The sequence below is a fragment of the Aristolochia californica genome, unplaced genomic scaffold, assembly GCF_029961685.1.
Source record: "Aristolochia californica isolate CCGP_79_NKW_82.1479 unplaced genomic scaffold, dmAriCali1.0.hap1 SCAF_11, whole genome shotgun sequence".
In the NCBI taxonomy this organism is placed as follows: Eukaryota; Viridiplantae; Streptophyta; class Magnoliopsida; order Piperales; family Aristolochiaceae; genus Aristolochia; species Aristolochia californica.
In genome coordinates, this window is record NW_027181782.1 from 10,931,992 (window position 1) to 11,004,080 (window position 72,089).

At 41.1% G+C, this 72,089-nt stretch overlaps 1 protein-coding gene and 1 long non-coding RNA gene across 2 annotated transcripts; one reads left to right on the forward strand and one right to left on the reverse strand.

Annotated features, from left to right (window-relative positions):
- Positions 1-13,234: 13,234 nt before the first annotated feature.
- Positions 13,235-17,442, reverse strand: LOC137943615 (protein disulfide-isomerase-like). Its single transcript, XM_068789073.1, has 4 exons — positions 16,966-17,442; positions 16,097-16,388; positions 15,082-16,001; positions 13,235-13,246 (listed from the first exon to the last, which is right to left on the reverse strand). The coding sequence occupies exons 1-4, from the start codon at positions 17,440-17,442 to the stop codon at positions 13,235-13,237; spliced, it is 1,701 nt and encodes a 566-aa protein (XP_068645174.1).
- Positions 17,443-24,204: 6,762 nt separating this feature from the next.
- On the forward strand, positions 24,205-27,447 carry LOC137944838 (uncharacterized). Its single transcript, XR_011110858.1, has 3 exons — positions 24,205-24,317; positions 24,668-24,722; positions 27,107-27,447. It is a non-coding gene; the product is annotated as an uncharacterized lncRNA (long non-coding RNA).
- Positions 27,448-72,089: the final 44,642 nt, after the last annotated feature.

Below are 72,089 nucleotides of genomic sequence, written 5' to 3' on the forward strand. Positions count from 1 at the left end.
GATCATACCTTCTTAAAACATTCCTTTAACGTGGGGATCCTAAATTTAGGACCCCATTACTGATATCTTGAGCAAGGTGAGAGAGGGAAAAAGAAAAAGAAAGAGAGAGAGAGCTCTCTGGTAGAGAGAAGAAGAAGAAAAGATAAGAAAGAGTTTAGGCAAGAGAAGAACTCTTCACGAGAGAGAAGGGAGAACTACTTCCTTTGATGATTTTATTCCGAGTACAAGGTCCTCTATTTATAGTAGAGGAAAGTGATAGATTCCATATACAATTAAACTTCATTCTCCTAATGACATTCCAACTCTAACTCTTAAAGATAAGCCTATCATGATAAAATAACTCAACATAAATAGAAGTCTAACATACCTCAAACTCTAACTCTGCTATAAGGACGTGACCATAGGCTGAAGGTGCCATCTCGTGGTTTATCTTTGTGGGTCCCACTTGATCTTCCAGCTCGTGGTATCATTGTGGGTCCCACTTGATCTTGCTTCTTATCTTCCAACTCATGTCAGCTTGTGTGATGACTCCTCTTGGCTTCTCACGTCCTCATGGTGGGTCCCACCAGTTCGTGCAACCATGGTGGATCCCACATTGTAACTGATACGAACCACGTCAACCAATGACGAAACCCGATACCAAATCTGGTAATTGTCCCCAAGACCTTTCAAGTTTGATGGAAAACCGTGACCCGTTGCTTAGCAAAGCAAGAACCGATGAAGACACCACAAACAGGGATGGAAATCCGTTTGATAAGTCGATTGAACGCCACAAGGAAAAAACCCTGATAAGTTCAAAAAGTTCCTTCAAGAACTCAAGAAGAATGACTCTCAATTATGAATAAAATCAAAGGTTTTCAAATCTGTTTATAAGTCCTCCATTTATAATGGAGGACATGGTAGAATCTATGTAAAATAAATCCATTCCCCTAATTACATTCAATTAAAGAAAAACTTAAGGTAACTTGATGTTAATAGAAGCCTAATATAATTTCAACGTGATCTTCTAGGATATGTTGCCAACTTGTGGATATCCTTGTGGATTCCACGAGATCTTCTAAGATAAGTTGCCAACCCGTGGATATCCTTGTGGATTCCATGAGATCTTCTAACCACCTGCCCTTCTAGGATAATTTGACAACGCATGGATATCCTTGTGGATCCCATGAGATCTTCTAACCACCAGCTTGTGCCACCATGGTCGGTCCCACATTGTAGTAGAGTACATTTAGCCCACGTTCTCATGGTGGGTCTGTTATGGTCCTAGGGTTAAGTACCTATATCTTCTGCTCCTTACAGGCCGGTCTTTTGGGTAGTATTGGCTAGGTGCTTAACATTTGGTATCAGAGCTAGCGTTGCGTCTCGACTTCGAATCCCGGCACCCCCAAGGCGGATGCGGGTGGTCACGCGCCTGGACTGACCCGGGTTCGACCCGGCTCCGGTTGCTCTGTTGTGGTAGCCTCCGCGGTCGTCAGCTCGGGGAAGGGCGTGGTACTGTTATGGTCCTGGGGTTAAGTACCTATGTCTTCCGCTCCTTACAGGCCGGTCTTTTGGGTAGTATTGGCTAGGTGCTTAACAGGGTCCCACTAGCTTGTGCCTCCATGGTGGGTCCCACAATATAACAGAGTAAAACCAACTTTTGTTCGCATCATTCACCCCCTCTTGAGAAGGATTTGTCCTCAAATCCTCACCAGGGTCGACTTTACTCAATTGTTGCAACCTCACTTGATCCTCGTATACTTGTTTTGGTGTCATCAGAACTTGAGTGATTGTCCACTAATTGTGCATGAATGAGTACATGTTGGTGAAGTCGTCATGCTGCACACGTCTGTCAAATTGCCATGGTCTTCCTAAGAGGAGATGTCCAGCTTGCATTGGTACCACTTCGCACAATACATCATATTCATATTTACCTATTCGAAACAGTACCACAACCTTGTCTTTCACGTGGCAATGAGTGTGAAAGATATTCTCCCGTTGTACTTCTGCTTCCACTTCTTTAGCTGGCAAACTTAAGGCACGTCGTGCAACTAGTCGAAGCATCTCACCATTATCTTCTCCAAACTCCTCAATTCTAATCGGGGCGTCCTCCAATGGTGGCATGTCATCTTGATCAACTTCGTCTTCGGAACCAATTTCACCATTTTCCTGGATCATCATAACTTTCTTGTTTGGACATTGTCTAGTTATGTGTCCTCTCCCCTAACAGTGAAACATTTAATCTCACTAGAATGAGTCGAAATAGGGGTTGATTTACCTTGAGAATCCATGGTAGTGGTGACTGTTTTGGGCTCGCGGCCTTGATGGTGGACGGACTTTCTTCTTTTAGTGGGTAGTTTGACCTCCAAGGGGCTGCACTCGAATTCTCTGGTCTTGGCCGTGTACCACCCCTCTTGAGTTGCCTCTCAACTTTGATTGCCATATGCACTAAATCCTCCAAATCCACGTAATGGTGTATCTCGATTGTGTTAGCAATCTCTCAGTTTAAACCATTCAAAAATCTTGCCATTGTCGCCTCTCGATCCTCCTTCACATAGGCTCTAATCATAGCCATCTCCATCTCTTTATAATAATCATTATCGCTTCGGTTACCTTGATGGAGACATTGCAGCTTGAGGTATAGATCCCGGTAGTAATGACTTGACACATATCGTCGTCGCATCACTTTCTTCATCTCATCCCAATTTTCAATAGGACATTCTCCATTTTGCCTCCTATTGATGCACAACCGGTCCCACCACACAATAACATAATCAGTAATTTCAATTGCAGCGAGTTTTACCTTCTTGAATTCGGAGTAGTCGTGACAATCGAAAACCCACTCCATCTTCTTTTACCACTCGAGATATGCATCAAGATCACTTCTTCCTTGAAACGCAGGAATTTTCATCTTGATACTTCCCAAGTTGTTATCTACCCAGTTCCTAGCTTCTCTATCCCGGTCATATCTCCTATGGCTGGCCATTGACATACAATCAAACTCCTTGAAATCGTTAAATTCACCTATATCCTCAACTGACGCCTGACAGGATAGTGATTATCCTGCAGACGATTCCACCGGTAATCTACGAGAAAATTTGCAAGAGGTCGCCCTAAAAACACAGAGAAACCTCTCTGATTTTTTTTCTCAATACTTCAATCAATAATAATCCTCCCTGTTCACAGAACAGAGATTTAACAAAGCTCAATGCCCTTGACAAGCCCGGGCTGCAGATCAAAAAAATAAACAAACCCAAACCCTCAAAAATCTAGTCCAACCTGGGTTCAGGAAAAAGGTCCGACTACGGATCTGACTAAAGATCTAACTACGAATCCGACTACTTACCCATTTTACGCTGATCGGTCAACTTGAGGTATTTCAAAGCCAACAACGTGCTATCTGACAATTCAGCATCATCTGACTTGGCTTCTCCTGCATCAATCGTGTTGAGTTGGAAAGAACTCGCCCCCGAGTTCGCAATAGCTTCATCGGAATCCATAAAACAAGGACTCAACTGTTTGACATTAAAGACATCGGAAATCCTCAAATGACTGGGGAGGCGCAATCTGTAGGCGTTATCATTGAGCCACTGCAGGACCTCACAGGGGCCAATCTTCCACGCCTTAAGTTTAGTATATTCGCCAACAGGAAAACAAACACGAAGTAAAACTGCCCAAACAAAATCACCAATATCAAAAACTACCTGAGGACGACGACTGTCGGCCTTAACCTTGTTCTTGGCAGTACTCTCGTGAATGGCCAGCTTCGCCTGCTCAAGCGGCAGTCCAGGAGGAAGATCCTCCTCGATGTCTCCACGCTCTATCTCTACTAAAAACCTGGACTGTGAAAGCAGGTTAGTAGTACCGTCTATTGGAGTAGGAGTGGGTCTTTCCCGATGAGGTCCCAACACAATCTTCTGCCCCTTGATGCTAAGGGAATAGGTATTCTTCCACCCATCATGAATAACACTGTGATCATATTGCCAAGGGCGGCCAAACAAGACATGACAAGCATCCATAGAGACAACATCACACCAAGCATTATCAAAATATTTCATGCCGATGGAAAAAGATACGAGGCATCGCCTATCGACTGTTACCTCATTGCCTTTAGTCAGCCATGCCAACTTGTAAGATTTGGGATGACAATCTGTCTTCAACTGTAATTTCTAGACAGTGTCTTCTGACACAACATTCTCACAACTACCACTTTCAATGATCAGCTTGCAAACTGTATCTACGACTATGCAGGTCGTGTGGAAAATATTGGTTCGCAGCCAATCATCCCCTGAATTCCCCTTGGGAGTCAACAGACTCTTACGAACAACCAGAGTTTCATGGCCATCACCATACAACACATCTCCATCCTCATCATCATCATACACAGGCTCACCAATTTGCTCATTTTTATCTACCACGTCTTCCTCAATCAAAAGATTTTTGCCCTTCTAACTAGCAGGTTTCCTACACTTAGTGGCCTTATGGCCCTGCTCACCACATCGGAAACATCTAATACGTGAGTTAGACGTACCTAGTGTAGGCTGCTGGGAAGGAATGGATTCTGGAGGACGATCTGGTGGGCTGCTTTCATCGCTTTTGATCATGGGCCTCCTGTTCTACTGTTTTTCCGCAGCCAATGCACGCTGGTATGCTTTAGAAACGGTCTACAGCGAGGGCAGACTGAAGACATCCTATAGGGGAAGTCGTAACCCCCCCCCCCCCCCCCCCCCCCCCCCCAAATACCATGCTACCATCTGCTCTTCCATCTCAAATAAATCATTCCTGGCGATCAACTGATAGAACTCCTCCGTGTAATCATCCCTGATCTCGGGCCTTGCCTCAACAAATGAAGTCGCTAAAACAAGGTTTGAGTGTAGCTGAAAGGAAGGAAGTGACCCTTCATCTTCTTCTTCATCTTCTCCCAATCAATGATCTTCGCCTTGCCCTGTTGGTCTCATGATCGCTTCAATTGCTCTCATCATTCAGATGCTCTGCCCTTGAGTTTGATGGCAACCAGTTTCACCTTGACACGATCTGGGACTTCCTTATACTCAAAGATACGCTCTATTTCATGCAACCAGTCGACGAATCCTTCGGCCTGTAACGTACCAAAAAACTCGGGTAGAGTCACTCTAAAACCGAGGTCTACAGGTCGATCCCCTTGACCGTGGTGCTCCCTAAATCAAGCATGATTGCAATATGGGTTTGCGAACCTGACATCGGAATCGTGATCTTCCATCTCACGATCACCGAAATCTTGTGCCGTTACATGCTGGGTTAACTCCGCAACTTGCCTCTGTAAATCTTCAAGCATCACAGCCAGAACATTACGACTATGACCACGACCACCAGCCATGGAAACTGGAAAAATTTCACCCCTAGAAGGCGTTGCAGATGCGTCGTGCGTCAATCTCGCCGCCCCTAGAAACGAGAGTGCCCCAAAGCGAATGTTTAGAAAAAATGGGATTTCCCCAAATCGAAACCTCTTCTGAAGCTGAAAAATTCAAAAAATTTGGCAAATGTTTCGATGCTGACGCTGACGAAATTGACAAAATTCCTCGGCTCTGGAAAATGTCTTGACGCTGACAGAAAATTTCTCCCAAAATCGGGATTTAGAAGCCCCTTTTTTCCGAAATTCAGCCCTCTTCGGTGGCCCTCTCCGGCCGTCGTCGTCTCCTGCAACCCGAGGTGCTCCTTTCTCGCGCGAGGTTCTCCTCTCTCAGATGAACCCCTGTTGCGGCACTACAAAACCTTTGTTTCGACGCCCCTGTGTTCGATAAGTCCCGAACTCATTCTGTTTAGCCAACTCCGTCGATGACAGTTTCAGCCACGACGATGGCAACGACAATTCCAACAGTGATGGCATCGATCTCGAGCCCTCTCCCTGCCAAATCCCTATCTTCCAGCAACAGTCACGAATAGCTGCTCTGTTCGATCGAGTCCCGAGTTCTTCCTATAACAGCGTATAATGGTAGCTCCGGTGATGGCAATGGCGACGACGTCGTCTTTGTCGACCCTTCTAACTGCTTCTCATTGCAGCTTATCTGGCGAGACCTAGCTTCATCCCCAGTCTAAAACTCTGATACAAACTGACACCGAACAGGATAGTGATTATCCTGTAGACGATTCCACCGGAAATTTACAGGGAAAATTTACAAGAGGTCGCCCTAAAAACACAGAGAAACCTCTTTGATTTTTGATTCTCAATACTTTAATCAATAATAATCCTCCCTGTTCACAGAACAGAGATTTAACAAAGTTCAACACCCCGACAAGCCCGGGTTGCAACTCAAAAAAATAAACAAACCCAAACCCTAAAAAATCTAGTCCAACCCGGGTTCAAGACCGACTACGAATCCGATTACTTACCCGCTTTACACTGATTGGTCAACTTGAGGTATTTCAAAGCCAACAACGTGCTATCTGACATATCAGCATCAATTGCTCGGCTTTTCCTGCATCATCAACTTCCCTTCGGTACAACTTGTTCCTCCTTGGAATATTCGAAACAAATGATGGTTCCACCCGTTGTGCTCCATTTTCTGCCCTATCCAACCTCCCATGTATATCTTTTAACTCTTCCCTCATCATCCTTCTCATCTCCCCCATAAATGCTTGTATTTGCATATTTGGAACACCGGATGATGGGATCTCTTGATCATGCGACATGATTAAAATCTGCAAATAATGTTAGAATAATATGCAAAAGAGAATGGGTCTATCACTTTTGTTTTTTTTTTGCTTTTACCTGAGTTGACTCACTGAGTTGAGCCAGTCCAAGTTGGCCTGGGTTGACTCGGTTCAGTTGGCTCGGTCTGCCGTGAGACTCAGCTCACTGCGCTGATTAAATTTTTCTAGCTTAGGAAAAATTTTAATCGGCAACCTTCTTCCTTCTGCCGATCCTGAACAGTGCGGCATTGGTAAGTTCGAGAAATCTGTCCAGATCCGATCTTCAACGTTTTTTGTCCTCACGGCACCGAACAGAGCGTTCTTCGTCTTCCTGACGGCATCGATACGGTCTTCGTCTTCCTCACGCACCGAAGAGAGCGGTCTTCATCTTCCCCATGACACTGAGACCAGAGACAACACCCCAATAGTTTTCCGAGGATAAAGGAACGTCAGACTTGCTTCCCGAAAGCTCGGTGATAATCCGACGGGCTCAGAGGCCATCGTCTTCGTCAGCGCAATTTTTTTTTCCGTCGTCTTCTTCAACAACAGCGTTGAGAAGGCTTCTCCTTCTTCGACAACGACACGAACAGAGACTCAAAAAAATTCCTCCTCCTCTTTCGTAAGCCTCAACAGCAATGTTTCTCTGTCTTTTTTTTTTCGACAACGACACCAAACAATATCTTCCTTCTTCGGCGATGGCAAGAACAGAGACGCAATTTTTCTTCTTTTCTTCTCGGCAACGACTAGCTACAGACGTTCTTTTTTATTATTCTCGGCGACATCTAAATCAGACTTTCATATCCTTTTTTTTCTATTTTTTTCAGAATTTCTTGTTTTTTCTCGTCCTTCTCGGCAATAGATAAATCAATAGTTCTTTTTTTTTTGGAACTTTTTTTATGTTGGCAGAAAAAATTGTCAAGGAATAAAAATAAACAAAACAAAAAGGATAGGCCAACCTATTAAACCAAAGCTCTGATAACAACTGATACGAACCACATCAACCCGTGACAAAACCCGATACCAAATCTGGTAATCATCCCCAAAACCTTTCAAGTTTTATGGAAAACCGTGACCCGTTGCTTAGCAAAGAAAGAATCAGTGAAGACGCCACAAACGGGGATGGAAATCCCTTTGATAAGTCGATTGAACGCCACAAGGAAAAAACCCTGATAAGTTCAAAAAGTTCCTTCAAGAACTCGAGAAGAATAACTCTCAATTATGAATAAAATCAAAGGTTTTCAAATCCATGTACAAGTCCTCTATTTATAATGGAGGACGTGGTAGAATCTATGTAGAATAAATCCCTTCCCCTAATTACATTCAATTAAAGAAAAACTTAAGGAGCCGAATATAATTTCAACGTGATCTTCTAGGATATGTTGCCAACTTGTGGGTATCCTTGTGGATTCCACGAGATCTTCTAAGATAAGTTGCCAACCCGTGGATATCCATGTGGATTCCACGAGATCTTCTAACTGTTAGAATTATAGTTTCAAATATATTATTTATGAAATAAAATTACCATGATTTATAGGCATGGGGTCCACTTCTAGATGCTTTTTCATTGGTTGTTCAGTACATGGAATAATGGCCAACACATCCCCCTGTAGAGGTAGATTAATTGGGTGTATTGACTTAGTGTACAGATCCCTTGGGAATAAGGAGATATATCTCTCTTGAGGGATATATCTCTCCTTAGAGGATGTATCTCTCCTAAGGGGATGTATCTTTATGAATAGTCATTAGTGCCACACCCTTTGGAAATCTATAAATTCCTCCATGGTCTTACAAGTGAGGTTAAGGCTATTTTCACACCCAGTTTGGCTGAACGGGAGCAAGTTTATCACTTGTAAATGAATTATCAAAGGTTATCTTGTGCACTTCAAGTTCTATTTATATTCTTCAAGATGAAAGGTATGCTCTCTTTATTCTTCTTATTTCAATTCTATGATATATATATGGCTCACATGATAAGAAGAATTATGGAGGATTTAATATCTATTTCTATGATGTTTATTTTATTATTATTAGACATCAAGTCTAACAAATACAAGTGGATAATGCCTCTAATGGTATCATAGAGATAGATTCTAATTTTTATATTTTTTCCATATTTGTTTTTGAATTTTTTGGCTATTTATTTGTGAATGGAAATAAGCTAGTTTAGGCTTATTGTGTTCTGGCGCCGTAGGCGGGCCTGCTGGTGCGGGCCTGCCAATGCGCGGGCCATTGTGTGCGGGCATGCCAATGCGGGGGCTGCTGTGCGCGAGTCTGCTGGTGCGGACTGTTGTGCGCAAGCCTGCCAATGTGCGGGCTACTGTTTTGGCATGCCTGTTAACACGCGGGCTTGTACGGTCCAAGTCTGTAATGACCCAGGACCATGAACCAAACTGGATTTTGCTAATATAATGAGCCAGAATGTGTTTTAAGAGTTTTTTTTACCTAGAATTTTATTTTTAATGGAATTTCCATGTTATTTGGAATTAATTTGGCTATTTGATATCCAAGACTATGGGTATGAAGATTTATATGTTGATATTTTATAAATAGTTCATATCTAATTGGTTTAGTTGTTGGATAATTATTTATTTGCTATAATTTCTTCAAGTATTTATAATTTGTCTTATTGCATGCCTTGTTATATATTTATGTATTTTATGTGAAAATTAATTTAATTATATAATTTGCAAAATCCCCAAAGGGTAACACGAGTTGTATAATTAGATTAGTATATTCTAAATTAATTCATATGAATCCCCAAAGGGTAAGTATGAATTAATTTATTTGTTTGTTTGTTTGTTTGTGATATTGTTGTTTGTTTATTATGTGTGGAATGATTTGCCTAGTAACTCTCATGAATCCCCAAAGGGTAAGTGGGAGTACTAGATGGCTGAGATGATTGTATAATTATGTATGTTCTCCAAAATATTGAGATATTTTCTGGATGACAGGAAAATCCAGTAGTGGACATAATTTTGCTGAGTCCCTAAAGAAAAATGTACTTGATGAGACTAATTATGTGAACTGGTCACAACGGGTTAACTTAATGCTACGAGGCTATAGGTTTGATAAGATTATCAAAGTGGATACACCTCCTCAAAGACCTTCCCGAATAAACTACCCCGATAATCTGAAATAGTATAAGAAGGACCTTAGAAAATTCAAGGAATGGGATAATGCTAATGAAATTTCTAGGTCACATATTCTTGGGGCTCTAAGTGAGACTCTCTTGATGACTTATTTTCATGTCCCCACTACAAAAGAGATTCTTGACCAGATTGAGGCTAAATATGGTAAAAAATCGTCTACTCACGTCAATAACTTATGGTAAAAGTTCACTCGTGCCAAATGCGCAGAAAATGTTGATGTGAGAAAACATGTAGATGACATGCTTACCATGACAAATGAGTTACAATATCATGGTAGACCAATGGATGAAGAAACTAAAGTGGTCACCATTATCAACTCTTTACCCAAATCTCTCAAATATATTCAAGATCTTTATTCTTTGTCCAAGACAAAGTGGACTATATTTGATTTGGTAAATATGATTGACCACTAGTCCAATAGACTCAATCCAAGTATTGAGTTAGATAAACCTTCACCTAGCGCTAAAGTAGTTTTGAAGCCAAAGAAGAAGAATTTTAAGAAGAAGAGAAAGAACTTTCGATTTCAAAACTTCCAGGACAAAAAGGTCAATCAACAAAGGGTTGAAGTACATGCAAATCAACATGGTTGCTTCTTCTGTAATAAGCCAAGACATATAAAGAAGTATTGTAGGGCTTGACAGCGGCTAGCCAATACACCCAAAAGACCGATCTATTAGGTGCGGAAAGGTACCGCCTACAAGAGTGGACGAAACCACTCTAACACCCACCCCGTTCATTCTTGACTGCCTCTCATGGGATTCGAAAGTGGGACATGGCGTGCCCAGCTTTGATACCATGATAGCGGCTAGTCAATACACCCAAAAAATCGATTTGTTAGGTGTGGAAAGCTACCGCTTACAAGAGTGGACGGAACCACTCTGACTGGGCTTTGAAAACCATGCAAGAAGGGCAACTGGAGAACACTAGTGAGTCCTTATCTCTTGAAACTTATACTATTTATATCAAGCCTTTTAGTTGGTGGGCTGATTTTGGTGCAACTGTTCAGGTATCGAATGAGTTGAAGGGCTTCAAGGAGCTAAGAAAGATTGAGGACAAAACAAGCTTTATTTACATGGAAAATGATGAAAAGGCCATTGTGGAAGGCGTGGGAACTTACCGGATAAAGCTTGTTGATAACAAGTTTTTTTTATTTAGAAGATTGTCATTATGCTCCTTCTATGAGAAGAAGTCTATTATCTGTATCTTGTCTTGAGAAACTTGGATTTACATTTTACTTTGGAAGTGGAAAGCTTCTTATGTTACAAAATGATAAAGTAATTTTGAGAGGTTTTCAAAATTCTTGTCTATATCAATTGCAACTTAGTGGAAATATGGTGTTCAATGTTTCTACTTCTTCGGATATTAAAGAAAATAAATTGTATTTTTGGTATTTACGACTAGGGCATATAAGAAGGATAGAATTACAAGACTTGTGACACAAGGATTATTGAAAAATCTTTCACATAATAATTTTCCTATTTGTGAGTGTTGTATATATGGGAAAATGACGAAGATACCCTTTCCATCCAAAGGCTGAAGAAGTTCTCATGTTTTGGATATTATTCATTCTGATATATGTGGACCTATGAATGTGAATACTCGTAATGGTCATTCGTATTTTATCACATTTATAGATGATTGCTCAAGATATGGAAGAGTATATTTACTTCATAGAAAAAATTAGGCCTTAGATTATTTCAAAACCTTCAAATTGGAGGTAGAAAATGCCACAGGAAGGAAGATCAAAACATTGAACACCGACAGAGGTGGAGAGTATTGTTCGGAGTTATTCTCTGACTTTTGCAAGTCAAATAGGATTATCCATATGTTTAGCATGCCTTATACACCTGAACAGAACGGTACTGCTGAAAGGAGAAATCGAACCATACTAGAGATGATAAGATCTATGATGGCACTTGCAAATTTGCCAATATCCTTTTGGGGTGAAGCACTATTGACAACTAGCTATATCTCAAACAGAGTGCCTTCAAAGTTAGTTGAGAAAACACCTTATAAGGTATGGTCAGGCAAAACTCCTAGTCTTAACCATTTTAAAGTATGGGGATGTCTTGCTCATGTTTTAAAACTTGATCCTAATGAAAAATTGAAGGCTAAGACTCGCAGATGTTTATTCGTTGGGTACTTTGAACATTCGAAAGGATATAGGTTATATGATCCTAAGGAGAAAGTGATTATTGAAAGTAGACATGTAAAATTCATTGAGGATATATTTGATTGTGATGAAGATTCAGGTACGAAGTCTCACTTGGAAGAATATGTTGAAATGTCTTCTTATGAATCTCCTTCTAATATAGAGAATTCCACCCAAATGGATATCCGAAGAGGGACTAGAGAAAGAAAACCTAGTCAACTCCTATCATCTTCAGAATTTTATACCTATGCTTGAGAAACTTATGAAAGAACAAGGTTGAATGAAGATGTTACTAATCCTGACACTTACGAGGAAGCACTCCTTGATGTGGATTCTGACAAGTGGAAGTTGGCAATGGAAGAAGAGATGGACTTTATGTATAAAAATGAAGTTTGGAAACTTGTTGATCCTCCTGCATCGGTTTAGCCCATTAAGTGCAAGTGGATTTTTACAAGGAAGAGAAATGTTAAAGGTAAAGTTGAAAGATTCAAAGCTCGTCTTGTTGCCAAGGGTTTTACTCAACAATACGGGATTGATTATGATGAAACATTCTCTCCTGTTGCACGAATACAGTCTATTCGAGCTCTCCTGACATTGGTTGCATATTATGACTATGAGTTGTTTCAAATGGATGTTAAAACCGCTTTTCTAAATGGAAATTTGGATGAGGAGATTTATATGAAAAAACCACATGGATTTGTTAGGCCTGGAACTGAAGCAAAGGTGTGTAAGTTGGACAAGTCTATTTACAGTTTGAAGCAAGCCTCAAGACTATGGAATATCAAGTTCAATGAAGCAATTACAGCGTATGGTTTTAGTCAGAATCCAGAAGATCATTGTGTTTATATCAAAATAGTGGGAGATCGCATTACCTTTCTTACTTTATACGTAGATGATATTTTATTAGCCGGGAATGATATTCAGTTACTCCAAGGTAAAAAGATATGGTTGTTTCAGACATTTGATATAAAAAAACTTTGGGGAAGCTTCTTATATTCTTGGCATTAAAATTCTATGGGATAAAGCTTTGCGAAAATTGAGTTTGTCTCAAGAGAAGTATATCATCAGTCTTCTGGATCGGTTTCACATGTCCAACTGTATACAAGGTAAAGTACCTTATGATAGCACTAAAAAGATGAGTCTGGTAGATTATCCTTCTCACCACAAAGATAAGTTGGACCAATCTAAGTATCTATATTCTTCTGCTGTGGGGAGTTTTATGTATGCTCTTATATGTACAAAACCTGATCTTGCTTATGCTGTTGGGGTTCTTAGTCGGATTTTTTCACATGTCCAACTGTATACAAGGTAAAGTACCTTATGATAGCACTAAAAAGATGAGTCAGGTGGATTGTCCTTCTCACCTCAAAGATAAGTTGGACGAATCTAAGTATCCATATTCTTCTACTGTGGGGAGTTTTATGTATGCTCTTATATGTACAAAACCTGATCTTGCTTATGTTGTTGGGGTTCTTAGTCGATTTTAGGCTAATCCAGGTTTCACTCACTGGGAAGGGGTTATATGGGTAATGTGCTATCTAAAACAAACAAAGTCATATGCTTTTACTTATCAAGCGGACAAGTTGGAATTGATTGGTTATTCTGACTCCAATTATCAAGGATGTATTGATACCCGCAAGTCTACTTCTGGTTTTATCTTTATGTTTGGGGGAGGTGCCATTTCTTGGAAAAGCAAGAAGCAAGACTATATCACACAATCAACCATGGAGGCAGAGTATGTGGCTATTAACTTAGCTATAAGGGAGGTTGTCTATCTTTGCAAATTCTTGCGAAGTCTTCTAGTGGTAGACTGTGTGGAGCGACCTATTCCTCTCTTTTGTGATAACGCATCTGCTATTGCTATCACGAAAGATTTGAAGTGTCACTCCAAGGCTAAACATATCGAAGGGAAATACCACTACATACGAGACGTGCTGAGGAAGAAGGAAGTTGTTATTTATAAGATATCTTCTCCGGACAACTTAGCTGATCCACTAACCAAGTGTCTTCCCATGACTAGTTTCAATTTCCATGTGGGCAGCATGAGACCAAGTGGGAGAACATTGTTTTTTATGCATTGTGGTCTCACTGATTTGTCATACTATGTCATGACGTTGTAATTTATATTCCATGTAATGACCATTTTGAAAGAATGATTTTAAAAGAATGCATATGGTTTTGTGTGATAATATGAGTACTCAATGTATGCCTTGAGATTTAGCTTCCCTATTAGGTATGCACTTGTACGTGTATATGTGAGGGTCTCAATAGGGAATGACGGTTGAGTCTCTAAATTGTCCAGGCCAATGGGACTGCATAGGCATAGTTTCCTTTACGGCTAATACTCATGCTGATAGATCTTTACCCTAAGCTCCTCAGGTACTGAGTATGCTATGGACAGTGAGATGTCTTGATGTCCAGCTTTTTCATTAGGTATATACTTGTATGTATATACGGAAGGGTCTCAATAGGAAGGTAAGGTTGGATGTTTAAATTATCCAGGCCTATGGTACTGATTAGGCACAATTACCTTAGTAGCTAATACTCGAACTGGTACAGAGTTTTACCCTGAGTTCAGGTCCGAGTATGCTATGAATGGAGACCGCTGACTGGCAAATTTGACGAGTATGGATTTGGTTTATTCCTCAGCCTATATCTAAGATATATATTGTGTAGGCCGGGGTTAACTACACATGTATATTAAAGTGTTTAAGGTAATGCATATGGTCATGGTGTTACAGTCCCGGATCTGACACAAAGATTCGTTGTTGACGTTCCGGTTCGGCCATGGGGAATTATAGAAAGACATGGTGGAATTGTAGGGAGACATGGAGAATGAAGATCAAGCCAAAAGGAAGCTTGAAAACCCTAGAGCTCGTTGAGAAGAAATCTATGCCTGTTTACACTAGATTTGACCTAATTCTCAATGTTTGTCTTTCTCATTACTCTTACCCCTTAAATAGGGTTCACCCTGTTAGGGTTTAATATAAAATATTACAAAAATACCTCTATATATAAAATATTCCCAAAAATACCCTTGTGGCCTAAACTGAAATAAAATAAGTAAATTAAAGAAAAACAATAAAATAATAATGTTATTGTGTTCATAACATTACACCCCCCTGGAAGAACGAGCTTGTCCTCAAGCTCGAAAGTAGGGTCTGTGGCAGCATCTTGTTCTACAACCAGATCTCTATTCGTCTGAATGAAATCAAAAATATCTTCCACTGATCTGTTCCCCCCGTATTGTGATATTTTGCCACTGGAGGACAAGAAGTACAAAGTAGGGTAGCCCTTCACACCAAAGGAACCAGTTGGGATATCATTTGCAGTGACATCAATTTTGGCACTAACAACATCCTTGTCATTTTGAAAGGAGACAACCACTTCATCCAGTATAGGTAGTAGTTTCTGGAAATGCCCACACCATGGTGCAGAAAACTCCAACAAAACATTGTGTCCAGAGTTTAGAACCATCTCTTGGAGGCTAGCAGCAACAACAACCTGGACTGATGCACTTTTAAATTCTGGAATAGGCGCTGATTTGCTGAATGGCTCAAGTTTACCTTCCGTGTATGCTTTCAACCAAGAAGCAATGTGGTTAGACTCCAACTTTGCTTTGAGGAATTTTTGGCCCTCTTCTTGTTGTATGATAATGAGAGGCACTTGGGCCTCCTTAAAGCCAAAATACTGGAAGTCACCTTGGGCTGCTGCAACATCACCTAAAAGAAAGCCTATGCCATCACCTTCAGTTAAAGCTGGGAAGTTTTCATAGTCCGCACCTGTGAAGTCAGGAAACATCCCAACAATAGTTATCATTACCTCATCCATGATGTCACGAGCATGTTCTGTAGATTTAATTTCAGTGGTTGCAGGGCCCACTTGTTTCTTGAGATATGCTATAATCCCATCAGAATTTCTAGGACCTTTGGAATCATCAATAGTCTTCCCTCCATTGCGCAGAATCTTAAGTGTGGGAAAACCCTTCACATCATACAGACGTGCAAGCTCTTTGTTTTTCTCTTCATTGGCATCAACCTTAGCGAGAGCAACTGGAGGTCATGGCTGCTCAATACAGATGCAGCTTTCTCATACTCAGGAGCAAGAATCTTACAATGGTCCCCATTGGTAAAGTTGCACGGCCTACCCATTTCACCGCCTGAAATGTGCTTGTAGTGTGCGAAGTCCTCATATACAGTAAAAGTGACCTCCACAGGACCATTGACATAACCCTCAGCCATGAGGTCTGCAGGAGCTGAACTGATTCTGTAGGCCTCAACACTGTAGTGCTTAGACTCTTGCCAGAGCATGTCCTTCACAGTACACCTCCTTGCACACTTAGGGGTGGAATACACGGGTTCACAACCCGGATGTCCACAACCAATGTCATCAAAATAAGGGTCACTCTCTTCGGTAACAACTCTATTCTGAACAAAGTACTGTCATGCACGATAAGGATAGCCCCCATCACAACCATATCCACACCTCAAAACCACAGCATGCTAATGCATCGTTCACAGATAGGGAAATGCTCACCGTAAGATGGACGCAACATCAATCTGAGAGCGATTCTACGGCACCAAATGCCCAACAATAGCCACAGTGTCCCTGAGCATCAATCATATACTCCTCAAATTTTGCAGCAAAATTTGAGCAGAATCTCCCTTGCTATCATGGCAGTAAACCGTCCCTCCAATTCCATCTCCCTTGCTGAATTCATCTTCTGATGGTTCCAAGGGAGTGAATGGTTATTCTGGAGCAAGACAATTCCTTCCCTAGCAGCCTTAGCAGTAAGCTCGATATGATCTATGGGGCAAACATCCTCTTTCCCAAGTGAATTGTAACCATCAGGGCTTCCATCAAAGAAAACAAGCCTCATTAGAACAACATAGAGATTTCTCAAGGCCTTGTCCACTTCTGTTTCCCGGACTCTGCCATTTTGGACAGCAAGGAAGGCGTAGTTGGTGTAATAAACGCCACAATCCAGAACCAAACCAGCTTCTAAGGTTTGTGTACTGCATCTTTTGGTTCATCATTCAGCCAGTTGTGACCATGGTGCATGACTTCAAGTGAATCACAATCGGCAACAATGTATCCATGAAGAGCCCATTCTCCTCTAACGGTTGCAGATAAGAGCCTGTTATTAGCACAAGAGGGAACACCATTGATGTGATTATAAGAACACATAACACCACTAACATCTCCATCCTTCACACATATTTCCAATGGATCCTTGAATGTCTCTTGCAAGGCCTGGGTTGTTACCCTGGCATCTCCCTTCACTCCCATCTCCCTTGCTGAGTTCTTCAGAGCCTTCCCAAAATCCCCCTCCTTGTCATCAGTGTTTTGTTCATGAAGGTCCTCAACGGTAAGAGCAACAGACAATTCATCCATGAAATTAATCACAAGGTTGCTAATTGAATGATGGACAAGAACACTACTACTGGTATCAGCAAGAGAAGAAGAAAATGACATCCACAGTTTTTTTGCCATCGTTCCCGGCATCCCTAGAAAATTTCCCTCTCGAAATTCATACACACCAGTTGTAAGTTTGCCAAGACGATGCCGGATGTGTTTCTCTGCTTCCCGGAACAGAAAGCAAAAAATTCGAAATAGAAGTTCGTGGCCGAATAGCATACAGGGGATCCAGAAAATTAAACCCCACAGCTGCAATTCGAAGATTCACATCCACATAGGTACTGTGCTCGTCTACAGAAAAACAAAGCCCCTCAAAAAAAAAAAAAAAATCTGAGACACTTAACCCCCCCCCCCCCCCCCCCCCTATACACACACACACACACAATTTGGAACAAGCGTTTGCTCTGTTATGCCGAGAGGTGGATTGCGAGTGGGAGGTGGTGGCCGGAAGTCAAATCCCACAGGAGTTGTGTCCGACAGAGCCTCCTCTGTGTCCGGTGGCGAAGGGCAGCCCTTTGGGGCTTCGCCTCTTGGTTATTTTCCGAGACCGAGGGCTCTCGGAAACACCTCCTTGTCGGACGAATCGTTTCTGCTGGCGGTGAGGAGGGGTTTGTTGAGGATGAACCCAAATCAAACCTTACCAAAGGGTTTGTGGTCGCATACCCCTCCGATTTCTGATTTCCAGGGTCCTTCTTGGAGATTTTTGAGGCCCCCATAGTCGGATTTGAGGTCGCACCAGTATCATCGGCCATAGACGACGTTTTGAAAAAAAACCCTACCGAATGCCCTAAATCTTGGTCCTCGCTGTGCGGCTTTGGGTCTCCCTGCGGGGAAATTTTGAAAATTTCTGAGCATGGCCTTTATGCTTGTCTAAAACAACGTCTGCCTCTTCTGCAGGGACATCGGCCGGTAAAAAAGACAAAATCTTTGAATTTTCTGGCGATTGGCCGTTATGCCCGTCCGAGATAGCGTATGCTACCTCTTGTGCGCATATTTCATGGTCGGATATTTGAGGTCGTGTGACCTTTTCTGCAGGAGCCAGTTGCTTCATCGCAAGAAAATTTTTCACATAGGCTCCACGCCATTCTCGTATTTTTTTCTCTTCAATGCCGATCCGCCGCATTTCTCTGATTTTTCTATGCATCGCAATCCATTCTTCTAGGGATATTTTTCTGTGCATCACCATCCACTCTTCTGGGGAATAACCTATTGTGTTCCAGCTCTGATACCAGTTGTTACGATCCCGGATCTAACACAATGATTCGTTGTTGACGTTCCGGTTCGACCATTGGGAATTATAGAAAGACATGGTGGAATTGTAGGGAGACATGGAGAATGAAGATCATGCAAAAGGAAGCTTGAAAACCCTAGAGCTCTTTGAGGAGAACTCTAAGCTTGTTTACACTAGATTTAACCTAATTCTCAATGTTTGTCTTTCTCATTACTCTTACCCCTTAAATAGGGTTCACCCTGTTAGGGTTTAATATAAAATATTACAAAAATACCCCTATAAATAAAATATTTCCAAAAATACCCATGTGGCCTAAACTGAAATAAAATAAAGTAAATTAAAGAAAATAATAAAATAATAATATTATTGTGTTCATAACACATGGTATGGTTTTATGTGTCAAGATTGATTTTTCATGTTTTTTCGAAAATCAGAATTTGAAATGGATTTGAAACTAAGTGGGAGTTTTTTGGAATTATGGTTTCAAATATATTATTTATGAAATAAAATTACCATGATTTATAGGCGTGGGGGCCTACATCTAGATGCGTTGTCATTGGATGTTCAATACAGGGAATAATGGCCACCACATCCCCCTATAGAGGTAGATTAATTGGGTGCATTGACTTAGTGGACACATCCCTTGCAAATAAGAAGATGTATCTCTCCTTAGAGGATGTATCTCTCCTAAGGGAATGTATCCTTATGAATAGTCATTAGTGCCACACCCTTTGGAAATCTATAAATTCCTCCATGGTCTTACAAGTGAGGCTAAGGCTATTTGCGCACCCAGTCTGGCTGAATGGGAGCAAGCTTATCACTTGTAAACGAATTATCAAAGGTTATCTTGTGCACTTCAAGTTCTATTTATATTCTTCAAGATGAAAGGTATGCTCTATTTATTCTTCTTGTTTCAATTCTATGATATATATATGGCTCTCATGATAAGAAGAATTATGGAGGATTTAATATCTATTTCTATGATGTTTATTTTATTATTATTAGATATTAAGTCTAACACTAATCACCTGCCCTTCTAGGATAAGTTGTCAACTCGTGGATATCCTTGTGGGTCCCACGAGATCTTCTAACCACCAACTTGTGCCACCATGGTTGGTCCCACATTGTAGTAGAGTAAATTTAGCCCACGTCCTTATGGTGGGTCCCACAATATAACAAAGTTAAACCAACCTTTGTTCTCATCAGTAACATCTCTCTCTCTCTCTCTCTCTCTCTCTCTCTCTCTTTCTCTCTCTCTAGTCTAGGCAAAAAAGAATTCTTTAGGTAGTTTGATCCAAGAGATTTTTTAGAATGAGTTGCTTGCTTCTTTTTCATATGGGTCGCTTGGTTGGTCAGACATATATTTTGGTAGAATTTTCTTTGTAGTTTTTTGAGTTGCAAGGCATTCTTAGTACACGTTATTAGTGACCTAAGTATTTGTTAATATCAAAATTATCTCAAAAGTGATTTTAAGAGCAATAGGCACCAACTCAATAAAGGCATAGAATGATCAAAAGAAATCTCCAGTAGGGGTGCCAAATCATTGGAGAGTCTAGAAGCCTTCAAGAGATGGCTTAACACCCAAGATCGCGAACATCCAGCTCTTAGTACCAAATAAGAAGCAAAGTAGAAGTAGCATTATTTCTCATTCTATACATTGTTAAGTTCTTGGAGCTTTTATTCATTCAATAAAAAATACAATTCTTCTTATGGGCACAAGCCTTCTTTCACTTGTCAATAAGTGAGTCTGCCTTCTTTCACTTCTCCATGCCCATTCTCCCTCTCTTCTGTCGACCCAACTTTTCTCTCTGGCTCTATCTAGAAGCCAACCTCTTGGATTCGTAACATGATGTTTACTAATATTAGGAACCACATTTTGAGGTTAGACAAGATGAGGAATATGAATATGGTTGATTAGTTTAGTTTTTATTGTTTTCATGAAATCACCATTTTTTGTGCTTTGTGATTTAAGAAAAATTGCTTCAAGAAGGCGTTCCATCTTTTGACAAGACTTTCTTTATAAATTTCCTCATTGACCATTTGTGGAGAAATCTTTTGTTACTACTATATCAGACACTTGAATAGCCACTATTTTGTTTCAAAAAACTTTGATGATAATTTGAAGAAGTTTAGATAGAACAGTTTAGCTCTATGAACTACTGTTTACAAACTTCTTGTCCTTTCTTTGGCGGTGAGTGCATATGCTTTTGTGGCCATGGATATTCTGCTCTCTTATACTAATCAATGTAAAGAGGGGTTTTCAGAGGTGAAAACCAAATCAAACTGAATGTCTTGTAATGTTGTCAATGAAAAAAAAACAAGCCTAAGAGGATGCTTTGGTTCCAAGGGAAGAGATAAAGATAGGACAAACCAACAGTCATGACAATTTGGAAAGTGATTGAGATCTAGAAAACTTGAATGACTTCAGAAAACGTTAAAAGCCTCATAAAAACTTCATTCCAATCTAAAAAGACATCTTTTTTTCTTCCGTCATGTTCTTGAAGACTTTGAAGTAAAACCCAAATTTAAATTTGGCTTACTTAACATTCTTGAAATAAGAAAGTAAAATTTTACTGTAAATAAAACTACTCATAAGGGGATAGTAAAAATATCATACCCATGCATATTTGGTAGAAAATTAAGTAATTTAACAAACAAATAAGGTTAACTTAGTGTGGAGTCTATAGGAAGAAGTGAGAGTCTTATCTTTGGAAATTGTCTGAACTAGGTAACTCGATTGCTACCTCTATTACTCTTTGGCTTTAATTGATTTTTTTTTTTTAAGTCACTTTGGATGGCTTTATTTGATTTGATAAGGCACTTTGGATGGCTTTATTTGACACGAAAGCAAAAACATTGATTTTACTTTTTCACTTTTCTTGATTTCTTGGGAGAAATCGTTTCCGCTTGAGCATATGATGAACTTCCGACAATATTGGATTGCAACAGCTTGTATTTTGAATTAATCCAACAGGATGTGTCTACCCCTTGGATTGCGATGCTGTAACCTGTTTCATTAAAAAAGGAATGGGTAGGAGACGATCGAAGTTAAAAGATTTTCCATGAATTTTCAGGTAGAAAAAAAAAAAAGAAAAAAAAAAAGCAGCAGCCTCGTCTCCTTCCGAAAAGCTTTCCCTTTTCCTTGATGGTTGTTCTAGAGACTCTCGTATGTTATCCTAAATTATGAAAAGGCTGTTGAGGTAGCTTGAAATGCTATTTTTTTCTCATGTGGGTCCGATGTAACACGTGATGTGGGCCCCCCGATTGAAGCATGCTGATGCCAACCGTCACTTTCAGGTTTATTATTTCAAAATCTTCTTCCTCTCCAATCACCCGAGGTGATGATAGTGAAGTTGTGGCCCAAAATCAACGGCGATCATCTCTCGTACAGTTCACGTGTACAGGGCCCACATTAGTTAGAGAGTCTCGTCCCACCTGCTTCATGTTCCAGTATTCCCCCCTTCGCCTTTTTTATACAAGGTACATCCATTATTATTCGCGAAGAGTACCAAAATAAATTAATAAAAAAAAACAAAAAAAACATTTCTTTTGAATCGAGAAAACTTAAGTGGTAAACGAACCAATGAGAGTAAAGAAAACCGAAGAGGCCACGTACGGATGTGGGACTTGTCTTTCAGGTGAAAGCCCTGATGCATGGAATCCTCGACCTCATTTCTTTATTCATATATATGCTTCAGGTTGCAAACGGTTACTTGGCTTAATGACATGGGTCCCACTCTGCTTCTAAAATATCTCTATGAAGGACTAAAAACACTCCCCCACTCACACCTGAAGACTCCACAGGACTGGGTCGGGTAAAAGTAAAATCACTCCCAAGTTTCCACAAAAGGAAATTAAAGCTACTTTCTTGTAATTATAATCACTCGTTTAAGATGGGTTAAAAAATGGGTACAGTGGGGGCGAGTGAGTCCAATGAGGCATACACACAGAATCCGGATCAGTGTTTGATTTCCTGTACGCTCAGTTGTTGATGGCAACTTTACAATGAGCAACGTGCAGTCCGATGGTCCACAAAAAAAGGACCATCGGTCGAACTCTCTGGGTGAAGCCTATATATCAAGAGAGAGATGGTTCATACATGAAATTAAACTAGAACCTGCTTAGTTGTTAAACATTTGAGTGTCACGGCTATACCTCTTTTTAAGTCAACTTAATTAAAAGGAGATGAATCTAGTTGCAAGTATCTTATTAATCCATTCGGCGTGGCTGCTTCCTAGTGAGTGGCAAGGCACATGGCTCTAATCTTCTTAATCTTCAACATTAATTAACACATGATTACCCTATAACCTCGTTGTATTAAATAAAGGACCCTGCTTAATGATGCTTAACTAAGTCATTATATAAGTGGCTCTTCAAGCCTAATATTTAACTCTTCCCGGATGAGGTGGTACACGAAATATTCAGTGTATTCACTTGACATTTTTGAATTTGTGAAGAGAATGGGAAAAAACCACTAGGAAAAGGAAACCTTAATGGTACTATATAAAGAAGTGGCGGAGTTAGGGTTTTTAAGAGGAAGACGGGTACCGGAGAAATTTTTTTTTTTTGCACAGTACACTTACAGCTAAGCATCTGCCAATTATAAAACTTCACCTTTTCTATTTACCAAAATACCCTGAAGAAATACCCTCACATCGTTTATATATATCTCCATCAACCTGTCTTCCCCTCTACACTCTCTTCTATATGTGGCTTCCCTTCCCTCTACATCTCCTCTTCTTTATTTTCTATCTCTTCTTTGCCGGCCTTCTGCTTCTCTTGCCTTTTGATTTTAGGGTTCACTCCGTCTCCGATCTTGGATTTGCTAATCAGCTTTCGTCAAGTTTCGCCTGATTTGAGTTTGGTTTCCGCTTTTTTCCCGGTCAATCAAGAGAAGGGTTTTACTCCTCTTCATTGGCTTCCTCCTACTGGTATCGGTATTTGTTTGGCGTTCTTTTGAGCATGTAAGATCTTGGTATCCGACATGGCTCAGAGGACGAAAGCATAAAACCCTCATTTTTGGCGATCTCTGACGGAATCCGGCAGTTGATAATGGTCCAGAGCGGACCGGACTCACCAGACCATTCTGACGATGTCTGCCGAGACCATTGCCGGGTCTGTAATCTAATGACTGGAGATGAACTGGAAATAGTTGACAATTCTTCGAACATCTCGTCTCTCTATTCCTCTCCTTCACCGTTTCCTTCTCCAGGTGGGTGGGCTGTGTTGTTGAGTTTACAGAAACTTTAGATTCCTTAGGGACCCACATCTCTTCGTTTTACGTGTTAACCACTAGCGACAGTCCACGTCATTCGCGCTCGTGTCACTAAGTGGGGAGATGTGCATGGATCTCATAGTTTTTGGACCCTTTTCAGCAACCTCTTGGGTCCCTTTGGAGGGTTTTCCAGAGAAAATCTACTTGATGCGCTTCTCTTCTCTCGATCCTCTCCTTTCTTAAATCCGGCTTCCTTTCCTACTCTTCTCTTCTCTTTTAGCCGTTTCTGTTGCATGGATTAACAGTCGTTGTTTGCAGATGTAGCATCATCAAGATTCACATGCATCCGCATGATGGGGCAAGATTAATTTCAATTCCCCCAAGTTTTGTCTTGAGAATCTTGATGATGCTGCATCGGCAAGAAGTGACTACAGTACTCTTTCTTACCGGGCAAACATATACAGGCATCAGTTGCCTGCACTCCTGGCTCCAATTCTGCCCAAGGTGAATTGCTTCTCTTACGCAATTTTTGTTCTCTGTGAGGCCTTCAAAGTTTTAGCACTCTTTCATTATCATTTTTCTTTTTCTGGTTTGATCCATGTATGGAGCGCAAGAGGTATAAGTATACTCCACTCTTTTCTCTGGGACTTTGTAGCTAATTAACAGACCTTGGGATCATTATTATTCTTCACAATACAATGCTTGAAACGACTTGTTTGTGTTGTTATTTTCACTTTGGAAATTGTTTCTTAGTTCTGGATGTGTTTCTGCCTCATTTATTCATTGTTTTTAGCTATATCTTTTATTTGTTCTTGCTGCTTGATTCACCGGCGGATTCTCATGATGGTATGTAGGGAACGCATGCGGAAAATTATGTTTCCATGATTCTAAAGATTGGAATTCAGACAGGTGAGGGTGATTTCTTTGTTCAAGCATACGATACATTTGATTTGGTGAAACATATGTTGTCTAAGTTTTCCCAAATGGGGAGGTTCTCTGTAGACTTGGAAGATGAGTCTACTCTTCCGGGAAATGCCCGCATTCTCATATTTTGCAAGTTTATTTTAAATGTCTTAAAATTTCTCCGCGGACTGTCCGCAGCCCATCTTCCATTCTTTCCCTCAAGAATTTGTTAAATGTGGCATAATGTGCCAGTGTGTAAGGACTGAGGATTGAGTTTTGAGGACGAAGAACTACACGGATTGTACACATTTTTCTATACTGTTCATAATTGGTTTCTTCTGCTCTTCTGGAATCCCAACTTTCATATACGTACAAAACATAAGGGAGACCGGGAGGGTATGAGAGGCTGTCTCCTCTTTTTCAGCTTTGTGACATGAAAGGCAGTTCAACTATCAAGCGTTGCTAGCTGTACTTCAAGTTGAGTTTTCTATTTGGAGTATACATTTTTGAGACCCATCAGCTGCAATAGTATCCTTGGCTATTGAGCGATGAAAGGTACAGAAGAAAATCAATTGCTCGGTCTCTACAATGGGAGGCCTTGGTGGGAACAGCTGACTGTTTCAAATTCCAATTTAATGAAGGCTAGTATTGTCCTTGAATGTCCGCTTTCGTCAGACTCTTCTGTTGCGACAATCGCAAGTCGACAATTTCAGTACTCGTCCTTCTACTGAAGGTACCACAGTAATTACAGAAAAACCGTCTAATGGTCTCCTCTTAACTAGACTTCTTGAGTATTATGTCTTGATTCCTTGGGTCTCGCCTTCTTTCTCTCGTTGTTTTTGTTGTTTTACTTTATTTTTCTTCTGCTTCTTCTTCTTCTTCTGTTTTCTTTTTCTGCTTCTTCTTCTGCCTTTCATTATCAATGTCTCTACCTTGTTTTTGTTTTTCTCCTTCTCAAGGCTCATTTGCTTACGTTGTGCAACTGTTAAAAGATTGATCCCCTTTAGATTTCTGGCCTGTACCACACTGGGGACAACCTATTGTCTGAGAAGATCAACACAATCTCTCCTCAGCCTAAACATTATGTCATTATGCTTGGAAGGGTGACCTTATGTGGCTTGATCCAGATGAAGATAGTTAGGCAATGTTATTCCCATTGTAGAAATGGTTACTCTAAAGGGTCCTTAGCTTCCGATCCAATACTTTTCAGGTTATGGGGAACAAGTTTGTTGCTGGAGTAAGGGTAGTACATAATGGTGAACATGTACAGATCAGTAGGGGTTGAGCCATTAGAGGAGTGCTTTAAGAACAATATCAACCATAAAAAATAAAAAAATAAAAAAATAAAACTTAAGGACTCCCTAGCATTTTTGGTTTGGTACTGCAACCACTAAAGCTGATTAGGGGACTCTAATCTGGCATTAAAAGAGTTGTAGTTATTGAATAGAGAGCATTTCTTTCCCCCCTGAAATTCTGCATTTGTAGCAAGGTCTGTCACGAAGATAATTTCCTAATCAATATGTATAAAAATGTTTACAAGTAAGACTACAGTCCATTATATTAAAAAAATAATGATTTATGCACCTTGAAAGTGCCTCCTCTGAATTGTAACAGTTGAAGATTGATCTGCATTCGAGAATTAAAAGATAAAGGTTTCGGTTGGAGAAAAATGGCATTAGCGGATCAGTGGAAGGTTATGAGCCATAATTCGTTTTTATCATTTGATATCTCTCTATATAATACATGAATCACTCAAAACTCCTTAGTGTTCAGGATGATGTGAAACATCTATCCCTACTAAAGACTAATGAAACGGATATTTTCTTATGTTCTATTAGTGAGTTGGATATTATTTGTATGACTGGATACTTTTCTTTGACAATTTTTGAGAAATTATTGTCAGGGACCATTACAAAACAGTACAAAATAATATCCCATTTGTATTGTACTAGATTTTGGCCTATCTAATAAATATGCCTGCTCTTGGCAGGCAAAGGGATGAATAAATGTTTTTCTCAAAGTGTCTTTAAAAAAAATCACTTTAGCATAAATTCATTAATTTTATTCTAAATAATGATAAAATTAACTTATTGCTAAAGGAGAGGAGAAGCTTTTTTTTTTTTTTTGCAGTAAATAATATCAAACAACTGTATGTGAATCTTACAATATGCGCATTTATGAAGTGTGGAAAATTTTAAGGTAATTTACCTATGTAGTTTCATAAGAGGCCGAGATGTTGGCTTAACACATGGACAAAAAGACTAAAACGGTGTTCCTCCTTTCTTCTCATTCATTGGCTGCTTCCATGTCTCTTCTCAACTTTAATTCTACTCTCTCCCTTTTTTTCTTTTCTCTATTTTCTTTGATCTCTTGTTTATTTGCCCTCTCAGCAAGTGCTGTAGTGGAGAAAGAGATTGAAGTGAGAGAGAAGGACAAAGGGGTAAGATCGAAAGTTGGAAGAGATCAGAGAATGAAGATGACAAATAGTTAGAAAGAAAATGGTAAGTGGAAGATTTGATTGAAGAGAAGGAAGAAGGAAGAAAGGGGAAGAGCGAGCGGGACGGGTAAGCAAACGATAAAAAGTTTAGAATTAGTTTATTTTTATTGACATCGGAGAGCCAAGAAAGTAACATGGACAATTTTCATCTGATCTGAGATCAAACAAAAAAGAGATGAGAAGAGCCGAACAGTTCTTACCAATTACATATATATATTTATCTTTTGGTTTGAATCCAATATATAGTCGATAGGGTTATTGCATCATTAGTACTGTAATGATCATTTGCTGATAGCATTTTAAACTTAGCTGTAGAGTTCACCTGATTGGAGGTTGATGTATCCGAATTTAAAGAAGGCAAAGGGTCCCTCCCTCTCGCAACGGAAAAGGGTTGAAGGAATGCCTGCATCGCTGAACCTCTGGAAAGATCACGTCATTTTTAAAGAGTTAAGATAGTGTAGTTACTGCGCTGCAAGGTTCTTGTAGAGCACAAATACAAATGGAATATTGAATTCGTACAAAGTGAAAAGAAATCAAAGTGGAGATTAGAACAGAGAATTAAGTTCCTCTATGTATATATATACATATATACCCCGTTTCTGGAAGGAGAGAGTTGGAAAAAAGAGACGTTTTGACAATGATCAGAGAGGGAGGGACCCATTTCCTTCTTTTCTACTTTCAAGGTCATTGAGCATAAAGAGATCTTTTATACTAGTAAAGGTATGTGACTCTTACTTTTACTTTTCGAAAAGCCTAATGAGAAATTTATGAACTTCTTACTATATTTCATGATGTTTATGTATAAGAGTACGTGCATGTATTTGCTCATTCACCCTTACGTCTGTCACTCGTGTATACAACCTCAAGTCCAAACCTGCATATATACAGTAGAGATCCACTAAATTACTTAAATCTCTCTGAATTACGACCAAGGGAAGACATCCTGCTAAAAAATGATTATCACCATAATACCCAATTGCGATTTATGCTTTAAAGTTTTAGGTTATGGAGGGTACTTTAGGGACAGTTCATAGAGTAGTTCAGGGTTTAGCTTTAAATCATTTCAATACAGGCTTATGGTGAAAGCAGTAACTCGGCAGTCACCGATTCAGATCAGTGACTTGTCATTCAGAACAGAAGATCAAGACAAGTTGCCAGATTGACCTGGAGAACTCAGCTGAAGCCAACCTTCGGTACTTGGGATTTTTTTAGGAGATTTTACCTCTCTTACACAGTTAAAGTTGTTTGAACAACTCTACCGTTCCCTTCTCTCAAACGTTAGAGTTGGTCATTGTAAATTTCAGTTCTTGTATTTAACATAGTATCACATCTAAGTCACAGGAACCTGATCCTGGTTAACTACTGTTCCCTTTTTTTTCTCGCTCTGCAGCTCTCTAAACTTCGTCTCCCAACGATCGATTCCTTTCTCCTTCTTAAGTAAAACTGTCTCGTTAGCATTCTGGCTCCCCTCTAAAGTACATATTACACTAAAAAAATACTTCTTGCAGTGGATATTCTACCGGCTAAATAATTTCCACCACCCAAAGTTACCACACCTGGTGAAAAAATACAGTTACAAGTTAAAACAAATCCTTTTGCTCGCCCTCAAGAAAGGATTTTTCCTGGAAAATTATAATTTTCATCAAGTATGATGTTTACGATAATCCTTTTTTCTCAACAGAATTTACTTTTCTCAGAAAAACATATTTGGATTCTGTCTGCAAAATTATTTAGATTGAGAATAGTGTTTCCTGGGAAAGAAAACATTTTCCCAGGTTCATTTTCTATTCGGAATTTATTTTCTGTCGGATAGATATTAGTTCTGTCAGCAGTCTTGATGTGATCTGAAGAAAGTGTTTTTTCTCAGCAAAAATGATTCTTTGCCAGGAAAGTTTGCGATTTTTATAGGTAGAAATACATTTTGCTAGCATAATTAGATTTAGGGTTGCATGAAAATGATTTCATTCCTTACCACCAAAGAACCTAGGGATCCCTCCCACGATAGAGAACCAATGGCTCTTGGCACTCCGGTGATGAGGTGTGGCAGTGTTGAGTTTTCTTTCATTTGACCATGGAGGCATTGCACAGGGGGGTTAAGGGGAGACTGGAGAAGGGGGTTGAGCAGAGTGTGCGCAGGTTACGAGGACAATAGGGAAGAGGGAAGGGGGCCAAAGGGAATAAGCACGCGGAGGAATAGTGTCCCGGGGGTGGGGAGGTGCCGAGATTGAGGGTAGGGATAGAATGAATTCCTTCATGAGAGAGAGAGAGAGAGAGAGAGAGAGAGAGAGTATTTTGGAATAATTTTATATTAGCTTGTTAATTAATTGTGCCTATTTTCTATACTTTTCTATGCTATTCAAGTTTTACAATTTTTGTTTTATTATTTAAGTATAGATTTTTTTAATATTTAGAGTGCTAAAGGATTGTGTCCATTTGGCGAGAATTATTTTCCAGCATGAAGTTGGGAGTATACTATTGGACTATCACATAGATTTTATTTTATTCTTATATGTATACAAATGTGATTGTATGATCTATGAATGTTTAGTTATGTAATGTGATTCGTCTATGTTCTAGTTTGGGGATGTTGAAGAAAGTGACTCATCAATAGGGGGGAGAGGAAGAAGGAGGAGAGGGGAGTGCGGGTGGGTGGGGGGGTTGTGGAGGTGGAATAGTGAGGTGGAACCCGAGGACCTTGAGTTCGTCGAGCTAGACATTATTAATAGGTTCCTAACAATCATAACATAGAACAAACATGACAATCATAACATAGAATGAACAAAAATGAGCATAATATGTTGATAGTTTGAGCATCACAAACCACTATACATGTTATGCATAAATCATTCTCACATCATAATTGTAAAAATTTTAATTAAAGTAGAATTTTCATTTATTAATGATTCATAATATACATACATAATAGCTAAAATACTTAGCAAAGCTTCAACTTAAAATCTTTTAGTGGTGAGAGGGTTGGAGAATATTTGGTTACAAGCAATACGGTTGACCAATCTTGGCCATAACCTCACTAAATCTATGTGTATGATCATGCATTTGTTAAGATATGTTGGAATGTATATAAGATAGGTTTTATGTTAACATTTGTTGTATAAATAATGATATGTACATAGGTTAATTAGAAAGGGATTAGTTGGGCTGGGTTGCATTGTAATTGACCTAACCCTAAGTTTAAATAGAAAAGAATGAGAGGGAAGCAACACTGCTGTTTTTCTCTCTTCCCATTTTTCTAGCCTCTCTAGTGTCTTCTTGTTCACCGTGAACTAAGAGCTTGGAGCTCTTGTCCTTGGCTATTCCGTCAGCCTCTTATGGTGGTGTTTCTGTCTACGGAACTCAGAGCTTGGAGCTCTTGTTCTTGGTTGTGTCGTCAGCCTCCTTTGGTGGTGGTTCTGTCCACGCAAACTCAGAGCTTGGAGCTCTTGTTCTTGGCTGTTCCGTCAGCCTTCAGGGGTGGACGTTGGCTATTCTCATCAGACTTTATTCACCTAGAAATCTTTGTCACGGTATCAGAGCTTCGAGCTGCTCTCGAAATTTTTTCTGGGCATGGTGATTTAGCTCCTCTGTGCTGAACGTGAGCTTGAAGCTCAAAGTTTATGTTCGAGGAGTCAAGGGTTCTGTTAAAAAAAAATTCTGGGTGTGATGGTTCAGCTCCTTTGTGTTGAACGTGAGCTTGAAGTTCAAAGTTTTTGTTCGAGGAGTCAAGGGTTTTGTTCAAAATTATTTTATGGGTGTGGTGGTTCAACTACTCTGTGCTGAACGTGAACTTGAAGCTCAAGGTTGCTGTTCAAGGAGTCAAGGCTCTGTTCAAATTTTTTTTTGGTGTGGGTCATCTATTCTGGGCTGAACGTGCTCTATTACTCTACTATTCAGCAGCTTGGTGACCTTGGTTCTGGTCACTTTAGTGGTGGTAGCTCTGGAATTTTCAGCAAGGGTTTCAACATTTTTGTTGCCTTCGGAAAACATCTTTGTGGGGCTTGCATTTCAGCAACTCTTGCTCTCGGTTTGCTATCTTCATCATGTCAATGAACAAGTTAGATTTTTCTTCTATTCGGTTCAGGGTAAGAACTACAATGTCTAGGCATTTCAATTCTATTTATTTGTCATGTGAAAAAAATTATGAGGTCATATAGATGGGTGTAAACTTGCACCTCGTGAAGCCGAAGCTTTGTCAAAATGGACCACCATAGATGCTAGGATCATGACCTGGATACTTGGCTCTGTTGAGCCTCACCTAGTTCTTAATCTGATGTCCTATAAAACTGTAGTGGATATGTGGAATTACATCCACAAGGTTTATCATCAAAATAGCACGGCTCGGCATTTTCAAGTGGAGTATGAGATGTCTAACTTCACACAAGGAAGCCTTTCCATTAAAGAATAATTTTCGGGTTTTCAAAATCTTTGACCTGACTATACCGACATCGTTTATGAGAACGTTCCATTTTCTACTCTCTTTGTTGTTCAAGCCGTGCATGAGACCAACAAGAGAGATTAATTCCTGATGAAGCTCCGTCCTGAGTTTGAGATTGCCTGTTCTCATCTGATGAATCGTCATCTTGTGCCATCTCTGGATGCCTGTTTGAGTGAACTTCTTAGGGAGGAGCAATGCATTGCTACTCAGGCTGGCATGGAACATCAGGTCCATGTTGATGCCTCTGCTAATTTGGCCTATGCAGCACAAGGGAAAAATTAAGGTCGGGACATGAGTTCGGGTTGGAGAGTATTTGGTTACAAGCAATAGAGTTGACTGATCTTAACCATAACCTCACTAAATCAATATGTGTACGATCATGTTATCTATACTCTAATCAATTTTTGTAAGTGTTTCCTCCATATTGTCATAAAAATTAATTGTTCTAATGAAATGTGACTACCCATTCTAGAGGTTGGAACATATATTTCGGTTTTGAATTTTTTGAGTTTTCTCCTACCTAATAGAATAGACAAATACAAAATATACTCACACAAGCTTGTGAACTATTTTTTTGGACACTTTGGATGTGAAATGTTATTTAATATTATTGATGTTGTAAATTATGACAATTGTCAATGCATTTTTGTAACATATCCATGATTCTCTTTGTTATATTATATTCTTTATTGACTTGTATCCACCCTGTTTTGGCAACAAATCATGGTGCATATATATCAACAAATATCGATATACCATGAGGGGGTGTAGGGAGGTGTAGTCAAAATTTTGGCAAGTGTTAAATTGTAACCATACAATGTTAAAGGTTTTTTGTTGCCATTCTTTTCCCCTCTAGTGTGCTGGAATTTCTAGTTGGTTTCATGGTAGCTTAGATGGTTTCTTCTCATAGTTAAAAGTTGTGATCAAAGAAGTGGCCAATCTTGTGGTCCATATTGATGTTAGTCTGTTGATGGTTCTACCATTGTGTGTCTCTTATCATCATACACTTTGATTGTAGATTATCTTATTTATTACACTTATGCCACTTTGGTTGTCCAATATTTTTATATTTTTCTACTTATCCCTCATTCAATCTTGTATTATTTAGACTTTTTCTTACTTTTCTAAGACCAATTCTTAGATTTTTTGGAACTCTTTGTTTCTATTTGGACTTATTTTGCGTGATCCAAATTTTATGTTGAGAATATTTTTCTCGTAGTTTTTGGAATTGCTTGTATCTATCCCTTTTTTCAAGTTCTTTGGATTGGTTGGCTTATATGGGTATTTTTGTCCTTAATGATATTTATTTTCACTTTTAAAAGTGGGTTTTAGTGGGTTTCTATTGTTGTTTTGTAGTAACAAACTTTTCTTACTTAGCGATTGATATTATTAATTTGAGTTTGAAATTTTTCATGTCAATTTTGACTTTTCTTATATTGTCACCAATATTACATTTAACTTTTCATGGGTTTACATTTGTATTGTGAGAGTCTATGTTTTCCTTAGTGTTTACACTTGGGACACCTCAAAATGGTCGATTATTAAAGGGGGAGATGGAGAAATATAATTGTTGTAGTTTTTTATGTTTAACTTGGAAATATTGACAAATATTCTCTAGCTTGAAGGGTAGAAAGAAAATAATATGTACTTAGTGCAAGCTCAAGAGCCAAAGACTATGGAAGCCACATTGTTTTTCAAGATTTTTAAAGCCACATAGTCAACAACATTTTTTGAAGACAAATATTATGTAGAAGACCATTTTTTTTTTTTTTGCTTATAATGGTAATTAGGAGATGAATTTTATTACATGTTGAAGCTATATGCTCTAAATTATGGGAAAGTGTTGGAAAATATTAATTTGAGTTAATTAGGCTTATTTTACTTTATGGAAATATCATTTCCTAGGGTTTATAGGCTAACATGGATATAAATTTTATTACTATTTAAGTTATAAATAGGGGAAGGAGGTATGTAAACCTTAATCGCTCCCTTCATTTTCGTTCAAATTTAATAATATTTTTAGTGTTCGAGTATTGACACCACTCTCCCACGTCTTATATTTCATTCTCCTACTTTATGTAAAACTGTCATTACTTAGATAGATACCTGTAGCAATGAATTACTCCTAGTTGCTTCTACTATACTCTTATCTGATCCCATGCAAGAGCAATGTTATCATTCCACTCTTTAACTCGTCTAGCCATTCTCCACAAGTTGAGCCACACACTTAGAGACTTGAGTTTGGAGATGAGTCAAGGGCTGGGAAAGTGGATTTGGAAGAAGAAGAAGAAGAAAAAGAAGAAGAAGAAGAATGTTGAATTTATAGAAAAGAGAAATACTTCATTGACTTCAGTAACTTATTATAATCAAAGTACATGAACCTCTATTTATAATAGAGGAAGGTAGTAGAGTCCAATTACAATAAAACTACCTTTGTCCCAATTACACCCAAACTCTAACAATTAAGGATAAGCCTTAGCATAATTAAATAATTCAATATAATAGAAGACAACATAACTCAAACTAGAACTCTTCTATGAGGATGTGACCATAAGATAAAGATGCCAGCTCGTGGTTATATTTGTGAGTCCTTCTTGATCTTCCAACCAGCTTGTGGTTATCTTTGTGAGTCCTTCTTGATCTTCCAACTTATATGATAAGGATGCTAGCTCGTGGTAATCATGGTGGGTCCTACTTCTTATGTGCTTGAGTCCATCTTGTAGGCCTTCCTTGGTCGTGTGGCCCATCTTATAATATTCTTAGATATGTGGGCCTTCATTGGTTGTGTGGGCTTGGGCCCTATCTTCCAATACTCCCCCTCAAGCTGGGGGTGAGAGAACACATCATGAACTCCCAGCTTGCTGTAAATGATGTATATAACCTTTTGTATGAAATGGCAATCCTTCTGCCCAAACACTTCCCCTCACGCTGGTGCTCTCTTCCATGAGGCCCAACTAGCCAATTCAGGGGGGTATATGCTATGAACTCGATCGTGAGCCATGTAACTCAGCGGCACCACGTTTGAGTCACTAGGTACTGAGTCCTTTAGTTATATTTCTATTTTTATTTCAGTCAAGATTAATTATGCCTCAGGGGCATTTTTGTAATTTTTGCCTTAAACTATGGTTAGCATCAAGCATATGTAGGGGGGGGGGGGGGGGGGGGGGGGAGGTGGAATATAAAAAGACAAGTTCATTTTGGCCAAAAATAGGATCCCGAGTCCTCCTTGACGAGCTCAGGGTTGGTGTTCCCCTTTGAGCTCTAGTTACCCCTCCAATCTCTCCCTCTTTACCTCTATTGCTTCCCCTTTTTATAGATCTAATCCCAGAACAGCAACACGAACCTTCTCTGATCTCAAATGCTATTGTTCGTTGTGTTTTACAACAGAGCTGAGAGTCCTTGCAGACATGACAGCACCTCGGGGTGTTGTTGCTGGGTTTGGTCAGAAGAATAGCTGGGAGGTTGTAGCCTTCCTATTGCAGAGCAGGGACAACAGAGGGGGTTTCTGAGTGAGCCAGCATAGTAGGGAGGTGCTGCCAAAATTTTGCCAAGAACAGCAAGGAGCTGCTCAGACCTTGGCCAGCCAGAAGTTCCCCATTGTTCTGCCTCCAAGCACAATAGGGTGGATACCCAGTCCACCGGGAAGCAGTAGAGAGCTGTGGTACCGATCTGGCCAACTTCCAACAGTCCACAGTTGCCATCAGTGACGAGAGTACCCGTGGGTTGATAACCACTTCAGTTGAAGAACAGTAGTGCTTTGCTGTTCATACCAGGTTCGCTAACCCAAGAAGGGTTATGACCTAAACCAGACCAGAACAACTTGGAGGGCCCACTCCCGCTCCACACTGGATCCTTCTATCCCATGCTGTGTTACAAGATCCATGACAAGGGACCCTAACATCTTGGTATCAGAGCAGGGTAACATGGGGGACCAGTCCCAAAGTGAAGAGCTAAGAAACCTTGCCAGGGAACTGAGGACATAAAATGCCGCTCGAATGTTAGAAATGATGGAACAAATCACAAGCAGAGTTTCTAAGATAGTGGTGGGGTTAAACCGACCTCCAGACACTACGCGAAGGATGGAAGAGCACTCCTACAACAGATGGGGAGAACAACATTCAAGGCCCAATGGTCTACCAACACAAGGTGGAGGGTCAGTACCCAGGTACGCCAAATTTGATTTCCCTACTTACACCGGGTCCGTCAACCCCTTAATCTGGCTACACCGATGTGAAAAATATTTTGCTCACCAAGACACATCTAGCATGGACAAAGTGAACTTAGCTGCCTTCCACTTGTTGGATGAAGCTCAACTCTGGTTCCATCAGGTGGAATTGGACTGCCTGGTCACAAATTGGGAAGATTTTAAGGAACTAGGCACAATACGGTTCGGACCGCTAGCTTATAGCAACCCTTTGGGGGACTTGGTCTTGTTAAGACAAACCGGGTCGATGGAAGCATACCATACTCAATTTCAAGAAAAATTAGCTCTAGCCAGCCACCTAGTTCGAAGAGACCAACATATAAATCTGTTCACAGCAAGGTTTAACGATTCGTTGAAGTTGGAGGTGGAGCTCCATGCGCCTACTAATTTGGGGAGAGCGATGAATTTGACGCGGGCAATGGAAGCAAGACAGCATATTCGGAACATGATGATTGGCTAGCAAGGGAGGAGAACCAGTGCACCCGGGTGGCAAGGAAGGAGGAATTACTTGCCTCCAGTGATAGGGCCACTAGTGCCACCGCCCAAACCTACGGTTGGCCATATTGTGGCAGCAGCCACTAGAATCAGCAACTCCATAACCCCATATATCAGAAAATTAATCGGGATGGAAATAGTTGACCGAAGAGCGAAGAACCTCTGCTATAATTTTGACGAACCTTACCGGGCTGGCCACCGATGTAAAAGATTGTTTTGGTTGGAAGTGGAAGCAGTGGCAGAGGAAGAAGAACCACCCGAAGATACTCTAGAGGGGGCCGAACTAGAAATTTCCTTACATGCCATTACCGGACGGAAGTCAGCCAAAACCATGCAAGTGCAAGCCAAACTGGTGGGATTGGTGGACTTGGGCAGCACACATAACTTCCTTAGTGTGACAACAATGAAACACCTCTGACTTGGGATCCAACCTCACCCAATTGCCATAGTTTCAGTCGCCATTGGTGAGAAGGTTCCGAGCTACGGCTTCAAAGGGAGGTACAATTTTCCATTGGTATCACTCACTTTAACACTGAATTTTTTGTCATTCCTAATACAGGATTTGATATGGTTCTCAGGGTTAAGTGGTTGCAAACATTAGGCCCAATTTTGTGGGACTTCTTGGCGTTAACAATAATTTTTGTGTCGGAAGGCAAACCAGTGTTGTTAAGGGGCAGTCATGCTATAGGCGCCCCCCCATGTCCACCTCTTGCACGAGCAGCAACCACCGGCCAACAACATGAACACGTTACTAGAGGAGTTCACCGACTTGTTTCGGGAGCCATCTGGGCTCCCCCCATTGAGGCACTGTGATCACTGGATTTGTTTAAAAGCCGGATCAGATGTAGTGGTGGTTAGACCTTACAGGTATCCACACCTTCAGAAGGATGAAATCGAATGGTAGTGCTAGACCATGCTGGAACAGGACCTTATCCGCAACAGTCGTTCCCCATTTTCTTTGCCGGTTATACTCATTAAGAAGCATGATGGCACATGGCGGTTCTATGTGGACTACAGGGAAGTCAATGTAAAAACCTTCAAAGACAAGTTTCCCATACCAGTGGTGGACGAGCTCTTGGACGAATTGCATGGATCAACAATTTTTACCAAGCTGGATTTGAGATCGGGCTATCACCAAATCAGAATGCAACCGCCAGATATCAAGAAAACCGCTTTCCGTACTCACCATGGACACATCGAATTCGTGGTGATGCCTTTCGGGTTATCCAATGCACCATCCACCTTTCAGGCTTTGATGAATGAGGTATTCCGTGATTATCTCCGCAAATTTGTGTTGGTTTTCTTTGATGATATTCTTAGGTACAACAAATAAAGAGCACAACATTTCAAAGACTTATGGCTTGTCTTCCAACTCCTCCAAGCACATGACCTCTTCATCAAGCGCTCCAAATTCTCTTTTGGAAAGGCCCAAGTCGCCTATCTTGGCCACATCATTTTAGCAATGGGTGTTATAGTGGACCCAGAAAAAATTGCAGCAATCCCCAACTGGCCTTAACTGCACAACATTTCAGCCTTACGAGGATTTTTGGGGCTCGTAGGTTATTATCTGAAATTTATACAGAATTATGGTCCACTGGCCAATCCATTGACCAATCCTCTCAAGTGCAATGCCTTCGTCCAGGAGGTTGTAGCAACAAAATCTTTCATGGCACTCAAGCAGGCTTTAGCTTCCACTCCGGTCCTGCAATTACCGGACTTTGAGGCCTTATTTTTTGTGGAGTGTGACACTTCAGGTGGCGGTATTGTGGCGGTACTACAACAAGCACAACACCCCACGCATATCGACGTTACCACAACAACACTGGATAAGCAAATTATTGGGGTTTGACTGCACAGTTGTTGAATTTATGAAAAAGAGAAATACTTCATTGACTTCATTGACTTATTATAATTAGAGTACATGAACCTCTATTTATAATAGAGGAAGGTAGTAGAATCCAATTACAATAAAACTACCTTGGTCCCAATTACACCCAAACTGTAACACTTAAAGATAAGTCCTAGCATAATTAAATAACTCAATATAGATAAAAGACAAACATAACTCAAACTAGGACTCTTCTAGGATGTGACCATAAGATAAAAATTCCTTTGTGAGTCCTTCTTGATCTTCCAACTTATGTGATAAGGATGCCAGTTTGTGGTAATCATGGTGGGTCCTACTTCTTATGGGCTTGGGCCCATCTTGTGGGCCTTCCTTAGTCGTGTGACCCATCTTATAATACTCTTAGATATGTTGGCTTTCCTTGGTCGTGTGGGCTGGAGCTCATCTTCCAACACTCCCCCTCAAGTTGGGGGTGAGAGAACATCATGAACTCCAGCTTCTTGCAAATGATGTATAGAATCTTTTTGTATAAAATGGCACATCTTCTAACACTCCCCCTCATGTTGTTGCGCCCTTCTATGAGACTCTGCTGGCATAGTATAAGTGAGAGTAAAAATCACTCCTAGCCGATAAGACATTGCTCCATACTCCAGTCCTAACGCTGTATGTAGGGCACACTCTATCTTCTGTAGGTAGTGTGTCTATCGGCATTGCTCTGAAGTGTCCACCACCGTGTCCCTCCATAGGACAACGACTCTCAAGTGGTAGGAGTAATAAAATCCATTACAGGAGGTGGTGGGGGTAGTGGGTTTATTTATAATGGTGTACCAATCTGGACACCAACTCTCATGGTATCCCAATCATGATATTTTTGAGAGTTAAATTTATCATGGTGTCCCAATTCGGGCACCGACTCTCATGGTGTCCCAACCTTGATATTTTTTAGAGTCAAATAAATTATGATATGAGAAAAGGTACTGAGACCACCTCTTCTTCAATAATAATGTCTCATCCAAAGATACATATGTTATGCTCCTGGGTTAAGTACCTATGTCTTCCGCTCCTAACAGACCAGTCTTTTGGGTAGTATTGGCTAGGTGCTTAACATTTGGTATCAGAGCGGGCTCCCATGTCGTGAGTTTGAGTCCCAGGATGCGCAAAGGCCAAGTTAAAATACTGGTAGGTCTTTGTGATAAGCCCTGGGTCAGGCCATTGTCATTGCACGGGTGAAAAGGCTGGATTAAAATACTGGTAGGTCGCGTCTAGGTATTATCGAGGTCGGGCCAGTGTCGTTGTGCCGCTGTGGTCGTCAGGTCGTGAAGGTGAGGTGTGATGTTATGGCTTGGGTTAAGTACCTATGTCTTCCGATCCTAATAGGCCGGTCTTTTGGGTAGTATTGGCTAGGATTTTAACATTTGGTATTAGTGCAGGCTCCCATGTCGTGAGTTCAAATCCCGGAGGGGGCGACCTAGCAGAGGGGGAGACCTAAGCAGAGGGGGCGACCTAGAGGCCAGATTAAAATTAATGGTGGGCCGTAGGAACTTAACCCGGGTCCGGCCAGTGTCGCTTGAGTGGGCCGTTGCTAGAGTGGGCCGTCGCTAGAGTAGGCCGTCGCTAGAGTGGACCATCGTGGTCGTAGGCTCATGAAGGTGGGGTGTGATGTTATGGTCTTGAGTTAAGTACCTATGTCTTCCGCTCCTAACATGTCGGTCTTTTGGGTAGTATTGGCTAGGTGCTTAACAACATAATAACAACATGTGTAATGTAACACGACCATCTTCCAACACATATAACACGAACCAAAATAATAAACCTCATAGAAGGACCCATGAAATAATGTTGCCCAATCCAATATGATGCAGAAGCTTCATCTTTTGTGTTCTCCCTTTCTTGAATATTTTGGTCACATAAACTTATCCACAACATAAGGAATAAAAAACCTCTTTCTTGTACTTTTTCTACTTCTCCCCCTCAAGCTGGGAAGTAATAGCAGTGATCCCAAGTTGAACCAAATATCATAGATGTAGCAGTAGGCCCAAATAACAAAGATGTATAAATAAGCCCTCAAACCAGGGAGAAGTGAGATATTTTCCTGATATATCAACTCAAAAAGTGACTCAAAACAATTGGCATAAATTCATATTTTTCAATACAATAGAATACTAGCATGACCTTTGATTCTTCCAATGCAAATATATCTTTTATTATAGATCACATTGACTTGAAATTTTCTCTTTCCAAAACTAGTCTTGAATAAATTTCATCCAAGTATAACTTCTCTTCATAAAATATAATTATCATAGGATAAATAATCTGATAGATTCGGTCTCTGTCATCTGACCGAACTAAGTACTATTTCTCCTTTTTTTCAAGAATGACAATTGACTATTCCAAGATCAATATTTCCTTATAAAAAATTCATACGAAGAATTGGTTTAATAGGTAAGAAACTAGACTTACATATATTTCTTTTGATATATAATTCTCCATATAAAGTCTCTTTCTTGATAGTAGAAAATACCTCGAACTTCTTTTTCAATCTGACCTTTGCTACTTCCAATACCGATTCCTCTTTGTAGATAACTTGGAATCTGAAGATTTCTACTACTGCTTGAACCATTTTTCTATCTGACCTTCACTCATTCAAATATTGACATCTCTCAGTAGATAACACCGATTGGAAAAAATCATTTTCCTTGGAAAGTAGACTCAAATATCTTTTCGTCAATATATAATTTGCAATATGAAAATCTCAGTATAGAGGTAAAAAATGCAAACCAAACTACGGGTGTAGGGACTGAAAAAAAAGACTATGAACCTAGACTTAGGGTTTAGGGTTTAGAGAAAAGGATCTTATTATCTCTGTGGGTTGGCCAAGTCAACTCACAGAACCTGCTCAGATGCGATGTTGAATTTATGGAAAAGATAAATACTTCATTGACTTCATTAACTTATTATAATCAGAGTACATGAACCTCTATTTATAATAGAGAAAGGTAGTAGAGTCCAATTACAAAAAAACTACCTTTGTCCCAATTACACCCAAACTCTAACACTTAAAGATAAGTCCTAGCATAATTAAATAACTCAATATAGATAAAAAGACAAATATAACTCAAACTAGAACTCTTCTAGGACATGACCATAAGATAAAGATGCCTTTGTGAGTCCTCCTTGATCTTCCCACTCATGTGATAAGGATGGCAACTTGTGGTAATGATGATGGGTCCTACTTATGGGCTTGGGCCCATCTTGTTGGCCTTTCTTGGTCGTGTGGGCTGGAGCCCATCTTCCAACAATAGTGGAACACAAGCCGAGCAAATTGAAGAAGGTGGCTGATGACTTATCCCTACGTCTAGAGGAACCGCACAAGTCTATGCAGTTAGCCAGCCAAGATCTCTCTTGCTTGATTCCATTAAAGAGGACTAGCGGACTAATTCATCTCTTCGGGAGCTATCTCAGAAGATCACTGCGGGAACCATGGACTCCAAGAGGACTATTTGGGACGACACCGTTATGTATTGAAATAGTATATATTTACCACACTCCTCCCCCTTGGTTGCCGTCATTTTATCTACCTACCATGAAAGCACTCACGAGGGAATTCAAAAGACGCTGCATCGGATCAGGGATGATTTTTACTGGCAAGTCATGAAGTCTGTAATTGCTGAGTACGTCACCTCGTGCCATACCTATCAACGCATCAAGGCTGAACATTTATCACCAATGGGTGTCCTTTAACCACTCGCCCTTCCCTCACAGGTCTGGGATGATCTGTCCATGGACTTCATTGATGGCCTTCCCAAAGCTGCTGGCAAATCCGTCCTCTTGGTGGTGGTTGACATATTCTCAAAGTATGCTCACTTTATCCTACTGGCTCATCCATATACGGCTTCACAAGTTGCTCAAGTGTTTTTCGACCATATTGTTCGTTTGCATGGCATTTTGGAGTCCATTGTGAGCGACCGTGATGCGGTCTTCACCAACCACTTTTGCAGAGAGCTCTTCCAATTATGCTATACCAAGTTGAACTTTTCCTCTTCTTATCACCCGCAATTAGATAGCCAGATTGAGGTAGTTAACCGCACTGTGGAAATGTACTTACGGTGTTTCATGGGTGATCACCCGCATCAGTGGCTGGAATGGCTTTGTTAGGCTCTCTAGCCATGGATCGAGTCACCCGGCGATCTCCTCTAGCTTCCAGATTGAATGATGAGGAAGGGAAGGATTTGGGGTTCTTGGAACGCCCAATGGTGAAGGACGTGAGCCTTGAAAGGAGCTCCCACGTTAGGCCTCTTTTGAGAGAGAACCTGATCTCATTTAGACTAATGATCAATGCTTGTCTTCATTCCTTCACTTGACGCCCTAAATAGGTCAAGGAAAACATCAAAGGTTCTATAATTACAATTAGACCCTTATGGAACTTCAAATTACAATTAAACCCCTAAGGTACTGAAATACAAGTTTACTCCATCTATTCTCTTCTCCGGTTAGCCACTCTTGATGCTATGGAGTCCATAACATCACCCCCCTCCTGAAGAAAGAGCTTGTCCTCAAGCTCGAAAGTGGGAAATAGAGTCTGGAAGGACTCGAGTGTCTCCCAAGAGGCTTCTATCAATTCCTTGTCAGTCCACCGAACCAACACTTCCCAAGCGTTGTTAACTCGCCTGGCTTGAAGGATCTGAGCGGGCGTGGGCATGGACCTGCCATCTTTGAGAGGAGGCAGAGGGGTATGCAGCAGTGGTGAGTCTCCCTTGAACGGTTTGAGAAGGGAGACGTGGAAGACGTCATGGAGCTTGGCATCTGGTGGTAGTTTCAAACGATACGCCACAGTGCCAATGCGTTGCATGATCTGGAATGGCCCATAAAATTTTGGAGAGAGCTTATGGCGTTTGATGGCTGCAAGAGATAGTTGGCGGTATGGCTGAAGTTTGAGCCAAACAAATTCTCCAGGTGCAAAGGAAAGGGGACGGTGTCCTTTGTCATAAGTATGCTTCATAGTTGCTTGTGAACGTTGTAACTGAAGGCGGACTTGAGCAAGCATTGCATCTCTGTCGGCTAATGCTTGGTCCAATGCTGCTACCCGAGAAGACCCCGGTGCATAAGAAAGTAGTCGCGGAGGTTCGCGTCCATAAACAACTTGAAAAGGGGTAGTACCCAAGGCGGTGTGGTATGAGGTATTATAACAATACTCCACCCATGCTAACCAACGAACCCACAGTCGGGGCGTGTCCCCCACAAAGCACCGCAAATACATCGCCAATGTGCGGTTAACCACTTCTGTCTGGCCGTCTGTTTGAGGGTGGTATGCTGACGAAAAAGCTAACTTAGAACCATGGAGCTTAAATAGTTCCCCCCAAAATTTACTGGTGAAGATTGCATCACGGTCGCTGGTGATGGTCTCCGGAAGGCCATGGAGACGGACAATATTATCCATGAAGAGTTGAGCGACCTGTGTGGCTGTATACGGATGGCTGAGGGCCATAAAGTGGGCATATTTCGAGAACCTGTCTACCACAACAAAAATAACAGATTTCCCTGCAGAAGGAGGAAGACCATCGATAAAATCCATTGATAGATCTGCCCATACCTGTGAAGGAAGTGGAAGTGGCTGGAGCAAGCCGGCGGGTTGTAAGGATTCTGACTTATTCCTCTGACAGATCTGGCACGCTGCAACATACTCAGCAATGACCCGCTTCATACCGCTCCAATAAAATTCCCGACTGAGGCGGAAGTATGTTTTCTGCTGGCCCTCATGTGTACTATCATGAAAGGAGGCAATAATGGCAGGAATGAGTACCGACGAAGGATGAAGATATATGCGTCCTTTATACAGAATGAGACCGTCCTGTAGTGTCCAGTTCTTATCCTTGGAATGGTTTTCGATCTGAGCTTGTAACTCAAGGAGATCTGGATGATGGCTAGTATCCTGACGGATTGTGTCCAGCAAGGGCGACTTGGGGTGGCTCAATGCGTGCAAATGTGAATCCTCTAGTTCCCGGCGTGACAAAGCGTCTGCTGCCCTGTTGAGATAACCCGGTTTGTATTCCACTTGAAAATCGAATCCCATTAATTTTCTGAGCCAATGTTGTTGTGGGGATGTAGTAAGGCACTGCTCCAATAAATATTTGAGGCTACAGTGGTCTGTCCTGATCACAAAAGGTCTGCCCCACAGATACGGCCACCAATGCTGCACAGCTTTGGCCAAACCGATAAGTTCCCTTTCATACGTGGCTAACTTGTGATGGTGAGGAGCGAGATGGCGGCTGAAATAGGCAATGGGGTGACCCTGTTGCTGCAAGACGGCACCAATCCCTCCCCCGGATGCATCGCATTCTATGATGAAATTTTCGGCAAAGTTGGGCAATTGGAGAATTGGTGCTGACGCTAATGCCTGTTTTAAGTTGTTAAATGAGGAGTCTGCCAACTGAGACCACTGAAAGGCATGCTTCTTCAGTAAATTATGCAATGGTGCTGCCAGGTGACCGTATTCTTTGATAAATTTTCGATAATACCCTGCGAGACCAAGGAACCCTTTCAAAGCTGTAACGGTGTGAGGTGTGGGCCAATCCATCACCGATTGTATCTTGCTGAAATCTGGTTTCACCCCGGATGCTGAGATCACATGCCCCAAATAAGCTACTTCGGATGTGGCAAAGTCACATTTGGCACGATTGAGAAATAAATGGTGTGCTCGGAGAATGGTGAAAACCTGTCTCAAATGATGCAAGTGTGCTGCCCAAGTTTTGCTATAGACCAGGATATCATAAAAAAAAACTAAGACATGCTTCCGTAAGAAAGGGCAAAATACCTGGTTCATAAGCGCTTGAAAGGTGGACGGGGCATTGGATAACCCAAATGGCATCACCAAGAACTCGTAGTGACCATGGTGGGTGCGGAAGGCAGTTTTTTCGATATCCTCTGAATAAACCCGAATCTGATGGTAGCCAGATTTTAAGTCCAACTTTGTAAATAGTTGAGAGCCGTGTAGCTCATCCAATAATTCATCGACCACTGGAATTGGAAATTTATCTTTGATGGTGCGAGCATTGAGGTCACGGTAATCCACACAAAAGCGCCAAGATTTATCTGATTTCTTTACGAGTAATACCGGGGATGAAAAAGGAGAACGACTAGGCTGAATAATACCTTGTTGTAGCATTTGTTGACATTGTCGTTCTATCTCATCTTTTTGCACATGGGGATAGCGGTAGGGACGCACTACCACTGGTTCTGTGCCCATCTTCAAACGAATTCTGTGATCACACTCTCTTATAGGAGGAAGGTCGGCAGGTGCCTGAAATAAATCAGCATATTCGGCCAACAATGAAGCTAAGTTATCCCCTGTTGAAGGATCCACCGAAAGTGTGTGGAGGCTGCATGGCCTCTGGGCGCTATTGCCATGGAGGGTGATCGGATGTGTGTCCTGGTTAAAACTCATGGTCAGGGATTGGAAATCCCATAAGATCGGACCCAATCGCTGTAGCCATTTAATTCCCAAGACAAGGTCAAACCCAGCCAGCGGTATGACCAAAAAATCTGCTACAAAGGAGTGACCTTCAATAGTAAAGGGCACTGCTGAACAGAACCCCACTGTGGTGACCTTGTCACCGTTAGCCACTGAGACTGATATTCCTGATTTCTGCTGTAGTGATAACCCCAACTGTTGTGCTGCCTGGCTGCTTATAAAATTATGTGTGCTGCCTGAGTCCACGAGTGCTAGCAGAATATGATGTTTCATGGTGGCATGGACCTGCATGGTATTTGTGCTATGCAGTCCGGTCATGGCATGGAGGGAGATCTCTGGTGTGTCCTCCTCGGTTTGGTCCATATCTTCCTGAAAGTCATCCTCTGAGGGGTCTTCTATTTCTACCCAAAATAGTCTTTTGCATAGATGGCCCTTGACGAATTTCTCATCACAATTGAAACATAGGCCCTGAGCCCTCCTCTGATCAATTTCTGCTTTTGTCAGACGTTTGATAAATCCTGGTGGGGGTGTAAAGGCTGGTGGTGGTGGTGATGGTTGGTTGGGAGGAGGCCTGGGGGGAGTGGGATAAGGGCCATGGGGCTGTGGGCGAGGTTGCCAAGGAGGACGTTTGTTTAAGGACTCACGGAAGAGGCGCTGTTTGGTGTCCAATGCTCTTGCCAAATTCATGGCGTGGGCTAGGGAGGTGGTGGCTTCCAATTCCACTTCTAGGCGAAGGGGTTCTACCAGGCCAGCCGTGAACAAATTGACATAAAGTTCAGGTCGGACCAAATGACTTGCACGAGCAAGTTTTTCTTGGAACAATTTCTGATATTGTTCTATAGTGCCAAGCTGTTTTAGATTGACCAAATCCCCAACTGGGTTGCTGCGAAGCGGAGGACCAAACCGTAGCATACAATTTTCTTTGAAAAATTCCCAATCATAGACCACAAATTCGTTTTTGAATTGATGAAACCACATAAGCGCTTCATCGAGCATGTGGAAGGCGGCTAATTGAACCTTGCCTTCGGGCAGAGTTCCTTGATTGGAAAAGAAATGATCACACCTGTGCAACCACATTAAAGGGTCGGAGGACCCATCATACGTTGGAAAATCAAGCTTTGTGTACCTTGGCACGGTAGGAGGGGCTGGATTGAGGCCCCCACGAGGTTGAGGTGTTTGGTGCAGGGGAGGAGGTGGAGGCGTTGGCAGAGGGTTGAGAGGATCTGCTGGACGTGATGAGGATGCCATCTGGACTGAAAGCTGGGTGAATCCTTCTTCCATGCGTGACAGCAACATCTGGAATTTGCCCTCCAAGCCATTGATTTGAGATTGAAGACCAGCATGGTTTTCTTCCACAAAATTTCGAATTTCTGCAGGTGAAGAGGAATCACCAAGGGTGGTCCTGTCTGATACCACGTTGTTAGGCTCTCTAGCCATGGATCGAGTCACCCGGCGATCTCCTCTAGCTTCCAGATTGAATGATGAGGAAGGGAAGGATTTGGGGTTCTTGGAACGCCCAATGGTGAAGGACGTGAGCCTTGAAAGGAGCTCCCACGTTAGGCCTCTTTTGAGAGAGAACCTGATCTCATTTAGACTAATGATCAATGCTTGTCTTCATTCCTTCACTTGACGCCCTAAATAGGTCAAGGAAAACATCAAAGGTTCTATAATTACAATTAGACCCTTATGGAACTTCAAATTACAATTAAACCCCTAAGGTGCTAAAATACAAGTTTACTCCATCTATTCTCTTCTCCGGTTAGCCACTCTTGTTGCTATGGAGTCCATAACAGGCTTCCTTAGGCCGAATATTGCTACAACACATCCTTCCATACTGCCTTGCAAGCCATGCCATTCAAGGTTCTCTACGGAAGGGATTCACCTAGGTTGCTGTCCTATATGATCGGTTCCACCCGAGTTGACACCCTTGACCAGGCACTGCTGGATTGTGAGCAGGTACTTCAAGTAGCCACCCAACGTCTCCAGCATACTCAGGCCAGAATGAAAGCTTACTATGACAAGGGCCACCGAGATGTGACATACAACCCCAGTGATTATGTGTGGCTTCGTTTACAACCTACCATCAATAGTCTCTGGCTGGCCCTCGCAACTAGCTATCTCCCAAATTCTTTGGGCCCTTTTTGGTTCTCCAATGCATTGGCCAAGTGGTGTACCAGCTACAACTTCCACCAGGCGCTCAATTACACAACGTCTTTCATGTATCCCTCCTCAAACCCTTCAGGGGTCCAGCCCCACCTCCGCCTCCATTCTTACTGCCAGTAAAGGAGGGGCATATTATTTTCTCTCCGGCCACAGCCTTGCAAGCCTACCAACTTCACAACAAGTGGGAAGTTCTCATACAGTGGGCTGACACAGATGCAACAGTGTGTAGACATTTTGCCGGGCCGATCCTACATTCGAGCTTGAGGACAAACTCTTTCTCTAGGGGGAGAGAGATGTTATGAACTCAATCGTGAGCCGTGTAACTTGGTGACACCATGGCTGAGTCATTTAGTTATATTTCTGTTTTTATTTCAGTCAGGATTAATTATGCCTTAGGGGTATTTTTGTAATTTTTGCCCTAAACTATGGTTGACATCAAGCATATGTAGGGGGGAAGATGGAATATGAAAAGATAAGTTTATTTTTGCCTAAAATATGATCCCGAGTTCTCCTTGATGAGCTCAGGGTTGGAGTTCCCATTTGAGCTCTAGTTACCCCTCCAATCTCTCCCTCTTCACCTCTATCTCTCCCCATTTTTATAGATCTAATCCTAGAACAGCAGCACAAACCTTCTCTGGTCTCAGCTGCTATTGTTCGTTGTGTTTTACAACAGTGCCGAGAGTCCTTGCAGACGGAATAGCACCTCAGGGTGTTGTTGTTGGGTTTGGTCGGAAGAACACCAGGGTGGTTGTAGCCTTCCTACTGCAAAGCAAGGACAGCAGAGGGGGGTTTCTGACTGAGCCAACATAGCAGGGAGGTGCTGCCAAAATTCCGCCAAGAACAGTAGGGAGTTGCTGCTCAGACCTTGACCAGCCTTCAATTCCCTGTTGTTCTACCTCCGAGCACAACAGGGGTGGATACCCAGTCCTCCAAGAAGCTTCAGAGAGCTGCAATCCTGATTTGGTCAACTTCCAATAGTCCACGGCTGCCATAAGTGACGAGAGTACCAGTGGGTTGATAACCACTTTAGCCTAAGAATAGTAGTGAGCTACTGTTCATATTGGGTTCGGTAACCCAGGAAGGGTTCTGCCCTGAACCTGACCATAACAGCTTGGAGGGCCCACTCCCTCTCAGCATTGGATCCATCCATCCCATGCCTTGTTATAAGATAACATAGATGTAATAATAAGTTCCTCCGTCATGGTGTCCCAACCGTTGACATTTGATACTATTGACGGGGTATTAAGTTCCTCCGTCATTGAATCCCAACCATTGATATTTTTGAAATTTTTGACGGGGTATTAAGTTCCTCCGTTATGGAATCCCAACCATTGATAGTTTTGATATTTTTGACGGTGTATTAAGTTCTTCCGTCTTGGAATCCCAACTGTTAACATTTGATATTTTTCACGGGGACAAATAAATAATGGTATGAGAAAGGTTACAGAGGCCACCTCTTCTTCAATAATAATGTCCCCAAAGAGACATAATAGCTGCAACTGAATATAACATGGCCATCTTCCAACACATATAACATGAACTAAAATAATAGATCTTGTAGAAGAACCCAACAAATAATCATAATCCGATATTAATATTTTTTCTTAGATGATGCAACTTCATCTTTTGTGCTCCCCCTTTCTTGAATAATTTGGTCACTTAAACTTATCCACAACATATGGAATAAAATACTTCTTTCTTGTAATTCTTCTATTTCTCCCCCTCCAGCTGGGATGTAATGGCAATGATCCCAGCTTGAACCAAATATCATAGATGTAGCAATAAGCCCAAATAACAGAGATGTATAAATAAGCCCTTAAAACTGGGAGAAGTGAGATATTTTTTTGATATATAACCTCAAAAAGTGACGCAAAACAATGGGCATAAATTTGGATTTTTCAATACAACATAATACTAGCTTGACCTTTGATTCTTCCAATGCAAATATATCTTTAAATATAGATCAGATTGACTGAAATTTTCTCCTTCTTAAAGTAGACTTAAATACCTTTCATCCAAGTATAACATTTCTTCATAAAATATAATTAGAATAAGATAAATAATCTGATAGATTTCGGTCTCTGTCATCTGGCCAAACTAAGTATTGTTTCTCCTTTTTTTTTCCAGAATGACCATTGACTCTTCCAAGATAAATATCTCCTCTGAAGTTGAAGCTTTCTACTATTGCTTGAACCTTTTTTCAACCTTCGCTACTTAAAATATCAATTTATATTTGTAGATAAATCCGATTGAAAATTGATTGAATATGTAAGATAATAGAGTTATAGATCTTTCTTTTGATATATATATCTCCATAGAAAGTCTTGTTCTTGAGAGCATAAAATACCTAAGAAGTTGTAGCTTTTTGCTGTTGCTTGAACCTCTTTTGTAATTTGACATTTTCTCATTATAATATCAATTTCTCTTTGTATATAACTCCGATTGGAAAAAAAAAAATTTTCTTAGAAATTAGACTCAAATATCTTTCTGTCAATATATAATTTGCAATATAAAAATCTCAATATAGAGGTGAAAAAAAAACATCTATGGGTGTAGGGACTGAAGAAAAACAAACTACGAACCTAGACTTAGGGTTTAGAGAAAAGGATCTCATTATCTCTGTGGGTTGATCAAGTCAACTCACAGAACCTGCTCTGATACCATGTTGAATTTATGGAAAAGAGAAATACTTAATTGACTTTAGTAACTTATTATAATCAGAGTACATGAACCTCTATTTATAATAGAGGGAGGTAGTAGAGTCCAATTACAATAAAACTACCTTTATCCCAATTACACCCAAACTCTAACACTTGAGGATAAGCCTTAACATAATTAAATAACTCGATATAATAGAAGACAACATAACTCAAACTAGAACTCTTCTATGAGGACATGACCATAAGATAAAGATGCCAACTCATGGTTATCTTTGGGAGTCCTTGATCTTCCAACCAGCTTGTGGTTATATTTGGGAATCCTTCTTGATCTTCCAACTTATGTGATAAGGATGCCAGCTCGTGGTAATCATGGTATGTCCTACATCTTATTTGCTTGGGCCCATCTTAATAGCCTTCCTTGGTCATGTGGCCCATCTTATAATACTCTTAGATATGTAGGCTTTTCTTGGTCATGTGGGCTTGGGCCCTATCTTCCAACAAAGAAGAAGCAGAAGAAAAAGAAGGAGAAGAAGCAGAAGAAGAAGCAAAAGTGTAGGACCCGGTGGCTTCTGAAGAGGGGGGTGAATTGAGTATTTCAAATTAAAAGCTATGTAAGGCGTGTAAATAAACTATCATGTAAATTCTCATTTTCAATGGAAAAAAAACATTCACACACCATAACACAAGCAAAATTTTTGTTATCATTGTTCCCCTAATGGGATTCACCACCCAAGAACCCTTGTTTGGAAATTTTCACTATTTGAAAGATCTAATAGCTAGAATTTACACAAAAAAGATTTCGTATTTCTTTAAGACATGTATAACTCAATACACACTTTTACAAAAACAATCTCCCCAAGAGATTGGTGCGAGATTCTAGCTCTAGCTAGCTGTTTCTATCTAGATTGAATAGATTCTAGATGAACATTTCACAAAGTAAAATAAAGAAAGGTAAAAACTTACACACTTGACTAGGAGAGTTCCTTGTCCTTGAGAGATCGAAGCTTCCACTTTCGTAGCATCACAATACAGAGTGAGGGAGCTTATCTAGAATGCATTTCAAGGAAAGGATTAAAAAGAGGATGATTTTGTAAGGTTGGCATTCTTTCTTTCACTCTAAATCACTTTTGAGAAGTTTTGGAAGATTGAGAGTAAAAGCTCAAAGGATTTGCCAATAAATGCTCATTAACTTCTCTCTGTGTGGTTTGGTGGGGTATTTATAACTTCCCCAAACCAAACTAGCTATTTTTTTTGCTCATTGTCAAATATCAATACATTGATTGATCGAGCATTGTAAAGTGATTGATCAATCACTTGATCATAATGGCTCTTTTTGTGTCAGAATGTGACTTATTGAACGATGGACTAATTGATCAATATGTTACTGTTGGTCCTCAAAAGTTAAGTTGATCGATCATTCCAAGGGGATGATCAAAATTCCCTCTAGCTATGCAATGCAAGTATGATTGATCTGTGAACTTCCTATGATCAATCATGTTTTATGTCCTTGACTGGCAAGATTTTATTTGATTGATCAATCTTACGGGATGATAGACCTTTCCATGTAAAATTTGTTTGCCTGGACAATATTGATTGATAAATCCAAATGGGATGACAAATCATGCTTTATAGCATGATATGGCAATGTTATGGATGATTGATCAATCGACTAAGGTTGATGGATCATGCTTTATAGTTTTACTCTACTCACTCCTGGATGATCAATCATTGGTAGAGGCTGATCAATCATTCTAGTGCCAATTCAACTAAGTTGACTTCAAAAGGATGGGAATGATTTTGTCTAAGTGCTCTAACATGTTCTAAGGGATATTTTTGTATTAGAAGATGGGCCCAAGCCCAGACAACCAAGGAAGGCCCACACATACAAGTGTCTTAGAGTATGGGCTCAAGCACATAAGACCCGGGGAGGCTCACACATCCAAGAGATGTGGAAGATGGGTTCAAGGCCCACAGACCAAGGAGAAGTCCCATAGGTCCACAAGCCCACTTATGGCCAACGAGTTTGTTGGAAGAAGGGCTCCAGCCCACACGACCAAGGAAGACCCACATATCTAAGAGTATTATAAGATGGGTCACACGACCTAGGAAGGGCCACAAGATGGGCCCAAGCCCATAAGAAGGACCCACCATGATTACCATGAGCTGGCATCCTTATCACATTAGTTGGAAGATCAAGAAGGACTCACAAAGGCATCTTTATCTTATGGTCATGTCCTAGAAGAGTTCTAGTTTGATTTATGTTTGACTTTTATCTATATTGATTATTTAATTATGCTAGGACTTATCTTTAAGTGTTAGAGTTTGGGTGTAATTAGGACAATGGTAGTTTTTTGTAATTGGACTCTACTACCTTCCTCTATTATAAATAGAGGTTCATGTACTCTGATAAAAAATAAGTTAATGAAGTCAATGATGTATTTTTATTTTCCATAAATTCAACATGGTATCTGAGAAGGTTCTGTGAGTTGACTTTTTCAACCCACATAGATAATGAGATCCTAAACCCTAAACCCTCAACCCTAAGTTTAGGTTTGTAGTTTTTTTTTCGGTCCCTACACCTGAAGTTTTCTTTGCGTTTTTACCTCTATACTGAGATTTTCATATTGCAAATTACATATTTATAGAAATTTATTTAAGTCTACTTTCCAAGGGAAAATTATTTTTTTCCAATTGGAGTTATCTTCAGATAGATATCGATATTTGAATGGTCAAAGGTCAGATTGAAAAAAGGTTTGAGCAACAGCAACAAGCTTCAGATACCGAGGTATTTTATGCTATCAAGAACTAGACTTTATATGGAGAAATATAGACTAAAAGAAATATCTGTAAGACTACTCTTTTACCCATTTGACCAATTTTTTATCTGAGTTATCTACAAAGAGAAATCGATATTTGAAGCAGCGAAGGTCAGATTGCAAAAGAGGTTCGATCAGCAGTAGAAAGCTTCAACTTCCGAGGTAATTTATGCCATAAAGAAAGAGACTTTATATGGAGAATTATATATCAAAAGAAATATATGTAAGTCTATTTTCTTACCCATTCAACCAATTCTTGGTATTATTTTTTATAAGGATATATTGATCTTGGAAGAGTCAATGGTCATTCCTGAAAAAAAGGAGAAACAATACTTAGTTCGGCCAGATGACTAAGACAGAAATCTATGAGATTATTTATATTCTGATAATTATATTTTATGAAGTGAAGTTATACTTGAATGAAAGGTATTTAAGTCTAGTTTCAGAAGAAGAAAAGCTCATATAAATCTGATCAATATTTAAATATATATTTGCATTGGAAGAATCAAAGGTCATTCTGGTATTCAGTTGTATTGAAAAATCTGAATTTATGCCATTTTTTGCGCCACTGTTTGAGTTTGTTACGCCCCGGATCTAACACGCGATGAAGACGATGAATAGGGAGGATTGTTGTGATGTTTTGAGCCTTCGAAGGGAGCTCAACCCTAGACCTCAAAGGGAGAATCCGACCTAGACCTCAGAGGGGAGAATATGACCTGATTACAACTAATTAATTCAATGCTTACTTTCTTCATTCATCTCACGTCCCTATATAGGGAGTTAGGGAAAACATGCCAAAGGCCATAAGTTCAACAAATTAAAAAATAAACTCCTGATGAATAGAAATTACAAATAAACCCCTTATGAGTCCATAACAGAGTTGTTATATCAGGAAAATATCTCACTTCTCCTTGGTTTAAGGGGTTATTACTACATCTATGTTTTTTGGGCTTATTTCTACGTCTATGATATTTGGTTCAAACTGGGATCACTGCCATTACATCCCAATTTGAGGGGGAAAAGTACAAGAAGTACAAGAGAGAGGTAATATATTGCATATGTTGTAGATAAGTTTCTATGACCAAAATATTCAAGAAAGGGGGTGCACAAACGATGAAGCTTCTGCATCTAAGAAAAAATATTTGTATCGGATTATGATTATATCATGGGTTCTTCTACAAGGTTTATAATTTTGGTTCGTGTTATATGAGTTGGAAGATGGTCGTGTTATATTCAGTTGCAGTTATTGTGTCTCTTTGGGGACATTATTATTGAAGAAGACGTGGCCTTAATACCTTTTTTCATACCATAATTTATTTGACTCTCAAAACTATCACGGTTGGGATACCATGAGAGTCGGTGTCCAGATTGTGACACCAGTATAAATAAACCCACTACCCCCTTGTAATGGCTTTTATTACTCTTACCACTTGAGAGTCGTTGTCTTATGGAGGGACACTTCAGAACAATGTCGATAGACACACCACCTACAGAAGAAGGAGTGTGCCCTACATCCAGCATTAGGACTGAAGTATGGAGCAATGTCTGATCGGCTAGGAGTGATTTTTACTCTCACTTATATTATGCCAGTAGGGCCTCATGGAAAGATGAACAACGTGAGGGGGAGTGTTGGAAGATGAAGGCATATTGGAAGAACTGCCATTTTATACAAAAAGATTCTATACATCATTTGTAGCAAGCTGGGAGTTCATGATGTTCTCTCTCCCCTAGCTTGAGGGGGAGTGTTGGAAGATGGGCTCCAGCCCACACCACCAAGGAAGGCCCACATATCTAAGAGTATTATAAGATGGGTTATACGACCAAGGAAGGCCCACAAGATGGGCCCTAGCCCATAAGAAGAAGGACCCACCATGATTACCATGAGCTGGCATCCTTATCACATAAGTTGGAAGATAAAAAAGAACTCACAAAGGCATCTTTATCTTATGGTCAGGTCCTAGAAGAGTTCTAGTTTGATTTTTTTTTGTCTTTTATCTATATTGAGTTATTTAATTATGCTAGGACTTATCTTTGAAGTGTTAGAGTTTGGGTGTAATTGGGACAACGATAGTTTTATTGTAATTGGACTCTACTACCTTCCTCTATTATAAATAAAGATTCATGTACTCTGATAAAAAAGAATTTAATGAAGTCAATGAAGTATTTTTCTTTTCCATAAATTCAATAGAGTTGTTTACCTGATGGAAGAGGAACTAGAGCCCATTTTTGATTCTCATAGAGTGTTTACACTTCTTCTTCCATTGCCACCTTCCACCCTAGATATCTCAGAGCCTCTTGATAGCACTATGGGAAAAAGTTGGATGAGATAGACACAAGAAATTGACAATATGAAGAAGATAAACGACGGTGAGACACAAAATTGGATAAGGGATGAGAAGTCGAGGGCCTAGTGCAAACTCTTGGTTCTTTCCTTAAGGCGATGGGTTGAGTATCAAATAGTGGTCCAAAAGGAACAAGAGAAGATGTACTTACCTCAATGGGATCCACAAACGCCGCAAGTGTGGTGTCAGCCAGTGCTTTAGGGGGTTGAACAGTTTTTGCAGCACATAGCACAACCAATCGAGGAGAGGCTCGTACAGAGGAGAGAGTTGAAGTGGCATTTTTGGAGTTGTATGAAGATTATTTAAAATAGGTTACATCCCTTGACACAAGTAACCTTTGGAGAGTAGGATTACCCTTTTCTGTGCGAGAGTACCCTACGAAGATACACTTGATAGTTTTTGGATCAAGTTTACTATGCTATGGAGAGGTAATAGGAACAAAGCATGTACACTTGGATCACCAATTGGAAACAATAAGGAAAAGTTGGCTTGTACTGGTAAGAGGCATTGGTTGACCAGCAGGTCTCCCTATTCACAGCAGGTCTCAATGAGTATTTACGGCTAGAGGTAGAACTCCTTATGCCCACGGATTTAGCTCATGCCATGAATATGGCCCGAGCAATGGAACAACGACAACAGCTGCAACAACATAAGTCGGGTTGGTCGAGTGAGAGGAACACTTCCTCCACGTGGCAAGGGTGCCGCTATAATTCATCTCAGGGAGCATCTACAACAACACCATCCAGACACACTCCGACTATGACTCGAGTAGCTGATCCCCGCCTTGGTAATTCCCTACCAAGCTTTATAAAAAACTTGACGAGTGCGAAGATGGCAGAAACACTGTCCAAAAATTTATGTTATAACTGCGATAAGCAGTATCAGGTCGGACACCAATGTAAACGATTGTTTTGCCTCGAGGTGGAGGATTCAGAAGAACCAGAGGAGCCAGAGGATGTTATCGAGGAGGAACCACCAGAGATATCCTTGCATGCGATTACTAGGAAGAAATCACCTACTACAATGCAAGTCTGAGCTCATGTCATCGACCAAGAATTGGTGGGACTAGTCGACTCGGGGAGTACACACAATTTTTTGAGTTTGACAGCCGCACAACATCTCTAGTTCCAGATACACACTCATCTGACAACTACCGTCTTAGTGGCCAATGGCGAGAAGGTCCCTAGCTATGGGATTAGTAAGGCAGTAAATTTTTCCATTGGCTTTACTTCATTTGATGTGGAATTTTTTGTTATTCCCTTGGTGGAATTTGATATGGTATTAGGCATTAAATGGTTACAAACGTTGGGGCCCATTCTGTGGGACTTTTTGACTTTAACCATGAGCTTTGATTTGGCCGAAAGTCGGTTGCTCTTACAGGGCTGTCAGGTGAATAGGGCCCACAACATGCACACTTTGAAGACATAGGATCAGCCTGACAGTACTAGTGATGGTCTGGTTGAGGAGTTCTCTGACCTCTTCCAGGAGCCTTTGGGGTTGCCTCCCATGAGGCACTGTGACCACAGGATCTTTCTGAAACCAGGTTCTGAGGTAGTGGTCGTGCGACCATACCGTTACCCACACCTTCAGAAGGAGGGGATAGAGCGTCAGTGCCATGAGATGTTGAAACAGGGTCTTATTCGTCCCAACCGCTCCCCATTCTCTTCACCCATCATACTTGTGTAGAAACATGATGGGACATGGATGTTCTGCATGGATTATCAGGAGTTGAACGTGCAGATAGTAAAAGACAAGTTCCCCATTCTAGTAGTGGATGAGCTCCTGGATGAGTTACATGGGTCGTGGTTATTCACTAAACTCGACCTTCGTTCGGGATACCATCAGGTCCGGATGCACCCCTCTGATATCGAGAAGACGGCGTTCCGCACGCACCATAGCCACTTTGAGTTCATCGTCATCCCGTTTGGGTTATCCAATGCATCCTCCACTTTTCAAGCTTTGATGAACGAGGTATTTAGCCCCTATCTTCAAAAATTTGTTCTTGTATTTTTCGATGATATTTTGATATAAAGCAAGTCGATTGAGGAACACTTGGCACACTTAAGGATTGTTTTTGACTTGTTACGAGCACATCAGCTCTATTTGAAACATTCCAAGTGTTCTGTTGTGGACTCAATAGCACACCGAGTCACACAATGAAGAAGACAACAACAACTCACTCAATAGGATTTAATTCTTATATTTCTTGGAGTAGGATTTATTTCTTATATTGTTTTAAGTAGGATTTATTTCTAATTACTTTATATGTAAGGGCATTATGGGGAATTATTGTAACCCTAACCCTAAAACTCCTTGGCGTGGCCTATTTAAGGGAAAGGTATGAATGAAATAGGTAAGCTTTGAGATTTTAGAATAACCTAGTCTAAACAGGTTGAGATCACCTCTTGATCTCGAGTTTAGGGTATACTCCAAAAATCCAATCTATCCTTCACCCTCCATTGACATCCATCTTCACCCAAATTCATCCCTCATCATCCATACTAAGAAGAGGAGCTTCCTACCCCTTTTCCGAGCCCAAAGAGAGGATCTTCTCTCATCACCAGCGTTAACAACAAGTTGGGATCAATTTCCATCTGGACGAGCAGCAAAAAAGGAAGAATTCTGGTTCTTTCACTTGAAGGGTTAGAACAACTCTTCTTGCTGGGAATTCATCACGGAAATAGAGCAAGGACAGCCATCAATGTTATCCAAGGCTGCCCACCCAAGCTAGGCCTTCAAGTCCTAGAACGAGCTGCATCAAATCAGGGTTGAAACCCTGATTAACGTGAGCAAGAACAAGTATTCCTCCATTCGTTCTCCACCTGAATTACTTCCATTCTAGCTATAACTTTAGCACAAGAATGAGACCATAAAAAGGGAGACTGATCACTTGTGGAAGAGTACCCCAAAGAAGGGATCTTTAACCCTCCTTACCGAGTCCAGTAACTCAGTACCAGTGCTGGATTCACAACTCCCACACCGTGTTACTCGATCCATGACTCGGGACCGTAACAAGAATCAGAGTAGGGTAACCATTTAATGCCTAATACCATATCAAATCCCACTAGGGGAATAACAAAAAATTCCGCATTAAATGAATTGAATCCAATGGAAAAAGTTACCGCCTTACTAATCCCATAGCAAGGGACCTTCTCGCCATTGGCCACTGAGACGGTGGTTGTCGGATGAGTGTGTATCTAGAGCTGGAGTTGCCATGCGGCTGTCAAACTCAGAAAATTGTGTGTACTCCCCGAGTTGACTAGTCCCACCAGTTCTCTGTCGATGACATGAGCTCGCACTTGCATTGTCATAGGCAATTTCTGCCCCGTAATAGCATGCAAGGATATCTCTGGTGGTACGTCCTCGATAATATCCTCTGGATCCTCTGGATCCTCTGAGTCCTCCACCATGAGCCAAAACAATCGTTTACATTGGTGTCCAACCCGATACTGCTCATCATAGTTATAACATAGATTTTTTGACCTCCTTTCTGCCATCTCCGCACTCGTCAATTTTTTTATAAAGCTCGATAGGGAATTACTAGGGTGGGGATCGGCAACCCGAGTCATAGTCGGAGTGTGTCTGGATGGTGCTGTTGTAGATGCTCCCTAAGATGAATTATAGCGGCGCCCTTGCCACATGGAGGAAGTGTTCCTCTCACTCGACCAATCCAGCTTATGTTGTTGCAGCTGTTGTCATTGTTCCATTGCTCAGGCCATATTCAGGGCATGAGCTAGATCCGTGCGCATAAGGAGTTCTACCTCTAGCCATAAATACTCATTGAGACCTGCCGTGAATAAGGAGACCTTCTGGTCAACCAATACACTCTCACCAGCACGAGCCAACTTTTCCTAGAATAGTTTTTGATATTGTTCCACTGAACCCATTTGTCTCAATAGGACTAACTCTCCCAGGGGTTGCTGTTGGCGGGAGGCCCAAATCTAACTGTGCATAGATTTTTAAATTCTCCCCTAGTCATTCCCGGTCTCTCTTTCTCTACTTGAGTAACCCATAACATGGCTTCATTTGTCATATGGAAAGAGGCTAGTTGCACCTTATCCCATTCAGTACTCCCTTGGTTCAAAAAAAAAATTCACATCTATGCAACCAAATTAAGGGATCCACAGAACCATTGAAAGAGGGAAACTCTAACTTGGTATACCTTGGGACTGTGCCTCCATGTTGAGGTCCTTGGACAGCAGTGCGCCCAAGCCACTGCTCCCCTCTTCTGTGATATGGTTGAGCAACCTTGTTAGGTTCTTCCCTTGCCATGGATTGAGTCACCCTTCTTTCCTCTCGTCCCTCCATGGATGATCTTGACGTTGGAAGAGAATTCTTGTTTTTTGAACGAGTAATGGTGGAACTCAATTATAACGAAGGAGCTTTGGAGGAAGCTCAACCTTGGACCTCAAAGGGAGAATCTGACCTATAAAATATAATTTTCTCAATACTTGCCTCTCTTCTCATTCACGTCCCCCTAAATAGGGTTGAGGACGAAAATACAAAGATGAGCCATAGGTCAAGTGGTTCACGCCACATTACACTGAACCAACCCAAAGTGAACTAAACCAAATAAAGTAAACCAAACCGAATTGAAATTACATGAAAAGTAAATTGACATAATTTAATACCTATGCCTATGGATAACTCGTGATGCTATGGAGTCCATAACATCACCCCCCTGGAGAAAGAGCTTGTCCTCAAGCTCATAGTATGGGTAGAGGGTGCGAAATTCCGCTAATGGCTCCCATGTCATGTCACTGGGGTCAGCATCTGCCCATTGCACTAAGATCTCTCAATCACCCTGAATACAGCAAGTTTGTAATACCTGTGCCGGAGTAGAAAGTACACGTCCCTCATGGAGTGGGGTCAGCGGGGTGTGCAGCAAAGGCGAATCACCTTGGAAGGCCTTTAATTGTGAGACATGAAAGACGTTGTGAATTTTGGCCTCTGGTGGAAGCTGCAATCTGTAGGCCACTGTTCCAATTCGGTCCATCACCTGAAAGGGACCATAATATTTAGGAGAGAACTTGTGATGTTTGGAGGCTGCCAACGACAGCTGCCTGTAGTGTTGGAGTCGCAACCAAACATAATCTCCAGGAGAAAAGAAGATTTCCCGGCGCTTCTTGTCATAATATTTTTTCATAGAATGTTGTGACTCCTGTAGATGAGTGCGCACCTCAGTGATGAATGTGTCTCTTTCAGCTAATGCTTGGTCCAAAGTGGTGACTTTAGAGGCCCCTGGTTCATAGGCTAAAAGACGTGGAGGTTCTCTACCATATACCACCTTGAATGGGGTTGTGCCAAGTGCGCTGTGGTAGGAGGTGTTGTAACAGAACTCAGCCCAGGCGAGCCATTTAACCCACCTCATAGGTGAGTCCCCCACGACACGGCGGAGATACATTTCAATGGTTCTGTTGACGACCTCTGTCTGACCATCAGTCTGCGGATGGTAGGCTGAAGAAAAGGCTAACGTGGTGCCCTGTAACTTGAAGAGTTCTTTCCAGAAGGTACTTGTAAAGATTGCATCCCTATCACTGGTAATTGAATTAGGCATCCCATGTAAGCAGACAATGTTATCCATAAAAAAGTTGAGCTACCTGAGTTGCAGTGTAAGGATGCGCCAGAGGAATGAAATGCCCATACTTAGAGAAATGATCCACCACTACAAGGATAACAGATTTACCCGACAGAGAGGGAAGTCCATCTATGAAGTCCATAGAAATATCAGACCAGACCTGTGACGGAAGCTGAAGTAGTTGGAGCAACCCAGCTGGACTTAATGTTTCAGCTTTATTCCATTGACAAGTCTGACAAGCCGCCACATAATCAACTATATTGCGCTTCATGCCCCTCCAATAAAATCCCCTACTGATCCGGAAATATGTTTTTTGTTGGCCCTCATGTGTACTGTCATGGAAGGAGGCTAAAATGCTGTTAATCAGAGGGGATGTGTGGTGTAGAAAAATTCTGTTTTTTTAGAGGACGAGATTGTCCTGAACCGTCCAATGGTTTTCCGCTGTCCCCTGCTAGATGTCCTGGCATAAGGAGATAATATCCGGGTACTGTTGTGCCTCTTCCCGTATAGAATCCAACAAGAGAGCTCTGGGCTGACTGATGTGGCATTTAATTGCGGCTCTGGAATGTCCCGGCGAGATAAGGCATCAGCCCCGACATTCAAACTTCCCGGTTTATACTCGACAGAAAAGTCAAACCCCATAAGCTAACTTAACCAATGATGTTGTGGTGAAGTAGTGAGACGCTGCTCAAGAAGATACTTGAGGCTGCAATGATCAGTGCGAATAAAAAAAGAACGTCCCATAGATAAGGGTGCCAATGTTGTATAGCTTTCATCAATCCGATCAATTCCCTCTCATAAGCTGCCAACTTGTGGTGGTGTTGGCCCAGTTGACGGCTAAAATAAGCAATCAGGTGGCCCTGTTGGTGCAACACTGCGCCAATACCACCCCCTGAAGCATCACATTCCACTACAAACGACTCCTCAAAGTCGGGGAGCTGCAACACTGGGGCTGATGATAAGGCGTCTTTCAATTGCTAAAAGGAATGAGCTGCTGTCTCTGACCAGGTAAAAGCATTTTTCTTGAGGAGATTGTTGAGCGGAGCTGCAAGCTGGCCATAGCTACGAATAAATTTTCTATAATATCCAGCTAGGCCCAAAAATCCTCTTAAGGTTGTAATAGATGTAGGAATAGGCCACTCTGTGGCCGCCTGTATCTTACTCTGGTCTACCTTCACCCTTGCTGCTGAAATAACGTGGCCCAAGTATGCCACTTCTGATGTGCCCATAGAACATTTTGACCGATTTAAAACCAAATGATGTGAATGTATAAGAGAAAATACCTGGTGAAGGTGCTGAAGATGTTCTTCCTAGTTGTTGCTATAGACCAAAATATCGTCGAAAAATACCAATACAGTTTTTCTCAAGAGAGAGGAAAATACCTCATTCATGAGGGCCTGGAAGGTGGAAGGCGCATTTGACAGACCAAATGGCATTACGAGGAATTCAAAATGGCCGTGATGCATGCGGAACGTTGTTTTCTCCACATCTGATGGATGAACTCGGATTTGATGATAGCCAGATTTCAAATCGAGTTTAGTAAAAATAGTACCTCCATGGAGCTCGTCTAACAGCTCGTCCACCACTATTTATCTTTAATCATATGGGCATTGAGTTGTCGGTAATCCACACAGAACCTCCATGACTTATCATGCTTGTGGACTAGTAATACCGGTGAAGAAAAAGGAGACCTGCTGGGCTGAATAATACCCTGTGCTAACATCTACTCGCACTGCCTTTCAATCACATCCTTCTGTAAGTGAGGGTAACGATACGGACACACCACTACCGGCTCAGTACCCGTTTTCAAACGGATACGGTGATCACAATGCCTAAGTGGCGGTAAAGCAGTAGGGTCTTGAAAGATATCTTCAAATTCTGTAAGTAATTGAGATAACTTACTTGTATTTGTGGACTAGACCTGTGCAACCTGTAGTGCGCAGGTGATTGGTGCTTGTGTGCCATGCAATATAATCTGATGTTGGTCCTCTATAAAAGACATGGTGAGAGCTTGGAAATCCCATAGTATTGGTCCCAACAATTGTAGCCATTTAATTCCTAGCACCAAATCGAATCCTGATAGTGGAATCACCAGAAAATCTGCAACAAATGCATATCCTTCAATATCAAAGTGTGTGGCTGGTGATATGCCTACACTAGTAGTTTTAGCCCCATTGGCTACTGACACAGAAAGACTAGTCTGTTGTTGTACTACTAACCCAAGTTGTTCTGTCGCCTATTGACTGATGAAATTATGTGTACTGCCCGAGTCAACTAAAGCCACTAACTTTAAATGATGTAATTGGGCCTTAACTTGCATTGTGCTTGAACTGCGTAGACCAGTCATAGCATGAAGGGAAATCTCTGGACCTTCTTGGTCAGTTTCCACAATTTCCTCCTCTGGTGGTATTTCTTCTCCATCCTCCCATAGACATATACTGAATAATCGTTTGCAGTGGTGTCCAATGACATACTGTTCATCACAGTTAAAACAGAGGCCCTTAGCCTTTCTCTGGTCCATTTCCTGCTGAGTAAGTTTTTTGAAGTAAGGAGCAGGTGGAGCCGAATTAGAGATGTCTGGGTGTGGGGCTGCATTGTCTCTAAATCTTGGAGGTCCATAGGAAGGGTTTGGCGTTGAGGCATTGTGCCTCCCTGGCCATGCTGGTTTTCTGACCAGTGACTCCTTTAGAACACGCTGCTTGTGCTCAATTGCCCTGGCTAAATTCATAGTGTGGTCTAAATCTGTAGGAGCATGTAATTCAACTTCTAATCACAGAGCTTTTGTCAAACCAGCAGTAAAAATATGAACATACTGTGTGTGGCTAACAAACTGGTTTGCTCGGGCTAACCTTTCCCGGAAGGTCTTTTGGTACACCTCTAGTGTTCCAGTTTGTTTGTAATTGATTAATTCTCCCAATGGATTGCTACTAGCTGGAGGACCAAATCTCATCATGCAAGACTGTCTAAAAGTTACCCAATCCTGAACCACTTGGTCATTTCGGAATTGGTGGTACCATAGAAGCGCTTCATCGAGCATGTGGTAGGCGGCCAAATATACTTTCTCATCCGCAAGTGTTTTTGATGATAAAAGAACTGATCACTCTTGGCTAACCAAATCAAAGGGTCCTTAGACCCATCATACGTAGGAAAGTCAACTTTTAAATACCTGGGCACAATGTTTTGTCCTTGAACGGTAGGCCCCAGATGGGGATGATGTTGACGCATTGGTGGTTGTGGGGGTGGTGGTGGGTGGAATTGATGGTGGTCGGCCGGTGGAGAGTAGGCAGCTTGTGGTTGGGCGCGTGTATCATGGTCCTCTTGTAACCGGAGGAGAGCTTGGATGGCAGCATCCATTGATTTTATTGTCTCACGCAAATCAGAGGTTGTTTGACGCACCTCTTCCAGGGCATGAGCCTGGTTATCTGTCCTCTGCCTAGTATCTTCCACTAACTGTCTCAAATTGTCAGGGGAAGAGGAATCCCCAAGGGTGGACCTGTCTAATACCAAGATGTTAGGTTCTTCCTTTGCCATGGATCGAGTCACCCTTCTTTCCTCTCTTCCCTCCATGGATGATCTTGACGTTGGAAGAGAATTCTTGTTTCTTGAACGAGTAATGGTGGAACTCAATTATAATGAAGGAGCTTTGGAGGAAGCTCAACCTTGGACCTCAAAGGGAGAATCTGACCTAGACCTCTGAGGGAGAATCTGACCTGTAAAATATAATTTCCTCAATACTTGCCTCTCTTTTCCTTCACGGCCCCCTAAATAGGGTTGAGGACGAAAATACAAAGATGACCCATAGGTCAAGTGGTTCACGCCACATTACACTGAACCAACCCAAAGTGAACTAAACCGAATTGAAATTACAAGAAAAGTAAATTGACATAATTTAATTCCTATGCCTATGGATAACTCGTGATGCTATGGAGTCCATAACAAACCTCTCTCACCTCTGGACTCTAATGTCTCTCTGTCCTCAACTCCTGTAGCATGCTGATGACTCGGCTCATCTCTTCTTCCAAACCACAAACCTTTCCCAACACTGGTTGTGCTGTTTCAAGGCTATCTTCTATCTTTTGTATCCTGATTTGGATTTCTTCATTGTTGATATTATCCCCCATGTTACCCTGCTTTGATACCAACGTGTGTTATGGTCCCTAGCCATGGATCTAGTAACTCGGCGAGTTGAATATGAATGCAACACTGTTTGAGGGTTTCTTATCACGTTTTTGTGAAAAGAACTCTCTTATACTTCTCCTTTCACATTAGGATTGGAAAGGATTTTGCTTTTCTCAATTATAGATGCAACCAGCAAGTTAAAGGACTATTTAAGCACTCAAATATGAAACCCCTCTTTTATGATTCACGTCAAGAGGGTTTTACTTGCAGTAATGACTCAAGAACAACCCCTTTCCCTTTACGGAATTCATTCCCCTTGAAAAGGAGTTTCCTTTTCTTAATTATGAACGAACCCAGCTAGTCAAGGAACCTCCTTGAGGCCCCAACGTGGAACCCCCTTTCTTATGGCTCACCTCAAGGTAGGGTTTCCAATTTCATGCAGCACTGGTTCCTAACGTAAAAGAGAAACATAAATCTAATCAATGCTTGGAATAAGATTAGCAAATACCTCTTGACGTCAACACCAATCCAGCAACCAGAATTCGTCCTCTTTCCTGGTTAGCTCACTTCAACCCTTCTCCCTTTCTGGAATTTTCGTGAAAGAGATGATCTTCTCTTGCAACTCGGAAGAGAAAGGTAATTCCTCTTCCTTTTCCTTCAGAGATCTCCTCAAAAACTCCCCAAAGGATGCAGCAAACCCCCAAGAGAGTTCACACCAAGAACCCTAGAATAGGGAGCCTAGAAGGAACCTAAATTACCCTAGTTTATGCTAATTCCTAACTTGCTTTATTTCTCCATCCTTACCCTTTAAATAGGGTAATTAACATCAACATAGGTTAGGGTTATAAAACCCAATTATACCCCTACCTATAAGTCTTATAACAAATCAATAAAATTCAAAATTAAAAGGAACATAAATAATAAAAGTAAAGTAGATGACTCAGTGTTATTGAGTCCATAACATCTGCCCCCCCCTCTCCCCCCTTCCTTGGAGATCGAGCTTGTCCTCAAGCTCGGAAGCTGGGTAGTGTTATAGACTCTATAGCATCACGAGTTACCAACAGGCGTAGGAATTAATGAATGTGTTTTTCAATTTCCATGTAATTGTTTCTTGGTTTGGTTTTGTCTTTGGTTTGGGTTGGTTTAGCATTTATTGGTTTGAACCATTGACCCAAGAGGTCTTTAGTGTTTTGGACGTCCTCAACCCTATTTAAGGGGACGGCTAGGGTAATGAGAATTATGAATTGAGTCTATTTTAGCTAGAATAAATTAGATAAACAGGTCAAGAGCTCCTTCAAGCTCTCTTCCATTTTCCCCCCAATTCTCCTTTCCGAAATTCAATATCCCTCAATCCCTCATTCCATCTCAACGTCAAGCAAGGTAATGGAAGGAAGAGAAGAGAGGAGGGTGACAAGATCCATGGCTCATGAGGATCCTAACAATGTGGTATCAGACTGGTCCACCCTCGGTGATTCCTCTTCTCTAGAGGACATACGTCAAGTACTTTCAGAACTTCAACAACGATCCACTCTACAAGGTACTGAAATTTCTCACATCAATAATACATTACAAACACTGGAATCATCTATCCAAACCGTCATCCGACAACTTGCTGCACTTCAAGCACCAACGCCACCACCAGCAACCAATTTTCAACCACAACCAGTACCTCACCAACAATTCACGCCACCACCATATCCACCCCTGCACCAACCAATGGTTTCCATGGCAACTCACGCACAAGGACCATCAACGGTTCCAAGGTACTTTAAACTTAACTTTCCTACATATGATGGCTCTAAAGATTCTTTACTGTGGTTCACGAAATGTGAACAATTCTTCTATCATCAACAAACGGTGGAAATGGACAAGGTTAATTTGGCCGCCTACCACCTGCTCGATGAAACGCTCATGTGGTTCCATCACTACCGAAATGTCCATTCCATTCAGGATTGGCTGCACTTTAAACACGCATGCCAGTTGAGGTTTGGACCTCCAGCTAGCAGCAATCCAGTGGGGGAATTGATCAACTATAAACAGACAGGCACCTTAGAAGTTTACCAAAAAACGTTCCAAGAAAGGTTGGCCCGAGCTAGTGAATTTGTTCCTCCTCACCTACATGTTCAGATTTTTAATGCTGGATTGACAGAGGCGGTTAGATTGGAAGTGGAATTACTTGGTCCGACAGATTTGGACTCAGCAATGAATTATGCCAGAGCTGTGGAACACAAACAGAGAGTTCTAAAAGGGTCTTCACACCGAAAACCATTTTGGAACAGAAGAATACAGGGTACTGCATTTGGTCCACGTTTTGGGTCCTCTGCCCCTAACCGAGCAGATCAGTCTACCAATGTGCCTCCATACACTATGCCACGTAAATTTTTGACTAAATAGGAAATGGACGCTAGAAAGGCAAAGGGCCTATGTTTTAATTGTGATGAACAATTCCTGCCAAGACATATCTGTAAACGCTTATTCAGTATTGAACTGTTGGAAGAAGATTCAGAAGAGCTTCTTGAAAATAAATTTGTTGAAGAGGTACAACAAGAACCAAAGCTCTCCCTCCATGCCATGCATGGCCTGCGTAGTTCTAATACCATGCAGGTAAAGGCCAGGTTACATCATCTCATGCTACTTGCTTTAGTCAATTCGGGCAGCACACATAATTTTATCAGTGAACCAGCCGCGCAACAATTGGGATTGGCAATTCAACAACAAAGAGGACTCTCAGTTTCAGTGGCCAATGGGGCTAAAATTGCAAGTGTGGGATTATGTGCTAACACCCCTTTCACCATTGAGGGGCATTCATTTCAGGCAGATTTACTAGTCATTCTATTGGCTGGATTTGATTTGGTGCCTAGGGTCAAATGGCTCCACTTATTAGGACCTATATTATGGGACTTTCAGGCTCGGACTATGACATTTTCAGCACCACAGGGTCAGGTTACATTACAAGGTATTGTGGCACAGGTACCTAACGCACTTCACACTTTACAACTTCAGCACACTGGTGATGATCAGTTAGCTCCTTTACTTACAACATTTGCGGATTTATTTAATGATCCTACGGGTCTACCACCAGTGCGTCATTACGATCACCGCATTCATTTAAAGTTGGGAATTGATCCAGTAGTGGTGCGGCCTTATTGTTACCCGCATATACAGAAAGATGAAATAGAACGACAGTGCATGCATATGCTCGCTCAGGGTGTGATCCAGCCCAGTCGATCTCCTTTTTCCTCACCAGTGTTACTAGTACGTAAAAAGGATAAATCATGGAGATTTTGTGTCGACTATAGGCAACTCAACTTGCAAAAAATTAAGGACAAGTTCCCCATTCCAGTCGTGGACGAGTTTCTGGATGAGTTACATGGTGCTACAATTTTTACCAAATTAGATTTCAAATCGGGCTATCATCAAATCAGAGTTCACCTGACGGATGTGGAAAAGACTGCGTTCCGCACACATCACGGTCATTTCGAGTTCCTTGTCATGCCCTTCGGTCTCTCCAATGCACCCTCCACCTTTCAGGCCCTCATGAATGAGGTCTTTTCATCACTTCTGCGCAACTATGTGTTAGTCTTTTTTTATGACATTCTGGTCTACAACAAAAATTGGGAAGAACATCTCCACCACCTCCATCAGGTATTTACCATTCTACGCTCTCATCATTTGGTTTTGAATAAATCAAAATGTTCTATGGGTACATCTGAGGTGGCATATTTGGGCCAAAGTCATATCAGCTGTGGGCGTGAAAGTTGACCAGAGCAAGATACAAGCAGTAACAGATTGGCCGATTCCCACCTCCATCACAGCATTAAAGGGATTTTTGGGCCTAGCGGGATATTACAGAAAATTTATCCAATCTTATGCCAGATAGCAGCACCACTCAACAACTTGCTAAAAAAAAATGCCTTCCACTGGTCTTCTTCAGCGGAACAGGCCTTTCACCTATTAAAGGAGGCCTTAGCCTTAGCGCCAGTCCTAAAATTACCAGATTTTGAGGGAGACTTTGTGGTGGAATGTGATGCATCTGGGGGAGGTATAGGGGCAGTGTTACAACAATTGGGACATCCCATTGCTTATTTCAGCCGTCAGTTGGGACAACACTGATGTAGAATTTTAGTTACATCGACTTTTATACCTCGCAAGCGTACGAATCGTTCATGTAATCTAGCAGTAAGCGAGGGTCATATCCACAGGGAGGATTGAATTTCGTGTATTCTTCAGTCAACTAGCCTAACCAAATATGATGAATTAATATGAACTAAACACTAATTGTATCCTAAATTATCAAGCAATAATTTAATTAACTATTTGCACAACAGGAAACGTCAACTCTGGATTTTACTGTGATTCGTGCCTCTCTCGAGCGCTACGTAACCACGAATCCGGATTCTCAATCCTTGCGTCTAGCCCCTCTCGGGCGCATAGAGTTAATGACAAAGATCAGATTACAATAGAATGCAGAGAATTAATTTCCTATTGTGATGATGCTAAAATTATCAACTCTGGATTTTACTGTGATTCGTGCCTCTCTCGAGCGCCACGTAACCACGAATCCGAATTCTCAATCCTTCTGTCTAGCCCCTCTCGAGCGCCTAGCGTTAAAGACAGAAATCAGATTAAAATACCAAAATCCAACCTCAATTATAATCTTACCCGAATTAACTAATTTAATCAAATATCAAGAAAAAAAATCTTAAATAAACCTTAATTATCAAATCAGATTCAATTAACATTCAAAACCTAAGTTCAAACCATATAAAAAATTAAATTCAATAATGACGAATTACTCCCCTTCTTCCTCCTCTCGCTCGGGCAGCAACTCGTTCTCACGGGTGCTGCGATTTCCGAAAATTGGTGGCGTCGGGTAGCAACAGTGAGTGGCCGGAGGTAGAGACGACGCCGGCGACGACGGAGGTAACGTCCGGCGAAGAGCGAAACAGAGCTGACGTTCTCTAACCGGCTCTCTCGAGTCTCAGTTGGAGTCGGAATGGCTCCGAGACTGGTCGGAATATGTAAACGACGCCGGAGGATGGTCGGAAATCGGAGTTGGCACCGGAGAAGCCCTCTCGGATCACTTCTCGGCCTGGCGAGCGACGACTGTCGAACTCACCTCGATGGAGACTCTCTCGAGCTCTCCTCGGGTTTGTTCTCGGTTGCTGGACGGCAGTGGATGGCGGTGGACGACGGTGGCGCGGCGGAGGGTATTGTCCCGGCGAACGACGGTGGGGAACTCCTCTCGGGTCCTCCCCTGTTTCCGGTCAAACAAACTCTGTTTTTGGTCTCCCTTTTTCCTTCTCTTCACGCTGCCTTCCCCCTCGGGTTTTCCCTCTCGGGTTTTCCCTCTCGGGTCCCCTTTCGACCTCCCCCTTTCGATGCCCCCCTTTTGCTTTAAATACCATCTTGTTTATTTTAAAACGATTTGACCTAAAAATCATCTCCATTTCACTAAGGGCATTTTGGTAAATATCTCCTTCTCCACCATAATTCTCCTGAAATTCCATAATTAAATCTATAAAAAGCATTTCAGGAAGAAATAAACCTTAAAAACAATGAAATATAATTCAGGAGAGAAAAATATGCAATATCGACAGTGATTAATGCCAAATTCAATAAATGCTCATTTCTTTTGAAAACCGATAAATAACCACCTATAACACAATTATAAAGGTTATTCTATTATAATTAACCTAGTTCTCATGTCAGAATATGGCATCTATCACACCCCCAAACCTAAATCTTTGCTAGTCCCTAGCAAAACAACAATCGAACCAAAATTAAGCCTAGGAAAACAAAATGCCACTTTCGTAGGGAGCACCATTGCATTTAGCGCATGCAACAAGCCGTTAAACCCCTACTCTACAGTAGTGGACGAGTTATGTCTCGTGAGGGTTTGCATGGAATTTACCCACAAAATTCATCTAAATCAATAATATAAAAAGAAAAAACTGAAGAAAATTTACTCCTCATTAGCATATGACTAACACTTAGTATCGTAAAATATCTGAAAATCATATGAGATCTTGCAAAATTTGAAAACCTGTGTAAAATATAGTCTATTATTAATCCAAATACACTCATTGTTACTCCACCTGAACCAATGTGACCCATAAGCTATTACTTCAACAGAACAAAGAGGCAACAAACAACAATAAAATCCTGGTCACATCACAATTAAGAGAATATAGTAGAGTAAGCCTATTGTCTGACAATCTCACAAAAGAAATATACTAATTTCAATCTTGACCTGCATCTTCTTTCAAATTATAATTCGTCATCAAAGTTAAGGAAACTCATTGCTTCCGGATTTAAAACCATTTTACGTTATTACCAGCGCACTTTTGCTATTACCAGCGTAATTTTTTTTTCTTCACTGAATACTTTTGGTATTACCACCATTTTGTATTCGTCTTCACTGCACATGCACTTATTTTTAAGTAACCGACTGTTCCGGTGCATGTCCCTGGGTTTGCCCAGGCTGTTTTTGAAGTTATCTGTCTTTTGCAAGCAAGAGCATTTCCATTTGCATTCATACATTACAACAAGGAATTTCACTGAGGTATAAAAAGGAATGAGTTCAAACAGGCATACAAGACTATTCAGACTAACATAGATCAACACTAGATTTACATGTTCTCTTTTGCAACTAAGTTCCAAGTCTAATGCAATAGTAAGTTATCCCATTGAATTCTCATGAATCACAACAAATGATATCAGATTTCTAATAGGCATATTCCACACAGTTTT

Excerpts from the sequence above, each read along its gene's own strand:
- LOC137943615 (XM_068789073.1), bottom strand. The coding sequence starts at position 17,442 with ATGGCAAAAAAACTGTGGATGTCATTTTCTTCTTCTCTTGCTGATACC. Across the intron at positions 16,389-16,965 it reads ATGATGAACCAAAAGATGCA|TACTTTGTTCAGAATAGAGT; the intron begins GTACACAAACCT and ends CGTGCATGACAG. Across the intron at positions 16,002-16,096 it reads CATTTCAGGCGGTGAAATGG|TTGCTCTCGCTAAGGTTGAT; the intron begins GTAGGCCGTGCA and ends CATGACCTCCAG.